This window comes from Oenanthe melanoleuca, chromosome 4 (assembly GCF_029582105.1).
Source record: "Oenanthe melanoleuca isolate GR-GAL-2019-014 chromosome 4, OMel1.0, whole genome shotgun sequence".
In the NCBI taxonomy this organism is placed as follows: Eukaryota; Metazoa; Chordata; class Aves; order Passeriformes; family Muscicapidae; genus Oenanthe; species Oenanthe melanoleuca.
The window spans coordinates 28,575,026-28,626,745 of NC_079337.1; the positions used below are offsets into that span (position 1 = coordinate 28,575,026).

The window sequence follows — 51,720 nt, forward strand, 5'->3', positions numbered from 1 at the left end:
CCAACAGCAATGCATCCTGTCAAAATGATATTCTGTGGCTATAAACTCACTTCTCATTCCTCAGCTCACCATTTACCTGTTAGAAAAAAACCAAATTCAGTGTTATAAGATAATCCCTACATTCAATCAGCCATAAAAAAAAAAAAACAAAAAAAAAAAAACTATTTTTTTAAGATATTCACCATGCAAAATTTGGCTTCATTCTTACACTTTACTTTTAAGCCTTGTTTAGAACTGTGCTTGCAAGTGCTTCCTCAGTGAAAATCTCAGTGCTGCAAATCCCTCCAGACTTACCATTCTGCATGGTCCAAAATTCTTCACCAGCCACTGAATTTTCTGTAGTACACCAAGTTATAATTTGGAGCATGAGGGCACTGGAACATACATACAATACCCGCACTTCTCAGAAATGCATTTTTAGCTTGCTGTAAAAAGATTTATTTGCATCAAGGTGCCCACACTCTGATTTTCACCACTGGCTGCGCCCACATTAACACACTATTGTTCCTCCATTCCTCCATTTATACTCACCTAATCCAGAAATGCCTCCTCTACTCCAGCCTGCCAGGCAAATGTAGCAAGATTTCAAGTATTTCCTTTCAGACATCATAGCTCTAGTCCCTTTTAATTCTTCCACTATCCTTTTCACCACCCTGAGAGGTTTAAGAAAACTGTAATTATATGGTTTCTGGGAAGTCTTTATTTTTCTCTATGTGTAGCCTTTGGTACTGATAATTCATACTGGTGCTGCTTTGACTCTCCCTTGCTCTGAAGGACTTAACCCTTCATCCTTTCTCTTACTCATGCATCAGTGTCGGGGGTTGGGTTTTTTTCCTTTTCCTCCGCCTGTGGAATTTTTCCGATTGATATGCTAAGAAGCACTGATGGCTAGGTACTTAAGACGGGGGAGGGAGAACTCTTCTGGTTTTGGGGAGTTTTCTTTCCGAGAGACACCTCGAGGTTAGAAGCAGGTTAAAGGAGAGTGGGGGCAGTTGCTCTCGCTCGCTCTCGGCTTCGGATGAGGACAGTCGCCGCTACCATTGTCATAACCCAGCCAGGAACTGCCTCTTCTTCTGCTGCTGGACCCTGCACCCCTGCCCTGCCAGGACACCCTGCCATTTCAGCTTGCTGTTCCCGAGAGTCCTGCTGGAGCACCGGGACCGACACTGCTCCAGGGTTCGTGAAGCAAAGCTTCTCTTTTCCATCCCTTCCCGCCTTGGACACAGCCGCCATTCCCTCGTGCTCCCCGAGCTCGCGCCACAGCGCCCCCTGCAGCCACAGGGGAATCATCGCACCTGCCCTGCCCGCCGGGAGCCACCAGCGCTCCGGGCCGGCTGTGACGGGACCTGCACCAACGGGAACGTGCCTGCGGCTGAGAGGACTGGTACTGAGTTCCTGTTCTGCTTGTTATTAATTCCATAGCTGATGTTGTTTTGTTTGCCTTGTTATACATACTAGTAAAGAATTGTTATTCCTATCCCTATATCTTTGCCTGAGAGCCCCTTGATTTCAAAACTGTACTAATTCAGAAGGCGGTAATTCTCCATTTACATTCACCATTTCAAGGGAGGACCCTGATTTCCCTAGCAGACACCTGTCTTTGAAACCAAGACAATCAGCTGGGAAAAAAAAGACATTTGCAGCATCTAAAAACTCAAGAATTATTGGAGCAGTAAGAGTAAAGGTGACATGTCATGCAAAGACATGCTCTCCCTAAAAAATAAAGAAAAGATTGCAAAAATGTGTTGGCAGAAATGAGCATTTCATACATTTACCTGCACCTCGAACACAAGGGTAAGGTGTGCAGGTTTTTTGAGGAAAGAGAAATAACTCCAGTACAATAAAAATTTCCCAAGCATTTTCAACTACAGTTTTCTTGTCAGTGATTTCAATCCTCCTTGCAAGGAGACAGACACTTTGCTCAACTATTTTACTGCTGAACTCTAATTTGCAGGTGAGTGCCTCCAATTGATTCACACTTTAGATACAAGTTTGGGGCTTGTGTATTCATTACATTCAAACAAAAACCCTAAAGAAAGGTTAACAAAACCCTGGTGCTAACATGCACTGAAAGAGGTTAACATGTTACTGACTTAAGTACACAACTGAATGTTACAAAGCCCATCCCACATAGATTCAAGACAAGCAGCAATAGGCAGACAGTAAAACCTAAGGGATAATTCTGCAAATCCCTCAAGAAAAAATATTTTAAAGATTTTAAAGAGAACATTTGGGAAAAAAAACCAAACAAGTCCACATCTAGAAACTCCACAGTTCCCATCAGAGTTTTAAATCTTTACCTGAGCACTGCTTTATAGCAACTGTTAGATAAGAATACATAAAGACAGAATAAAGCCAAAGACAAAATTCTCTTGTTGGATGTGGTTGTTTTGCTTGCAACCCTCTAAAAGTAATTTTGCAACATCAATATTTATGAATATTGTTATGTTGATATTCTTCAAGTTTCCAATGCATCCTAGATGAGATCACAATACTGCATGACTGCTGATTAACTTTATTTTTCAAGATAAGCAAGCCTAGGAAAAATTCATGTGAAAGGAAGTGTTCATAGAAGCAGTTACATTCTATTACCCCTGCAATCAGAGCTTACTTACAAATCCTTTTTCAATAGCAAAACAAGAAATGCCGATTCCCCTCTGTGCTTGAAAATTCTTGAGTCATCTTCTGACAGGAATGGCCATTTATTTTTCATCCAACTTATTTTTGTCAGTTTTCAACTAATTTCTGTCCTAGTAAGCACAGAACTAAATTCACAAGATTCAAGATGTAAAAGCCAGATTCTTAGCTGCTACCATTAAAGAAATCTCAGATGGGAATCTCTCAAAGTGACAAGCTTTTCTTACATGGCCACCAGAGAAATCTGTAGTTACTTGTCCGCCAAGTTTCAACGGACCAAAGTAATTCACCAATTACACACTATGTTTATGGAACAGCAGAAGTCCTGTTAAGCCAATGTTCAGTTTATGGATCAAGAGTGCAGGCTGACCCTTCTTTAGCTGGTCAGGCTTACTGACACAGGTTAATTTCCAAATATGCAATATTTTCTTAGGTGTGCTAGCAAAAGTTTAGAACCCTCATCTAAAAATGATGCCTCTTGAATTAAAAAAAAAAAAAAAAAAATGCACCCTGTGCAGATATTTACATACATGGCATGCCAGACTGACAAGTTTTCCATTTCATTGGAGGGAAAACCCCCACCAACTACACCCCCCCCACCTCTAAAAAACAAAACCAACCAACCAACCAACCAACCAACCAACCAACCAGAAAAAGTCGCATCCCACCTAGTGGAATCACCACTTCAAAATTCAGTGGTAAAACCCCTATCAACGTCATCTTGGCCAAATTTTCAGTTGCATGACATGTAGAGAAACATCCACTTAATTTGCTCCCATTAAGACATAGCAAAATTAGTAAGCTTTCTTTTACCCACGAAACTGTCATACAGGACTTGTCCTAGAACTCATATTTAACTCCAGAGGTTCCCGTGTTTTATAAAAACACACAAGAGAAAATGCGTGAACAATTCTGTATCTGTTTTGCTAATCCCTTCATGCAGACAGGAAGCTCGCCATAAAACAGCAATCAATAGTTTCTTGCTTCCCATTACAGTTGATGCGCAAAAATATTTGTTACTGTGCTATGGGAAACAGTCCGTGTCAATATTAAATTACTTTCACTTCAATACAGTTTTTTTTGTTCTTTTTACTATAAAAACCATAATGGAAAAAAGACATGAATTCATATTGTATGGAAGATTTTATTGATTGCTACTTTGCTGTCGCTTACATCAGGTATAGCACGTTAATTCCAATCCAACAAAACTAAAAAGAAACTGCTATTAGAGACTTGTTTCTGTAAGCCTTTCAGTTGCCAAATACGTGTTGTTCTGCACAACTCTCAGCTACACAAGTGTTGTAGCTGTACAGCTTACACTGTGTTCTTCAGTACAAGCAAAGAATGATCTGAAAATTCATCACTTTTACCAGTTACTCTTCTTTAAGTTACAAAAAAACCCACATTTTCTTCTCTGCAATTTTATAAATAGTATAAAACAAATCTCAGGGTTTGTGGTAGAAATTATTTGATCCTATACAAAAGACAAGATCAAATTTTATGAAATTAAGGACGATAATTATTTTGTGTGATTAGACTCCCATTCAAGATTACTTAAACTGACATTGCATTGTGACCCTTTCCAGAAGCATGGAAAATCCATCTAGTAGACCAGATCCTCCTTTTGCTTCACCTTATGACTGACATGGACAAATCTTACATCACTGTGTATCCTACACAATCAGGCCTATGTGTGTCACAACTGACTATGCAGGCTTACTTGGCACTGGAAGAGTACATTGATGAAATCTGATAATCTTGATGCACCATAAATAATACTTACAGAAGAATATGTGATGATATTCACATTACTGTCAAGGGGAAGAAAAAACTGCTGGGAAGGAAACGAACAAGTAAATAAAATGCTCAAGAATACACTTTAAAAAAAAAATCACACTTAGAACTTGGGCAGCCTATCCTAGGGCCAAAAAGGAAACATATTATCCCAAATAATAGTGCACGCCTTTAATGTATTAGCAAAATCTTTACTGAGGGCACAAAAAAGAAATGCTCTGGTAACCACTGCCCCAAGATAGCAGATGCCTGCAAAAGTCCAGAGAAGAAACTCAGGTTCTTAAAGAGACTTCTGACCTCTCTTCAAAATGATAAAGTCAAATAAATGCAGTTTCTAAAGCAAAGCGCCAGTACAGAAAAGATGTGCTAGAACTGTGGCCCATAGCTAGAGCTGTAATTTCTCCTTTCTCGTTCAAAACTATTAAAAAAAATATAGACACTTCTTAAAAAAATAATCCAAACCAAAATGAAACAAAAAATCCACAACAATCCCACCTCTTTCCAAGTAAGTTGTTTCTTTCCACTCTGATTTCCTAAAGAGGATTTCACTCTGAGCAACAAAATTCTGTATAACACAAATAATTCATCTCATTTCTGGAATGAAGCATTAGTAACAGTATACAACATGCATAAGCAAAAAAATCTGGATTTTTAACTGTTATATTAGTTAACACAGAATGAACTGTAAACAAGATCCAGAAAAATTCAAATTACCACTCAAATAAAACATGCTTAACCCAACTCGTAAATATCAAATATTCCCCTTCGTATTTTTTAAAGTTGCTTCCAACAGTAGGTATCAACTAAATTTCAGTTATTTATGCAGCATGGACTCCCTTAAAATGACATTGTCAAACATTCAGATTATAAATACAAGACCTCCTTTGTATCATAAAAAGGAAAAAAAATTGTCATAATATAAACAACAGATAACTTTTACTAGCTTTTTTGTAAATTACATTGCAAATAAATCATTCCTCTATTATAAATCCTAGATTTGAAAAGAAGTCAAACTGGTAGAGAACAGAAATAATTATTGTGAACTGCTTGACATCAATGCTTGATATCAATGAGGCCACAGATTAATTCTCAGCATCTACCCACCATGAAACTTGCCAGAGCAGCTATTAACACTGCTACCAAAGTTGCCAATAACAGAATGGTCAGATTACAATGACTTTCTCCACTGCCCTGTGGAGAGAAAGTACTTTAGAGCAGCACAGACATCACAGATAAGCAGCAGCAAGGAGGTTTACATGTTTACTGCTTGTTATGTGACTATTTGTAGAGCCAATGAAAGATTTGTCCCTTCAGAAGTACAAACTATCTTTCAGTGACAGTTTAAATTCCTTCCTAAGATCACGGGAAGATAGCAACCTGTAAAATAAGGCTTAAATTAACTTAAGAGCTTTTCCTTGAGCTGAGTTTTAGAAGTTCACTGCACTCTACTGTCATATATGCTTAGATAACTGGAAAAAAAACAAACAGTTCATCTACAAAGAAAGTCAACTGGTCCTGAAAACAAAATGATTCAACAGCAGTCCTTGCTATGGAAGACTCTGAAATAACATAAATGAAGATGAGTGCTTCCATTTGAAAGCTTTCCTGGGGAAAGATACACTTTGAAGATCCATTTCATTCAATAACACAGCACCAGCAATGTTCAGTGGCCGTGTTAATTAAGCGAACTACCTTATTATTGTGTTGTCCTGCTTGTTTCTAAATTACTCTGTAACTCTTAATTTAGTACAGACTTAGCCTATGTACAATAAACAAAACTGATCTAAAATCTGAAAGTGTCCCTAAGGAACTTCCAGATGATGACTTCTATGATTAAATTTACAATTAACTTTTGAGGTCAAGCAAGGGTGTTTCAGACAACCTAGCTCATCAAAATATATTTATAAGAATCTATTCAGAGTAAGTCTAAAAAAATAACCACCTGCACACCTATCTTTTTCATGAACCATGCATGCTCCACAAAGTTAAGACTCAACTGGTTTGCTGGAATCGCAACAAAAAAAGACAAAAGGAAAGAGAAATAAAATTTATTATAAAACATGTTGAAACAGCAATGACTTAGCTGACTTCTTGTTCTGCTGTTCTGGCAGAACAAAATGTGACTGAATGCTCTCAGGAAAGCCAAAACAAAATTACAGAAGTATATGTTGCTGCACTAAAATCGTTTTCTCTTGATAATTTCTGGTTTCCAGCTGACAGGATGGGTTTCTTCAGTCTAAAGGGGAAAAAAAAATCTCATAAGGATTATTTTAAACTTGAAACTCACCTATAATTAAGGTCAGTTTAAAATGCTACTTACAAAGTATATGTACATATTTCATATATAGCTTTATTAATAGCTAATCTACAATGTAATTAATTTACCCAAATTAAATTTTTTATCATCTCTGTCTGAAGTACATAGCAGTACTTGTTCTGTTCTTGTCTTTTTTTTCCAATAAGGAAAATGATCAGGCTGCCAGTGGCATTTCCAAAACAACACTGTGGTTATCAAAGCACATGAACAGGAGTTTCCAGTCACATGCCTTCCAGACATATCTACGTCAGTATTGGTAGATGTCATGCAGTGTATTTTGCCCAACTTCAAAATGGATAAAAAATTCCTGATTCTTTATATCTAAGAGTTACTCCCAGTCTAATTCAGTGCAATATTCCAATATGTAATAAAAATTCTTATATTCTTTATATTGAAGACATATACTGATAAACTATACAATCATCAGTTGTCTTCTCCACTGGTAAATTAATTCAGATTTTAGAATAACAGTTTGAAAAATAAACTCTTTACTCTAAATTCTAAAAATTGTCAAGGCCAATAACTAATCCAGATCATATAAATAAGTGCAATAAACCTTTAAAGTGCAATCCCTTTGCTGATTCCCATGTTTTTATCAATACAACCTCACACAGTTCCCCACTAGGTTCAAATGCAATGTACATTATTGTATTCAGATTTCTCCAAACTTTACAACAAAGTCCTTTTACATACCTGACACTTATTTGTACTACAGCATACAACAATAATTAGGAATGCAGAAATGAGCTACTGTCCTGTTAATGCTAATACAGAGGTCTTTCAACCTTCAACAAAATGGATTACGTAAGTCTGAACATGTCTCCTACTGATGTGCTATATTTGACTGAATTTTTTTGATTTTATGGAAATACTTTAAAAATGACACCGACATACCGCAGTATCATCTTCTTTGTATACTTTTATGGTTTTATCAGCTTCAGCCGTCAGCAGTCTGCTTTCTGACTGGTCAAAAACACAAGCAAATATTCCTGATTCACTGTCCAAAGAACCAGGCTGTACAGCTGCATGTACTCTCTGGAAATTGTATCCAGTTCTCCAGTCCCAAAGGTGCATAGTACCATTATCAGCTATAGCAAACAAATAAACAAACAAACTTAGTATTTTTACCAATTAATTTCTGTTTTCTAAAAATGGCATCAGAACAACATGAATACATCAGACATACATTAGACAACATTCATGTAGAATAGCTCAATACTTCCTATACATTTTCCTATTTTCTGCTGTTCGCCTTCCTTAGAATCTCATCCAAATTTTCATCAGATAACCCAGAGAGATGTTACACTACATCACAGGGCAATTGCAGCAAGCTGCTTTGCAGGCACAGTAAGGACTGGCATTCTGAATAGCAAGCTCCCTGCTCAGTAGCTCCACTGAAACTGAATGAAGAGGCATCATGCTCTCAAACAGATTAAGCACATTAAGGACTCTTACTTAATGCAAAGCAGGTTTAATGTTTGCAGACAATTTATTCCAAATCCAGTTTAAACCACTGCCAGTATTGCTGCTACTGGCATCAGCTACATGGCATTCACAGCAATCCGAACTCTGTTCAGAAGGATGCTCTCAAGAAAATTTTTAAGTAACAAAACTCAATACCCTTCCAAAGCATTATTGAGTCAAAACAGATCTATTAAATTTCTCCACAGCTGCCAGCTAGACAAAAAATCGAGATGTTTCAAGAAGGGTGTTTCTACAGTAGAAAACTTCAAGGTAAAATCAACTTCTTTTAATTCAGCATCACTTTCTCTGAAGCTGCTGTAGACAGCATGAGGATGTAAAGGGGAGAACTGATACTCAAATTTTAACTTTTAAAAAGTTGCAACTAATATTATTAAAATGATAATAGGTTTTTTATGTGGAGAAGGTGTTTGCTAAGACTCAGCTACTACTAATATAAAAAAGTCTTACAAGGATGTTCTTAAAGTGTCTTCAAATAATAATAATGATATAGAAGTCCATTCCAGTATTTTGTGAAGTTCTTATTCTTACTGGGGATGAGCCAGTTGTCAAATACAGCTTTATCCAAATTTTAAAATCAAGAGCCCCCTTTTACACATAGTTGGAAACATAACCATAGTAAGGTGACGATGTAATTGGCTGTTTCCCAACACCTGCTTATCTTATCTCTAGTCTACAGGACCAAGGGCACCTGGGACCAAGTACCTTATTTCCAATCAGCTTTAGCAAGATGCTTCTATATCCTCTATCCAGTCTCACTGCATCAACATGCAGCTAACTCTAGAGGAGGCACTAATGATCAGAAGATCATAAAGGATGGCCTTATAGCAGCAGCCAGCTGAGAAGAGGAAACCTCTTCCATGCAGTACATGAGAAGTCCTTCAAATTTATTTCATTTGCATGCAGATCAGAAACATCCAATGACATGAAAGTGGCCCTATTCACTAATGAAATGAAATGGTCAGCAGGCTGACAGGTCTAGCTAAAGCAGAGCTCCATGAGCACTTCTGCTTAAGGACCTCCAGCTACATGTACGTGGGGGACAGGAGAGTATTTCTCGTTTTTACCTCCTGATACCAGAACACCATCAGAATTTACAGCCAGTGTGTTTATAATAGCATTGTGACCAGAGAGGTTCTGAATGAAGTTTCCATCTGGGAATTTCCATTGTTTAATATTATCTGGAGAACCAGATGCAAATGTGTAACTGAAAGAAAATAAAAACAGTATATTAAAATTCAAAATAGCTGAAGTGAAAGCAAATGTCCTTCATTAAAACTACTGCTAAATGCTAGTTGCAAAATTACTTAATATTAAAACTACTCTTCTGACATGCTTATTCACATGAAACTAAGCAATTTTATGAAGTCATGAATTACGTATTCCTATTGTTTTCTTTCCACTTTATAATATCCTATAGGCTGTAGGATTTAATATGCAAACAAATACTTAAAATGCACATTAAGCTCTCTTCAGTTGTTATTCTGGCAAATTTGCAGGTATAAGGACAACATCAGCAAAGGTAATAGGACAAAAAAGGCAACAAACTCCAAACAAAGGCTAATGGCTAGTCTTCCGAAATTACATAAGCAAGGAAAAAGCCCTGCAAAAATGTAACTGAAAAGGATAATTTCTACCCCGAGTTACCCCAAAATAAAAACTTCCTTCATTTTAAGATGAGCAAGCAGCTACATGCTTATTTGGGTAGCACATACAAAAGCCTGTAGGAATACTTTAATTTGCCACAATGTCCAGGGAATTTGCTGTCTATTTAAAAGATACCACAAATAGAAAAGTGACTATTATGAGAAAATACCAGAATATTAAAAAAAAGAGAAATACTGAACTATAGGCTGACAGTTGCTACTGTTTGACAAGAACACTTCAAGTTTACTTTCAAAAAGGTGTAACTGATGAAGCTGAAACCTGAATTACTTTTTTTTTTCAGAATGCAAGTAAAACTAGATGTTTTTTCTATAGCTATAACTAACAGGCTGTACAATTTTTCAGGCACACGTTGGAACAAGAGTTTGTCCCTATCAAAGATTCAGAATTTCTGATAGAAATGGTAGAATATAATTTTAAAATATTAAAGGCGCAGAAGTAGTCAATCAAAATACAGCATCTAAATTCAGAGCACTTCCAAGAACATCTGCTTCAAAGCTTCAATTCTCACAGTAAGTTTTACTTTAAGGCCGGTTAGACTGAAATGTCTTGAGCAGCGAACCACATATTCAAAAAAAAGGCCATTCTATTAATCACTGTCTCCTTTAGCATTAATCACATGTGTGCAAAGGCACATTACATAACTACTGCAATTCCTGCTCACAACCATTCACTCACATATTTATTATTAGCCTTAGGAGCACTGCATCACCGAGTTTTAAGGACTGATGAACAGCGCACACATAAGTAACTGTAAGATATAAGACATTCTCTGGATTGCTAATGTACACCAATGCCAATACTAAGGAAGCACAATCAGTGCAGTAGAATGTATTTGATAATTGATACGTACATTTTTGCATCATCCTAAGTGCATTAGTTTCTCACATTATTATGCTCTATCATTCTATTACATCATTCACACTGGCTATCTTCAATTCTCAAAGAACTGTGAAAGTGTAACACAATAAAGAAAACTTACTGTCTTGGATGTAGCACTACTGCTCTTACAGATTTCTTGTGATTTGTTAAAGTAACACGAGTTTTTCCTGCCACCAAGTCCCAGAGCCGTATGGTAGTATCATGACTGCCTACAATGAGAAGAAAATTTTTAAAAAATAGCAGAAACCATCACCTTGATTTTATCACAATCAGTACTTTGCTAAGGCAGCAAAATTATGTGAAAGAGACAAAAATATTTTGCTAATGCCACCTCAGATGAAAAAGATGCCAGATTGCAAAAGTATTTTTAGTCAGTTTTAAATCCAAGAACTAAGAAGTTACACTGCAAAACTGGATTTTAACATAATGGTAAAGAAGAGGAACACTTAACCACAGTACTGGACACCCATGAAGTGAAATAGGGAGAATGGAAATATCACAGAAAATGCAAGTCTCGGTACATATTCTAACACAAATGAATAAACCAGAAATAAAGGAAGTGCAGAAAAACATGCAAACAATGCACAGCCAGCCATATTTGCCTAAACATAGTACGTAATGGACCATTGCATGGCCCATTTTTAAGAGAAACTTGTACAAGATCTGAGCTAATTCACCAAGATAACATTATGACCATAAGGCAATTACTGAACAAAAACATTAATCATTAGGTTTTTCAATCATGTTACTCATGAAACCATGCCTACTATACCTGTAATAATTTGTGGTTCTGCAGCTTGACACTTTACAGTTGCTACTGCATTTGTGTGTCCTGACAGTGTGTGCACGCTGGCTTTTGTCCTTACATCCCAAATCTGTGAATTCATAGCAAATATGTCAGAGGTCAGTAACGGTGCCTATTCAATATATTTTAGATACTGTCATTGATTACATCATTTCCACAGTCCTAGAGATAAAAAAATGGTATTTTCAGCTGACAAATTTCAAGGGGAGCAGAAACCTGCCAGTGAACTTTCAGGCATGTGGATAATTTAAGTCACCACAGTCCCATACCACCTTCTAAATATTAAGCAATCCCACATATACTATGGGATCTACCTACTAAATTAAGAAACAAATATTACCCTGACATGGCATGTTCTTGCATTTGGGCTTCAATTTTACTGACAATGTAAGACAAAGCTAACACAAATCATCTTAATATTTCATCTAAATTGATGTCAACTTTTGCTTAAGTGCTCATTTTTACAAATTAAGACATTGAAATACACATATCAAGATGTTAAAACACAACAATGCTATACTTACTCGTGCTGTTGAATCTCTGCTACATGTCACCAGCACATCTATTGTTGGATGCAAGTCTAAGCCATAGACAGCACTTAGATGACCATGGTAATGTCTGATAACCTAGATAATAAAAACCATGCAAAGTGGTAATTGAAAGAATATTCTAAATGCTTTGAGTTCCATATTTGCTACTACTGATTACTTCAAAGGATTCCTTAAAGAAACTGCAGCTTACCTTATTGTATTCAAGATCCCAGCATTTCACTTGTTTGTCTTCTCCACAAGAAAAGAGGTATGGACTTCTTGCACTTACTATCACCCCTCGTACAGTACTGATGTGTCCCGTCAAAGACAATTTCAATTTGCCACTAGCAAGGTCCCATATCTGCAGGAAAATAGGTATTTTAAGGTAGACAGGAAAAATTTACACAGTGAGTCTGGGTAAACAACCTAGATGTAATTGATCCTGCTGCAATATAAGCTAAAAATAGTCACATAAACACTTACTCTCCATGTAATAAATGAAATATCAAGAAAAGAACTAGTGCTACTGTACAAATCCCTTATAACAAAGTAATAAAAGAAAAAATGTTCCGCAAATCATTATTCCACAATCAGTAAACAAGAAATTGTTTACAAGGGCTGAAAACATTTTTAAATAAAAAGGGAACAAAAAAACCCCACCCCCTGCAAACTTTGTCAGTCATTTCTCCAAAACTATTACCTTTATGGTTCTGTCAGCCGAGCCAGTAACAAACCACTGATTTCCTGGTTCTACTGCAATACATCTCACCCAGCCCAGGTGACCACTGATAACCTTCAGAAAGAACAAAAAAAAAATTTCTACATCAGAAATAGTACAATACCTTTTGATGTAATTTTCCTTCTCCAACACTGAAATTTGCTAGCACTTACCAAGAAAAGTCAAGTGTGAAATCAGATCTGAAGACAGCTCTATTTCTACTTCAGCTCAGCTATAGCTATAGAAAAATTTCTAGAGAAAACTAGAAATTTACATACACCAGACTTAGAGAAGCTGCAATATGTAAAGATCCTGTTCCTATAAGCAACTTTTTCACATCCTTTCAGAGTCTGTAACACCATGGCTCAACATTTGATGCTTTGTAGAGAAAGACTGTATTTGAGCACAGATTCCTTATGCTGCTGTACAGTCCAAGAACAATTACAAAAATATTGGCTATTAAATCACATTTCTATATAATAACCTCTTAAAGCACATCATCACCTTATTTTCACCAAAACAAAGATAATATGAGAGTTGGACACTTTCCAATAATGAAAATAATGGAGACTGATCTCACAAGAAATACTCTGCCAATACATGCTTTGCTTTCAGCAGCCTGTTTCTCTAAATCCTCCAAAGTCAGGCAGCTAAAAGCAAAGTCAATAGCTGGCTTCACTGGATGCCATGTTTCATGTACTGTCATACAGCTCATTTCAGAAGATTTAAAATACAACAAAGCTTCTTAGGCAGAAATACTTTGGAAAGCTAAAGTGGACTTTTCTGACCACATGAGACCATAGACACAAGATTTTAAGATAAATGTCTAGATTTCTTCCTAATATAGGAATAGAAATGGGCTTTTCTGGGGAGAAATCTAAGAAATAATTAATTGGACCTATTTGGAGTTCACATCTTTCACAAACAACTTCTAACCAAGCTCAGGAAAAGCTGAGATCTAAAGCAATAATTAGATGAAATCCACACTTGGTGTTCCACCTATGCTTCCATTTCCAAGCTGTCTGAACAACCTTTTGCCTTGTTGAGAAAGGATTTTGACCTCCAATAAAAAAAAAAATCACTAAAACTGTTTACATGTAGAATGAATAGTGACTTGAATTGTATCGACAATATTTTTCTGAAAAGAAAGTGGTCCTAACAGGGAAGCATTTTTCAATTTTTCATCTGTTTACCATAAATCTCTCACAGGTTTATTTTGATGTCATTTCTTTCAAATGGCATTTATCTTAATTTTTACAGCAAACAGACTCAAATAGTGTTGAATTTAGAAAACCAATATAATCCTTGGAGCCCAAGAGTTTTCCAAAAAATTGCCTTAGGGGTTAGCCTTTAGATTTCTGACTAATATTAAAAACCTTCCACCAAATTTATCATAACACAGCTATGAGAGTAAAAAAGAGATTCAAAGAGAGAGTGTGTGTATATAGCTTAGTTGTGATCATTTTCTGTTTACATTTTAAAATCATATTTGATTATACTTCTGGGAATGAGAACAAAAATTATAATTTGGGGTCTTACATAAAATATGCATGCTTGTGTCATGCAATTTCTAACTTACTCTGTACAGTTTCCAAGGTGGATGCCACTGAGGTTTGGGCATGGTTGGAGCCTTCTTTGGCATTAATGCAGAATTTTTGTTTCCACCAGCTTCCACCATAGCCTGTAAGTTAAAAGAAGGATTACTCTTCTAGCTTCTCTTCAACCAAAGCCCAGAACTTTCTCATTCTGCATTCTCAATACTGACTATATTTAGTCAGTCAGGAGAGCTCCACACAACGCAGATCCAGATACAATCTGGTCAACACCCTGTACTTTTCACATTACATGTTCAACAGACTCACCACAGACATCCCAGGAGGTTGTGAACGCTCAGATATTCCAGCATGCCTGTAAATGTCACCCACACCAGCAGCTGTCCGGTTTGCATCCAGCCTAGGGTGAGTGAAAATGGTTCGTGAATTGCAACCTACTATCTCCTGCTAAGGCAGCCCAGGACTGCACCCAGCTGAGTGTTGTACACCTGTCAGGACAGAGAGTCCACAGCCTCTCTCGGCACCCTGTCCACGACTTGACTACCCCAAGGTACAGATACCCACAAAGCCTCACATTTTTCTTTTCTAACTAAACAAAATTTCCCCTGTCCCAACTTCCACCTACTGCCACTCATGACAATACAAAAAAAAAAGTGTACAGAAAAACAATGTCTGTCCACACTAAAAGCAGTTTCTTCCAGAATATCTGAATTACTCCAAGTTAGCTCTTATACCAGATTCTGTGATTTGCCTTGCAATTCCTATAGCTAACAATGGTGTCAATGAGGTAACACAACAGTACCTAGACTGGGAAGCAGGAAGTGCTACAGCTAAGGACTGTGCTGCAGATTCACTTGGCATCCTCTGGACCTTAGTATCTGCTGTCAAAGCCACACCTTGAAAAAAAACAAGCACATCAGAAACAAACAAGACAACAGATTTTCCATTGTACTCATAATAAACTTAAGCACAATGAAAGATCAACAGCTAAAACTAAGCTCTTACACAAACAGAGCAAGATCGATCAGTAACAGTGGCATTTAGCAATAACCAATGTAACAACATAGAAACATAACTCTTACAAGCACAGGCAAAAACAAATGACACTAAAATTATTACACCTCAAGTCTCTTCCCCAGAACAAGGTGGTGAAACTTGCACCTTTTTGCTCTGGTGATGAAAAGCAGGCAACATTCCCCAGCTATTAAGTATGGATTCATATCAAGAGAAAGCCTGCTCCTGCTAGGAAGAAGGATACCTTGTTCATATAGGAAACTAAAAAATCAATGCAAACACTTGCAAAATTTCACTTACCAGGCCCAGATGGATATGGGTGTGTACCAGTTACCATATACTCAACTTCTTGTCCTAAAGAGCAAGGGATGGTTATATTAATAATTACATTTTATACTCCACTGCAAACAATGCACTCAAGCAAATAGAGAAAAAGAGAGCAGATCAAACAAGCAGAAGAAACGAATAACCACCTCCAATGTACTTATACATTTCTCATTTTCATTAATTCAATTTTTACTGGTTATCTCTTGGAAAACTCAGTTGTAAAAAATAACTAATTTGAATGGTCAAACTATCTGTTATCAAGAGGACTCCAGAGAAAAATCTTTATACTGCCTTTGAAGCAGATATCATGGAAGAGAATTCAAGTATACAAAGAGCACAGGTGTCTGAAATGCTGAAACGTAAGCTAGTCGGCTGTCTGTGTTGTCAGAATTTAAAAAGGTTCTTTTGTTCTTAAAAGATTTTTCGTTCTCTCTCAGCATGTTTCATTTTCACAATACTTCCAAACAAAGCAGGTTAGGCAGAATCTCAATATCAACTTATTATCAACTACCTCAGCTAAAGTGAGGCAGCATTTTTTAGAAGATAAATTTCCATACAGGATCTACCTAATACATACACATTTTATACATCACAAAATATATATTGAAAAAACTATTTTGAAATTTGAAATAAAGTGTTTTCTGGGTTAAAAACTGCACAGCTAAAAAGACTGTAAATATGCTATGAAACAAAATTAAAAGAACAAAAAAATCCCAAACAAACAAAAACCAACACACAAAAATGCCCAAACAAACAGAAGTCAACAAGAGTATGTCCTTGATCGTCATGCACTTGCAGAAAGGAGAAATACATAACTCGTCCCTAGCACGTACATGCAGCACACACCACAGTCACAAAAAATTAATCTTTTTACCAACTAATCACTATAAGAAATCCAGAGCACCCAATAACTCCTTTCTTAAATCTAGCTTTCCCCTTTTTCTGAATCACTTACCTCCTGTGGATCCTAGGAAGGAAAAAACCAATCAAAAAAAGGTGTTTTTTTTTTATTTCCATATTTAGCTCCAATAGATTAACACTGGACAACATTCTACAGATTCTACATCAGCGAGACTGCTACAAAAGAAAGGGCAAATACACCACTAAGGGCAAACTAACCTTGATTTCCAGAATACTGTTTGTGTCCATAGGGATCCCCAGTGGTGGGGCCTCCTTTCTCCCTCAGGTTCTCTTTGAGTGTGGGCATGTGCAGCACTGAGCCGTACTCTGTGCGAAGCTTGACTGCCATTTTCACCTTGTGACTGTGGAAAGAGTAAAGCAAAATCCTTGTAAAACCCCAGTTTTCTGAACTGTTACCAAGTTTTGAAATATTTTACAGAGAATGTCATAAAACTTCCTTTACAACTAATATTTCTCTCCCCTCAAGATTACACTGTTAACAGTACAGAAACCTCTGAATTTCTGACTTGGGTGGAGCAATCACTGACAGAGTTTAAAACTCCACTGACTGCAGCAGTGCTTACCTTTCTTCATCCAATGGGATAGGCTTGGCATTATCAGCTACAAACATGTCATGGGTTCTCTTCAAAGACCTGAACACAAGTGTGTGCACAGAATGCTTCTGGACTTCCTAAAATAAAGAAAAGAGCATTTAAATATGCTTGAACAGACTTAAATGAAAAACTGAACACTGAAACATAAATTGAACTGAGTAGCAATATCAAATCTTAGTTCTGCCATATGACATGCAGCCTTTTGGTCCAGAGAAGGCTAATCTTCTTGGAAACTAAAAAATTAAGTTATTATGTTAGTGGTTTTACTTCAGTGTTGATTCAAAACTATATTTCATTTCTATTTTTATATGTAGGCAATAAAGAAGTCAATTCTAAAAATACTGTAAATTTTCCTTCACTACCACCATAAAAAGAACATGGATAGTCATGAATTTCTGTGCATAGTACCACTTCATCTTAACTTGGCTAATTACCACTCAACAACAGCAGCTGTTGACACCACAAACAGAACAGTAGGCAACACCACATCTCCATATCTCCCCTATAGGGAAGAAGCACCCACAAGTAATTTTTGACAGATACTTTTCTGTAAAAAAAAAAAAAAAGCTCATGTTGCATTGGGCAGTCGTGGCACCTTCTTTCATAATCCTGACAGCCCCACATACTTTCAGAAGTGCATGATATTCACCCCACAGTAGAGATTCTACAACCTGTAGAACCAGTGGACTTCTCACAGCCGTACTCCCAAGCCCTCACAAAAAAAAGCTGAGGTTTCCCTTATGGGCTAACAGAGCCAATAGCTCTCCAGTGGCCAAACACCACAGCATCACTTCTCCACCAACCACAGAGCATGCCGAGTGGGAAGTGCTTCACAAGGATCATCAAGTCCAAGTCCTGGCCCTGCACAAGACAGCCCAAAGAGTCACACCATGTGTCCAAGAGCATTGTCCAAACGCTCACTGAACTCTGTCAGCCTTGCTGCTGTGACCAGTCCCCTGGGGAGCCTCTTCTTGTTTGGGGGCACCCAAACACCCTCTGAGCGAAAAACCTTTTTCTAATATCCAACATAAACACCCCCTCACACAACTTCAGGCCATTCTCTCGGATCCTGTCATTGGTCACCACACAGATCAGATCAGACCAAAGCCTGCTCCTCTGCTTCCCACCCATGAGGAAGCTGTAAACTGAAATGAGGTTTGCCTTCACTTTCTTTTTCAGGCTGAACATGACAAGTGACCTCATCCATTCCTCCTACGGTTTTCCCTCTAGACCATTCATCTCCATATCCTTTATATCTTTTTCCGATATTCTGGTACCCAAAACAATACTCAGCACTCGAGGTGAGGCCGCCAAAGAGCAGAGCAGAGCGAGACAATCCCCTCTCTCTTGACGGGCTGGTGATGCTTTGCCTGATGCCCTCCAGCACCAATTCCGCATTCGGCACAAGTCTGGCAAAGCAAACCTGCTGCTCGCTGCTCACTCCCGCCCTAGACACGCACACTCCGATGATCCGCACCCGCTGCGTCCTGCGGGCACCTCACAGTCCCTACTCGGAACTGCGCGGGGACTGCGCAGATGGAGGGGCCGCCACGATCCATCCCCACAGCGGCCTTTCCCACCGGGGGACAGCGAGGATGGCGGGTGCAGGGCGACGCTTCTCCTGCCCCGCCCCGCTACGCTCCGCTCCACGGACCCGGCCCCGCTCCCTGGTCTCGCCCGGGGTGCCCCAAGGGCACGACAGAATGAACATGCGGGGCCGCTCCCCCGACCTCACCTCCGCCATGGCGCCGCCGAACCCCTACCGCCGCGGCCGCTATGGAGTAACTTCCGGCGTCTTCCCGCCTGCACCGGAAGTGGCTCATGGAAGGGCATGGGGGAGGCGCTAAAACGGAGGGGCGGAGCTTATGGCAACCTCTCCACTCCGTGTGCGGGGGGTCTTCGAGCCCCGCAAGTGCTGTCGGAGCGGGCATTGCGAGTCACTTCATCAATATGTACAAAAATATAAACGGGTGGTGTTAAGAGGATGGAGCCAGGCTCTGCTCGGTGGTGCCAAGCAACACAAGAGAAGAGGCAGTGGGCAGAAATTGATGTACAGGAATTTGCACCTGAACATGAGGGAAGTGCTTACTATGCAGATGATCGTGCACCGGCACAGGGTGCCCAGAGAGGTTGCGGAGTCTCCCTCACTGGAGATACTCAAGAACCCTCTGGACACAACCCTGTGCCGCGTGCTCTGGGATGGCCCTGCTTGATCCGGCAAGTGGGACCCGATGACCCCACGGCGGTCCCTCCAGCTGGAGCGGTCCCGCGGCCCTGTGGGCGGGGTGTCCCCGGCGGCGGTGGGCGCGGTGCGGGGCGGGCAGCGGCCGGCAGAGGGCGGTGTGCCGCTGCGGGAGCGGCGCCGGCACTGCCCCGCTCCAGGCCCGCCGCGGGCCCGTGCGCTGCCGCCTCAGGCTGAGGGATAGAGCATGAGCTGGGCAGTTCCATTATGGTTCTGGAACTGTCGGCCTTTGTAACTGTTCAGGGCCGTGTAGCTACAGGTTTCAAGTATTGCTTTCCTCGTGAGCTCTCAAGGGTAAACCCACACAGTTTTGAACCGCGGAGGTACTGGATGTTAGCCATAATAGCTGATCTTTTGGAAAAAGTGTCTTTAGTTTGGCTCCACAGGATCTCATTTCAATGCAGAGTGAAACGTGTGAACGAGCTGGCAAAGTGTTGGGTGTGAAAGAGCAGAGGCTGTAATTCTCTTCCAAATGTACCTTGGTACTCCGCCTGATATTTCACTTCCTTTCATGAGCGGAATAACCAAATGCATCTGTGCAAATTCCAAATAGACACCTACTTTCTTCATATATACTCATCTGCTCTAAATTCCAGGAAGTCTTGTCCTCCTGAGCAGTAGCTGGGATTTAGTAAGCTCATCTTTTGCAGCCACTCCATCATGATGCTCTTCTTTACTACTAAACCAGCCACTCACTCTGCTTGCCTGCATGCCTGAGCCGTGAACAGTTTACAATACTATCCATGCTAGAAGTAATTCAGTGCAACATGTTGGTTCAAACCTGATGTCTTTATTTGCTACAGGACAGCGATAGCCTGGAATTATTTCTGGAATACCACTTGCCTGCTTGACATAATTATCGTGTGTTTTCTGCAGTTGATGGGTCACTTCTGGTGGCTGCACTGGTTGTTTGTATTTAGTAATTTAGGATACAGTGATGGAAACCTGCTTGAAGTGGCTTTGAGCCCCAGCTCCCGTTCTAGGTAGAGGTGGGGAAGAGATGCTCGTCACATTGTGTCAGTAACGGTGGAGAACTATTGCCAGCGCGATTTCAAGCCAAGGCAGCCAGGGTTCATGTTTAACATGTCAGTTATTTTGGTAGTCCCTCTGATGAGGCTGGCAATCCTTGTTGGATTTCAGAGCTTCCCGTAAGGACCAGCACATCGCCTCGAGGAGGGGAAGCATTGTCTGTCCTTGCTTAAAGTACAACCTAGAGTGCAAACTCCACAGGGCAGTGTGTCAAAATGGGGCAAGACTCTTACATCCTCTTGGGCTGATGAGATTAGACTGAAGATACACAACATTTGAAAGGAAACTTGGGGAGGGCTAGGGATTTCAAACAGGTTTATCTTTCTTTTTTAAGGTTGCACACAGAGTAGCATGTGCCTGCTTGATCACTCAGATGATTGGCGGATATGATGTGTGGAAATGGTTTAAAGGCTAGTCTCTGGCTGTCTGTAGAGTTGTTTGCTTCCTATATTCTGTTGAAAGAAATCAAACCTTTGCACTGCCTTTTCAAGGGAAATCAAATTTAAAATATGCACTCTGGTAGCAAAATTTTTGAAAAATTACATTTAGCAAGAAAACTTGTCTGAGCTGGTTATTACTATTATTAGTAGTATTCACATGGCCTTGGAGTTTCTATAATTTTCTATATTTTGTTACACATAAACATCCCCCTCAGAAATTTATAATCTGAACTTGTTTTCTGTTATCCTTGTAGTGTTTTGGAAACTCAGAGGACAAATTAATCTTTTTGGAGATTTCAGAATTCAGTTAGAGGACAAATTTAATCTTTTTTCTTTTTTTTTTTTTTTCTTTTTTTTTTTTTTTTTTTTCTTTTTTCTTTTTTTCTTTCTTTCTTTTTTCTCTAGAAGGCGTAGTCTAAGTTGAAATTTAGTCCTGGAACATCAATAAATCACATTGGTAATATCATTAAGAATATGCACCTCATTTATTTTCTTTGTTACATATGGCTTCTTGATGTGTTCTTGCATGTCAGCTATTGCTGCAATTCTGGAAATAGTTAACTATGTATTTTTTTATAAGCACTATTTCATAGAAAGTGACTAGCAAATTGGATGAACTTTTAGTGTTATATTAAAGCCAAAGTGAATAGCCCACTCATTAATGTTGCTCCCAGAACATGGAGGTAGCATTAATCATCATTCACAAGAAACCTTTGAAATAATATTTGCTACCAGTAAAAGCAAATAAGAAAAAAGGATGTTCATCTCTGCAAAGGTGAATATTTTAGTTTACAATACTCTTTTCATAGGATGACACTATTAGAACACTAGGGGTTTAAAAGGAATTTCTAAATCAACAGCTATTTTTAAATTGAAACAGAATACCTCAATGTAAGCCAAGAAGGTTCTGTTCCCCAAGACTTCTTTGGGGCATACATCCAGCTCTGAACAGTCAGGATCTGGTGACCACGACTTGCTTGGGGATAGGGGGTTTGTGTAAAGAGGGGAAGAGGGTTGCGTCACTGGCTAGCACAACAAACACCAGGGCAGCGAGCAAACAGTTGTTCCTCAAAACACACATTTACCTCTGCCAGTAAGTGCTTTTTAATTACAAAAAATACTGTGTCCTGCACAGTGTCCTGAAACACCAACAGGTTCATGGAGTATTACTGCAGTTTCTATCAGGCATACTGTGATATCACCACCACATTAGTTCTCGGAACACCTTCTCATTAACTACGAGTTGGAGGAGGGAGTATGAAAGAAGAGAGATAGGCTGTTCTGTTTTGAAGAGAGAGATTCTTTGACACCATTTTTAGAAGAAATATAGGCTATAGTTTTGGTTCTTCATAAGGCTTTATTCAATCCTTAGAAAGTCTCAGCCTGACTTGTGGTTGCAAGCATGAGAGTAAAATCACATCTCATTATCAAGATGCTAATGGAAATTAACTTCTGCTGCCAAAATGTTTTTCTGTATGTGTGTATGTTTGCCAGGATAGACTTCTCTGTATGCCATTCCAAATTTGGACCATTTTTGTTGATAAAAGTCTCCAGGCACAACCTCTGCAGTACAGACAAGGCCCTTGCTTACCAGATGGGCAGTCACACAGTCCCTGCCCTGAGGCATCTGGTCATTTGGCGTGTATCCTGCGGAGGTCTGAGCAATGCCTGTTGCTCGTGGAGAATCCTCAGGGAGACACAACCACCCAATTCTCCTGGGGAAGCCTGAAAAGTGCTGGACCTGGGAGGGTCAAAGGCTGAGCTTCAAAGGAGAAATCCCATCTGAAGTCAGAATAAGCCTGGGGGTTCCCATGCTGGTACTCTGCAGTTGGCCTGGTGGCTCCTGGGCCAACCCTCATCATCCAGTCTCCTACAGCCTCTGCACACACATAACCAGGGCTTTTTATCAGGAGCTAAAGAGAGATTAATATCTGAAGGAGGACACCATAAATTACTGCAGAACATGCTGATGGTTTCAAAACAGATTAAGCACAAATTATTTAAATATTATTAATATTTAATTAAGATTTGTGTGAACTGACCTGGGATAATTTGTGTTTCCAGCTCAGGAATAGTGAGACCTAGTTTTAGTTCCATTGTACCACAAGCTACTCTTAAGCTCTGGGCAAAGGTTGAAGACATCCCTTCCATATGTAAGATGAGGGTGGCTGAACTTCCCTCAGAGGGAAAACTGTATTAAAAGTTAGGATATTCCCAAAATCAATGGTAACATCTTGGCTAGTATCCATAAGTGGAAATAACTTGTTAATGATGTCAGTTTTGGCCTTAGACAGATTTCCTTAATGTCTGCAGGGAGAAGTTTGTGTTCTTCCAAATCTAATAGTGTTGTCATATCCTCATGCAGGAGATGCAAGTCAGTGGAGTTTTAGCTCCTTGAGCCATGGCTGATTTGGGGACAAACTGTTTAATAATTAAACCAGTCATGTTAAACATTTTTTATATTTTGTGAATCTTCAAAGTTAACTAGAATTCTGACAAGATCACGAATACAGGAAAAAGGCCTAAACCAAGCAATTTTAACTGTTCTTATATTTGCTTCCCATAAAGTCCTCCCCTCCATCAAGTTAGTCTTTGGAACAGAAGCTTAGACTACAGTTTGCATCCCTTCATTGGTTCAGATATTGATAAGAATGACTTCAGAAAAGTGTGCTGGCTCTCTCTTGGCATATTTAATTTAATTCAGTACATTATCGTCGTTTATAACGCCCGAGAAAATAACAGGATATAAACACACTGAAATGTTAAAACTCTGCTAATATGAAAGCAGTGATATGCAACTTCCTATAAAACATTAGAAAGTATGTTTGAGTATTTCACTATGATTTCAAGTAACTTCAAGCTGTGTTCTCTTAAAAGATTATTAAAAATATTTAAATAATATTTGAAAAATGTAATTTTTGTATTAAAAAAGGAAACCCGCAAATTAATATGTAAAACTGAATTTAGTTCATTTACAGTATCACAAGGCTATATTAATGCAATGATATTGGCTTATTCTTACAGTATTCATCTGATCTTAAATAAATCAAAACATTGCTTTTATTCAAAATTATTAATGTCATGAATATACCTTTTTTCTACTTTTATGTTAGAAGACTCAAAGATTTGCATACCTATCAAGCACCATCAAACCAGAAAAATGCAGCAATCTGTATGATGTGTCTTCACATTTAAGATCATATTTCTGAAACATTCACATTTGCAGCAGAGAAAGAAAAAGGACCCATCACAACATGACATCTATAACTTGTAATAATCTGTAATTTTTTTCCTTTGGCCATTCACCTTTTCAGCTGTTTTAAAACACTTGTGATTTTTGAGAAAATGGTAACCTTGTGTAATCCGAGCAGGAGGTACTTTTAAGGATCTGAATATGTATTTGATGCCAGCATCAACAGAGGACTCTGGGACATATAGATAAGAGTTGTCCAGAGGAATTGCTCAACAACTGATGTATTCAGGCACAGAGTGAAGAGTTGAATATTAACAGAGAAATTCTGATTGCTCAGAAGGGTTGACCCTATCACTGTGAAGCTGGAAATTAGTGCTCCTGTGTATATATAAAAAAACAGAGTAGACCTCTCCCTGTCAGAGCTGAAGAAAAGAGAAGATCACTGAGCTGCTCAAGCAAGCCAGCACCATGAAACTACTCCTGCTGTTCCTGCTCTTTGTTTCCTCTGTTCAATCCCAGGGCTCTCTTGAGTATGACGATGAGGTTGTAATACTTATATATTGATTAATAATTAGTCATAATTAATTGATTTAATTTAATTGCATGCATGACTTACTCAGCTTATGTGAGTTAGCTAAATTAGAAGTTGTGGGAAAAGATACTCCAGTGCATGGGTTTTTTTCTGCTTGAAATATTCAAAAAATTAACTTTTTATATGTAACTCCGTAATAGTTCTTTTCTGAGTTTGGAGATATTCTCTTCCTATTTCTTTTTCTGTAGGTAATGAAGAATGTTTGATGGTAAGATTAGTTATTAAGCTGAATTTATTTAAGGATGCTAATTTAGCAATGTTGACATAAGATGTTACAGACAATCAGTATTAGGTATAAAGGAGGAGAAATATGTAATTAATCATGTCCTGTATCAAAGAGAGTAAAAACTTTTCTGCAGAGTCAGTAGACATTAAAAAAAACAAAACCAAACAAATTACCAGTTCATACAATTTGGAAATTAACATTGGAAATTAAGAGGTAATAATTGTTAAACAGAAGGCAAAGCAATGAGAATCAATATAAAATAATAGTTTAATATGTATTTATTTTTGTTTAAGTAAAATATTTTAGTGGGAAGCACAATTTAGAATTTTGGTACACTTTTCTATAGTTTTAAAATCCCTTTAAAAATTAAATTGGTCCGGACAGTCAGACTTTCTGGCAATCTAAGCACTTGTGTCTGCACATTGACTACTGATAACACTAATGTGTTAAATAATTTTTAACAATTCTGTGTTTTGTATGCTGCTTAGTTTTGAAACTACTTGAAGCCTGTGATGCTGGATACTTTCAAATGTTTATTGTTTGGAGTTGAGTCTGAGTGGGATTGGGAAACAGCTGTAGGTTTTGATTCAGTAGCTCAAGTAACTATTAATTGGAATGGTTTTGTTTGAAGAAATGCTTAGGGGTCAGGCCTGTTTTCCTTGCTCAGCCTCTTAGACTTAACCCTTTCTGGCAGATATGGGGAATGTATGCATCAGAGAGAGATAACTCTGAGAGAGTTATTAAATGGTTTTTCCAAATTTCATGAGTTAACAGCTGGTGTGTGGCTGAGACCCGATGGTGTATTTGACTGTGGCCTGATTTTCTGACCTTATGAATGTTGCTATAGCCCAGTAAAAAACTGGAACACTGAAAATGTGCCGCTGAATACACTTCTTAGCCCCAAATGTTTAATTACTTTCTTTGCAGCCTACTACTTCAAGTTTTGTGGCGCTTAGTAGCTCTGAACTATGTAAGATTTATTCCTTGGTCAAAATTGATTATTGAAATATTTTTTTACTTTGGTTTGAAGACTTTTTAGTTCATCTATATCTAGGTATGGAGAATGTGACTAGTCTTATAAAGGAAGGGGTAGCAATGACTTATACAAAATGTCAGTATAATATTTCCATTATGGCTTTTTATTCCATTCCCTGGTTTTCCTTGCTGTTTAGAATACTAAAGAGTGCTGAATGGATGCCTGCACCCTGTGCACCTCATTTTGCAATAGCAATCCCAGATTAAGAGAGTTTTGTCTCCCCGTGGTTATGCAGGATGAGAGCCCTGTGATTGACATTCGGGGTCACCGGCCCGTGGACAAAAGGCGTGAGATGGCACCCACGCTCCGACCTGTGGCACCTCCCATCAGTGGGGCTGGATACAGGCCCCGGCCACCGAAGCGGGGGAAGACGGAGGACAAGAAGGAACGGATAGTCTATCCTGATGCTGGAGGCTGCAAGCATGGCCAGGAGGAGCTGGTAGGAGTCTGGCTGTTGATACAGCTGGCGGCATACTGTCCTTTCCTTCTAGTACACCCAACACGAGAGTTTTCCTTGCCAAAGAAAGGATGCTCATTAATTTAAAGCAGTCCAGCTTTTCCTCACTTTGCTTGGGCTTTCTAGGACTGCATTCAGAAGGATAATGTGTCAGAGTCCATGGGATTAGTGGCAGAGTCAGCCAACAGCAAAGATGGGGAGATGAGGGATCAACTGTAAACCAGGAAAAGAAGTATCTGTGGGTTAGCCTGTGCCTTCCATCTGGCTTTGCACAGGTAACTATTAGGATAGGAAAAGAAGAGCTGTGCAGAAGAGGTGGAGTCAGTTTCAGACAATCTTAAGGAGCCCTAGGGACCAAAAAACCCCCACCCTGCCATATCTTTCTTAAAATTGGTTAAAAAATGTAGTTCTTGTCTACTCTCAGTCCCTGCTTATGGGACAGCATTACCAGCATGCTGACATCCAGCTCACTCTTTGCTGCCTTGCAGAAGTCAATCACACTGTCTCTGTCATGATCCCTGCTGGAAAATGCAAGGTGTAACAACGCTGAGAGGCATCTTAGTGACTGAGTACAAGTTTGAGTGTTGAAGTTGCCAACAAATGAAGTTTGGTAAAGCTTATCTGGATGCTTAAATACCTGTTCTCACATGACAAATTTTCACTGTGTTCAAAGGTACTGTTGTTTGCTGATGGGACTAGAACTTTACTCTTACAGCCCTTTTTCCTTCTTTTAAGGGAGTGCTGTGTCCAACTGGATGTGAACTGCGAACTACACTGTTAAAACAGGAAAAAACTGTAAAAACAGTTATTAATGATTTAAAAGCTAAAGTGGCCTCACTTTCAGAGAGCTCGTCAACTTTCTACGAATATGTGACCGTTCTAGAAGATAAATTGGTAAAAAGGCAAAAACAAAAAAAAGGTATGTTATTTCTATGAACTAATAGTTTAAATGGTATTGAAGTTTTATTGGCATTCCTACAGTTACTTTTTAGTGGGACTTCTTAAAAAAATTAAAAATACCATGGAATATCTAGCAAAGCAGGGTTCTGTGTCCATGAACTCTTAAAAAACATTCTTTGAGAGAGGCAAAGGAATGGATCTCATACTAAGGCAAAATTCATGTGAGGCCTCTAAGTGTACATCATTCACATGTTCCCCTTACCTGTTTTCCTATGTCCATCCAATCCACTTATGACCAGCCTCTGGATTGGCACCATGGCCCCCCAGAAAGAAGGGAATTACTGCTCTTTGGCAGAGTAAAGCACCACGGATAAATCTATTAGCTAGCAAAGAACCATTAGTACACATGTACTACTTCCCTGAGACTATCTGCATAGTTTTTGTACACTGTAGAAAAGGAAGCAAAAGAAGTGCCATTCCTGCTTTCCTTCCTGCCTTTCTTCCTAGTGGCATCTCAAATTGTACTTACAAATTGCTCTTCATAGTTTCCCAACTGGGAAATATGTTGAAAACTAATCTGCTTTTCATCTTTGCTTTTCTAGACAATGATAACTTACTTTCTCAGTTCAACACAGAAGTGGAATTGCAGTACAGTTATATAAAGGATAATCTGGACAATAACATCCCATCCAGCCTCAGGGTCCTTCGTGCAGTTGTGGATTCTTTACATAAAAAGATACAAAAACTGGAAAATGCCATTGCAACCCAGGTGGACTACTGCCGTTCTCCATGTGCTGTTTCCTGTAATATTCCTGTGGTTTCAGGCAAAGGTATTCATTCAACTATAATGACATCTTTTCTCCCATTTATGTCACTGTGCAAATTGATGGATATATCTGAAGCCTGTACAATTGATTAGGGTATTAGGAAAGATGAAAAGTGATCCTAAATGAAAAAAAAAATCTTTTTTGGATCACTATACTGGTCAGACCAAAGATCCTCTTATCCAATATCAGTCATCATAAGTGACAAGCAGCACTTTAAAGAAATATGTGCTTCAGGAACTTTGTAAGGTGGAGGTGATACATTTGTGAGTATCATAGTTGTGCTCTTGATTTTTTTCAGTCAAGAAAGGTTCTTCTTTCACAAGCTTGTCTAGTTCAAGAAGTCATTGTAAGGTATACAGTGTTGCATCATTTAGTTTGAAGTTTCAGAAATTCCTCTTTGAAAAAGCTTTCTTCCACAATTCTTTCACTTGATAAAATGAAAGTAAAATACTATCTATAAATATTTAAAACTGTTCCCATGTAACAGCAAACCAAAGGATAAGACTGTTGAAGTTCACAGACCTTTCAGTAACAGTCTCTGTTTTATTCTTGCAGAATGTGAGGATATCATCAGAAAGGGAGGCGAGACATCTGAAATGTACCTCATCCAGCCAGATCCTTTTGCCAAGCCATACAGAGTATACTGTGACATGGAAACAGATAATGGAGGTAAGTGTGAAATAATGTGTTGTTAAAATATTAATAAATCAATGCTACAAAAATAATATTATAGATTTGTATTTTATACAAAGAAATATTAAATTATACCTTTTGTAATTACTTGATAATTAAATCTGATTGACTTGTTCAAGAAAGTCTTGTTGAGGTCATCTGCTGATGCAGAATAGGATACTTCTATAGTGAAACTGGAAATAAATTGTGTATGTATCTTACTATGACCATCATGGTTGGTGTATAGGTGGGCAGACAAGGACAGCCTGGCTCATTTCTTACCCTGCTCCAATGCACTTGACAAAAGACCAGGGCCATCCTTCAAGTTCTGCTTTTTCCACCTTTCATTATGAAGCAAGGTTCTACTTAAGTGTGAGCAAAAGGGGCAAAGCTGAGCTCAAAAGCAGTGAAGGACCTGCTGCAAGAAAACCATATACCCCTCTGGTCCTGAGGTGAAATGAAAAGGGCTGTATCTTAATGTTTGATGCTCCTTTTGTTGTGGTAATTTAATCTGAATACTCTTGCTCCTGCAGGCTGGACTTTGATTCAGAACCGCCAGGATGGCAGTGTTAATTTCGGAAGAGTATGGGATCAATATAAAAAAGGATTTGGAAATGTTGCCAAGAGTGGAGGGAAGAACTACTGCGATACACCAGGTAAAAAAACGAGCATAAAATGTAAAGAAACCGTTTTTGCCTATTTTTTCAAGCTCTTAAATTTTTTTAAAGTAAGCAAATCCACTACTATAGGCAAATAATAAAGTTGCCTTTAAGTATATTGCGAAGTCTGTTTTACAGAGCTCTCGCTTGTTGCTTCTCAGGTGAATATTGGCTTGGAAATGACAAGATCAGCCAGCTTACCAAAATAGGGCCCACTGAAGTTTTAATTGAAATGGAGGACTGGAATGGTGATAAAGTATCTGCTCATTATGGAGGTTTCACCATACAGAATGAAGGAAACAAGTATCAGCTTTCAGTTAGTAATTACAAAGGCACTGCAGGCAACGCACTGATGGAAGGAGCATCCCAATTGCATGGAGAAAACAGGACAATGACAATTCACAATGGCATGTACTTCAGTACTTATGACAGAGACAATGATGGATGGTATGTACTTTCACTAGACATTTAAAATAAAAATAGAGCTGAATATAGAATACTTCTGTAATTTGCCATTAATTTTCACAGCATTTTGTACTATGTCAAAATATGTTATATCCCTGCAAGTTACCAGCTAAAGGTGTATGCAGTTCTCTTGGTATAGCCAAGGACAGGTAAAACTATATATTAGGTTGGTGACAGTCCACAATCAAGTAAGAAGCGAGCATGCTGAATTTTATTGATTCCATGACTGACTTACCACAGACAAAGCAGCAAATCTGGATGCAATAGTCAGAGACTGACAGCAGCAGTGCTGAGGGCACCAAGTAGAAATATGGATATTCACTCCAGTAAAATCTAATGGGTCCTGAAGAAAGAGGCAGCTAGCATATCCATTTAAAAAGCAATGTTCTGCCTACTCAGAAGACAGGAGCTCAGTTGTAAGGTACATAATAAAGCACTGTATCTCTAATCTGTGCTTAATACCTGATTACATATTCATGAATAAAGAAGTTGTTTAGGTTAGGGAAGACATACATTTCTCATTGCTTTCTTTAAATTTAATTGATAACTAGTTGTTATTATGAACTGCAAGTAACTGTAGTTATCAATCAGTAAACTAAAATGACATTCCCAAAGAGGTGCACCTAAAATTTTATTTGTTTTTCTTAGCTGCTTTACCTTCTGAGTGTACGATGTAGCACACACTTGTGATGGTCAATCCTTTATAGAAAGTTCAGAGAGAACTTAAATTGTTTATTATGGTTTGAAAATTTCAGTACATGGGCAGGTATATGTATATTACAGATATCACTCTCAACACCTTTTCTTTTTCCCCTCATCAGGTTAACTTTGGATGCAAGAAAACAGTGCTCCAAACAAGATGGTGGTGGATGGTGGTACAACCGCTGCCACTCAGCCAACCCCAATGGCAGATACTACTGGGGAGGGACCTACAGCTGGGACATGGCAAAACATGGGACAGATGATGGTGTTGTATGGATGAACTGGAAAGGGTCGTGGTATTCAATGAAGAAGATGAGCATGAAAATCCGACCATACTTCCCACAGTAGCCATTATTAAAATGTACAAAATCAGAGATTTTAACATGGTTATCTTTTTAGCATGGTACTCATTCTTACCTTTACATATTAGAACCAAATCTGTATGTACAACCATATTGTGACCTAAAGTGAAAAGCTGTGTCAAATGTAAATCTAAATCTGTGCAATGAAAATAACTCATGAGTGTATTTTTTCAATTTTTCATTTGTGCACAAGGTAGAATTAACTATTATAGAATAACACTGGTAAAATAAAACCAACTTGTTTCACTCTTTTATAAAGGTCTTTTGTATCTCTTTTAAGGGGAGAGGATTATTTCTAAATGTTTTCTAAAAACTAATAAAATCTCGAAACTATAGTGTTCTTCATATTATTCCTAAGTATTTATGCATAATCTGTGGAGAAGGAAATGCATTCCACTAAATAAGAGACAGGTTTTTTTATATATTATAAAAAATAACAGTAACTACCTGTGTATCAAGTTGAGAAGGAATAAAAGTTAAAAGAGTATTGAACAGGTGAGTAGGTCACTGGTCCCTTAGCTCAAATCCTGTTGCTTAATAAAATATGTCCTTTTCTGGGACCCGGTGCACATACTTGCTTTCACACATACGTGTTTGTCACACAGTCCCTATCATGGTACTAGAGTAATTAATGTCTGCAGTCATAGAGTAGTGGAGGTTGAGTATTTCATCAAACCTAGTAGTTTATGCTCCCTTGAGCAGACAAAGACAAGACTTCCCAACCCTGGTAGACAAGATGAACATCTCTCAAAGGGGATGCCTTCCTCCACAAAGGAAGGGACCCAGATCACTAAGTGTGGATGGATCCCACCTGAAACCTTTGGTGTTTATTTAATCTGTGAAGCCCAGGAGGACAAGAAAGAGACATAATGGCCCCTTCTTACTAAAGACACCCAAATGTTCAGCATCCACACTGGCAGGCTTCCACTGAGGCTAAGGAAGAAAAATAGAACGTGCAAGTGGAAACCTGTTTTCCAAAAGCACAGACACCTCCTCACACGACTGTAAAGATGTCTTTGCTCTTCAGCAATCTTTCCAAATAGGTTGGACAGTGGCTGTATTTGAGAATCACTGGAAAAAAAAGCTAAAATGAGCTGCTTTGCCAGTATTTGATGATCTTGTTAAATGGTATGTAATACGTCCGTGAGATTAGAAGTAAGGATGTTTGCTCGTTCTTCTTTCTAGAAGCACAGAAATGTTAAACAGTATAAATACTGTGTAATTTTATACCATATACCATAAGATATAAAGGTAAATACAATGTGGTCTTCTGTAATTGTGTGACCAGTATAACTGATATTCCATACAGCCAGCTTTTTTCTAAAAGATCCTTACCACACACTGTCAGCAAGCTGATTTAAACCCCTTATCCTTAGAAGAATCCTTGCTTGGCACATGTGCTGAGAAACATTCAAGTGGTTCCTCATCTTGCTTGTTCTGGTTAGAGTCATAACCTTTTAGTGATTTCTAGGAAGTAATAGCCTGTTTTGGGAGTTGTATTTTGATGAGTTATCATGGAATTGTCTTATTTTGGAGCTACAAGTATGCATGGTAAGCTATCTGTGATTCATCAGTGGGATGGAAGGTCTATGTCCATATTTATACAATCAAAGCCTAGGAGGTTCTTAAAAGTGAGTCCTAAAATGCATGCATTCTTTATCAAAGCATATTCCATATTAGGTATATGGCAAAAAAGAGAACCCACACCACCCTTGGCTCTGTCTGAGAGCTGACTCCCACTGCTGTTTTGCTCCCCTTGAAATAGAAATGAGAGTGTGAATGTTGAACTTGGTTAGACTTTCACAGTCCATGTCAATGGAGGCAGGATTTCATTGTGAACATACTTCTAAATATTTTTTCTTCTTTAACACTCCTAAAACAAAGTAAATAATTCAAATTAAAAGTTTTTATCTCAAGTCAAGGTGTGAGCTTGACTTGACATAGACATAGACAAATTTCATATCAAAAGGTTTTTAAAATCAATATTTCCTTGTCAGTTAAAAATAAGATCAAAAAAGTCTTGTTGATAATTAATCATTGTTTATTTTTTAATCTCCAAATGTGCTCAGTTGCCTTCAAATTCACAGGGTAAAGGTACATCATGCATACATATATAAAAATTTTTTTCAACTTGTAGTCTAACATGCATTAAAGGCCTGTCTTTCTACAGGGTTTCTATGGGCCTGATTTTCATTCTAGCAGTTTTTAGGGAATAGTCAGAGGCCTTAAATGGCAGCCAGACTACGCCATTTTCGATCTCATAGGGGACATTGTACCTGGGGTCATAGTGGCCCCCCAGGTAGTAAATGCCATTGAGGTTGGCAGCCTGGCAGCTGTTGTACCACCAGCCCCCCCCATATATCTCGGCACAGTTCTCCTCCCAATGGTCCTGGTCGCGGTCAAAAGTGCTGAACTTCATCTGGGCATGGGATGTGTACTCGGTGCCCTCTTCCAGCCAGCCAGAGATCAGGGCATCCCCAGCAGTGCCCTCGTAGGAAGACACAGCAAGGGTGTACCCTTCAGCTTCAGACCCTACCTGTACGAGATACTCTGCAAACACAGCATTTCCATCCCAGTCCTCTAACTCTACCCGAAGGAGAGTATCATTCTGAGTCAGCAAGTGTAGGTTTTCATTGCCCAGCCAAAACTCTCCTTGCCCCCTGCCATCCACGCTGCCGAAACCTTTCTTGTAGTCTTGCCAGGTCCGGTTAAAATTCACTGATCCATCCATTCTCTGTTGGATCAATAGCCATCCTCCCAAAGTGGTCTCTTGGTCGCAATAAACTGACAAAACTTTATTGGATCCCGCTGGCTTGATTTTGAAAATGCCACTTTTGGCACCAGAAGTGTGTTTCTGGCGGATATCATCACAGTCTAAAAAAAAAAGTTGATCTGGTTTGACAGAAGTTATCAGCAAAATTTAATAAAAGGTTCAGAGGAATCCAAATACCAATAGCTCAGAGGAAAATTGTTAAACACGTCTTGGATTATGCTAGGTATAGTGACAGGCAAAATTAAAAAGAATTCAGGAAAGGAAACTTTACATATTCTTTAAATTGTGAATTTTTTATGTAATGCCTAAGTATTAATGAAATATTTTCCCTTTTGTTTCTGAGGTTGTAACAAACAAGACACATTTAATCATCACACTGTTGTACTAGAGTATCTAGAATCAATCTGTCAGTTGATGGAGTTTGGCTCCATTACCTCAATAACTACCTTTCCCAGTGCTGGGTGTCCTTCGCTTCCCTCCTGACGGTCTGAAGCTGCGTGCCTGAAAGTCTGGGGTATCCTCTGCACTTTGATCATGTTCCAACCCACCTAGCTGCTCATTTATTTCACGGATCTTTACTGATTTGGTTTCAAAAGTAGAGCCTCCCTTGTTCTTGAAACTAGAAGTCTTGGAGTGACTTGCACTGCCAGATGGAAATCCAGATGGCTGAAGTCTTCCAAAGTCATCTTCCTCCTCCTCTCCTAAGTCTCCAAATTTGTCTTTTCCCCCATAAGTCCCTGAATGACTGGATACTCCTGGACCTATGTGGCTACTGCCTGTGCCAGTTGTACGTCTGCTGGTGGTGAAGCTGCTAGATCCGCTAACGTGCTTACTAGCAGTGGGTGGAGAGTCAGGGGTAAAAAATGACTCTAGCTCAGGGAATAGAGTCTCTAGCTTGTGTAAGCCATCTGCACCACTAAAATGATAGGTGCTCCCTTCCCTCCCAACATTTCCAGGTAAATAGGAGCAGTCTGAGCCATCAGAAGAAGCTGTTTTCTCAACTACTTCTCTAGTGCCATCAGGCCCAGAGACAATTTTTGTGGTGGTAGTTTTGGTGCATCTACGAACACTGGAGGAGGTTTTGTCTCCCAGACTAAGGGTTTCTCTCCCATGAGTAGGAATAACTAATTTGGTGTATGAAGATTCATCCCCCCTTAATTCTGCCGCGTGATGTGAGCTGTCGCCTCGGGAGGGTTTTGCATCTGTTTCTGATCTTTCTAATACCACTTCCATCTGCTTGATGTCATTAATTATGTTCAGAGCTTGCATTTCTGGCAGAGGCTTATGCTTAAAACGATCAGGAATATTAGAGTCTTTAAGTGGCCTCATTTTCAGTGTGCTCAAGGTGGTTGTTTGAAGCTCTGGGTGCAAGTTGATGGAGTTGGCTTGGGCAAGCTGCTTCTGGATGTTGTCGTAGCTTTCTTTGTCCACCTTGTAATCAAAACTTCTAGCACAGGTTCCTTTGCAAGCTCGTATCTTAATATCAATGTCCACCTACATAACCAGAGAGAAGTAATTTGATTAGGGAGCTTTCCCAACTTTCTCAAGCAAGGGTATCTTCTACTGAACAGGGAAAAGATGAGAGCTGCTCCAGTACCTTCCACTTACAGCTGAGCTTTTTCAAAGTTCGGTTTTGATGTCATCATAGGTTTATTTCCATTGTAAATACAAAATGTGCAATAGCACCATGCACATGAGTTCCACGGGGAAGAACATTGTAGAAGGTTCCCAATCTCTGCTACCTTTATTTTTGGGGTTTAGAGGTGTCTTCCTGGTTTTGGAAGGAGTGCTGCGGAGTTGGACATGGTCCATAGGGGCAGAAATGAGCCCTCCAAAGAGAGGGGAAGACTGTGTCATGGCCCTGCTGATGTATTAGGGTTACCATTACTTTCTCGAATGATCCAAATGATGGATTTCTGTTCTAGGAATTAAAATGAGCCTTTGAGCAAAACCACTGTTTGTGCCAGGACTTTTACTTGCGTTACCATCAGAAGAATTGGCTGCAACCTGGGAACACAGGTTTTAATGCCAACCCTAGCTGTGGGCAGCAGTGGCAGCACTGGATATGGACAGAGCACATCCCCTTTCTAACTACTCAGCAACTCCTTACAGGAGGATAAACATCTCATACTGAAGCAGTTAGCAGATGGAGCATCCTTGTGGCCTGAGAGAGAAGCAGCAGATGGGACTAGGACCTCATGGAACTCACTCTGGTTCCTACAGAGGAGATGTAGAAAACCAGGATGGATAGAAACCAACTCATTTGGGCATTTGTCTCAGCAAGTCAGGTCCTGTGAGAGTTGTACCATGTTTTCTCCCAGCTGGAGCAGTGCTCACCATAATGTACAGGTCCCCTTTCTGTAGCTAAGCTCTGGAAGGAATGCGAAGTGCATAGCAGGCACCTACCTCTAAGCGCTTCATCTCCACCACTTGTTCCTGGATGCTGTTCTGCAGAGCTTTAATTCTGTTCACTTGAGTGACAATTCTCTGCTTTAATGTCACAATTCTCCGTCTCAGTTCTCCTGACAGGCGACCATAAGTCTCATCAAGCTCTGAAACAAAAATGCCTCACAGTCAGAAATGCCCATGTGCTTCTCTTTCCTAAATATGCATCATATTTTAAATTGGGAAATACTTCTCATAGTACTGAGCAGATTAAAATTAAATTAATTTTTGCTAACTAGTTAAGAGTCTATTATTATGGTTGTTCTGTTTCTTGTTAATAATATCCAGTGCAGTCTGTACTTTCACTACATATGGCTTATTCACAAAAAAGTAGTAATAAAGTAATGGATCATAAAACTGGGCACAAGGTACTTACCCTGAGCACTGTCCAGGTTTGGTTTTAGTGCATTTACAGTTTCCACAATTATCTGATTGGACTTCTTATAGTTGTTTTGATTATCTGAGAGCAGCTTCTTGATTTTTTCTATTCTCTGACTAAACTCCTGGTCTTTTTCATCAATCAGTCCTTGCATTCTGCATCCTGATGGACATTTGGTACCCTAGAATTGAAAGAGGGAAATAATTGTGCTAAAATCCTCAGGAGTAAACATTTTGTATGATGAAATCAATGAAGCACATCCTCAGAAACTTGCTGTAACTGTGGGGTGAGTAACAAGTAAACTTTTAGTTTCCCTTCTCCTCTGTTCCTCATAGGTGAGATGTTTTGTATATATATATATGTGTTTCTTAAAGGTCTGCTGTAAGAAGCCTGTCATCCAGTTTGAGGGAGGATGTTAGAGGCCAGCATTTTTAAGCAGTTTTCCTCAGAAAAGCTTAATGTTCTGACAGATTTAAGCCCTTTGACAAGAAGTCATCAAATAAATATAGCATAGAAAAGGACTGAGATGCAAGAAGCAAGAAAGAGAGAAATTAATAGTTTATATACAAAGATATCTAGTCAATTGTTATGAAACTTTTATCAAGCATCTTGTAACCTGACTTCCTAAACATTAACTAATGAGTGTAGGTGATTTCTAGCTACTTCTTTTCTTTTTCTCACAACTTTTCCTGGTGCCTTTCTTTTATGAACTCCAAAAGTGGCAATACCAAAATTCTGAAAAGAAATAGTTCTTAGGTTTTTCTAGGGCTAGCCTTTGTTTATTTAATCCTTCTTCTCCAGACTTACTTTCTCTTCTCAGTCTGCACCACTGCAAACTTCTCTTTGTTTCTTTTGTCTTCAGTTTTTCATTTCTTCATTTCCTAAAGGAGATCTGTGCAGGGTGTCCCGACCTGACGTGTTACCTTGGCCCTAATGCTGAACCTTGTGCTGGCCTGTGGCATCTGATGTAGTGATCCAGCTGCTGATACAGCTGAGGCCCACAGGTGCCCTACAGAGGGTTCCCACTTTCACCCCAGTGTTAATCGCTCACCCAGTCATCATCAGCACAGATGGGCCAGCTCTTCTCAGACTGGCAGCTGGACTGGGACTTGTGCTCCACAATCCTGGGACCACGCACTCCTGCACCCACCTGTTCAAAGGTACTCTCTCCATCTTGTGCCTGTCAGGAGGAAAAGGGGGAAAAGTAAAACCAAGGTTAAGGGAACAAAGGAACAGAAACACAATGCTGATGTCCTCAGCTGGTGGGCAATCACAGCTGGCAAGCATCACACCCAACAGTGCAAGGATTTTATTCCAACATTTCTTGTATGATATGTTTTTGTTTGCTTTGTCAGAATAAAGCTTTACATCTCTTAAAATTAATGTATTTTGTAGAGAGCTAGTGATGCTCAGGATATATAATGATAATATCATTCCAGAGAAATATTTTGTCCTGTGTGTAAATATAAAACTAAATTGAAATTAGACTGAAACTGGAAAAGTAAAAGTAAATACTTTAAAAATACTATTCCCATTAGCTGCAATACTCTAAAATTCTTAGTGTCACTTTACCACCTGCTACTAATACAATTAAAAAAATAATTTCAGTGATGGATGGATTTCACTGTGCTAATGGAAAGAAGAGAAATAAATATGCCAAGGTTTTCTTCAAACCTGAGAGGAGAAAGTGATATATGCAAGCTAATTCCAGGCTAAAACACGATAAAGATTCCTACAGTGTTATCTCTTAGTAAAAGACCTCTTTTTTTCATTAAAGAATAAAAAAGCCTTTAGGCCTTAAGATGTAATTAGATCTGACTGGAATCCTCTGTGCACTTTTTGTGCTTTTCAAGCATTATAATTAATGCTTGAAAATATTAATGACTACTTCTTATTATGATTGGTGTTGAATTCTGAAGCTGAGAAAGTGATTCTAATTCTAGCTTGAAGGGTCAGAACCACTCTGAGGAACTGGAATGTCTTTATTAAAATCTGCAGATTCAAATTCAGTAGTTTGATTAATTAATGATTTGATCAGGCCCAAGTGCCTCCTAAAAGTAGCCCATATATCCAAAAATGCCCTTTAGGCATTTATTCCTCCAATATGACTGCTTCTGTTTTGTCCCAACTGCTTCCTATAATTTCTGACATTTGTTAAAACAGGCACTTACTTAAAAAAAAACAACTGTCACAAAGAAAAATGTAAAGATTATAACATAAGATTATGGACTGAGCCCTCAATGGGGGGGGGAAAAAAATATAGGTTATATTAGCACAGCTGAAAATCAAGTTTATGTCCTTCCTTATTAAAAATTTGATTCTACTTAGCTCTAGTTTAAGCTGATGCTGCTGCTACAACAGTCCTTGTTTTTAAATGTGTCTCTCATAATAAAGGTATTGTGTGTCATCTGTAGGTAGAAAATCCTGCTGAAATACTGTCCAAAGTAAAACACAATTCATCACAAAAAGCATAAATATCCCTGAAAGGCTGGAGCCACTAGCATCCAGCCAGCTATGTTTAAGACTTAGAGCACCACCTATGTATGTTTGAATTCATGCTAATCGATTTGCTTTGCTGATCCTGAAGGCAGGCATTTTCAGCAACACCAAGTTAAGCAAAACTATAGACAGCTGCATACTTCAAAAGTACGGATGAAACTTCATCAGTGATTACACTAAGCTGCTGCATATATGTGTGCACTGAATTTTACAAGCTACGTGATAGACAAAATTTATCTATCTCATAAATGAACATTAAATATATGCTTACTATTCAAAACAGAAAGATACAAAAATAATAAAGTAAGCAAATTCATACCCAGGCTATGCTGAGGCACAGGAACAAACAAAGGATCCTCACAGGTATCATCCTCAGGAGAAAAGCAAGAACTGTGACTGAAAAGGATGCTCTTTGCCTGTCTTTTGGTGCAATTTAAACCAGAATACGAAGTTGAGATTAATCATTATGCTCCCTTCTGTTTGTAGAAAAAACGACACCAAGTGCTCCCCTCCCCTTTCAGTGATTACTTAAGGACTATTGCACAAATTTCTGGTGTTATTTGCTCCAGATAAGTTTGTTCAACATGAACATGCTGGCAACTCCAAGAATTCCAGGAAAATATTCTGTCTAAAACTGTTTCTTGTAACTGGACAGTCAATGAAGATGTGTATCAGCACTAATGAGATCAATAGGGCTTCCCTGCTGGAAAACAGACAATCAGTGTGATGGGCATTAAGCTGCATAAACAAAGAGCTGATATTTGAAAAAGGAAGTAATTGCTTTGCCTGCATGTTGGTGTTGAACAAAACATACTGAGGTCCATGGAGAATCTCCCACTCAAACTCAAAAAAGCTCAATTTTTGACTCTGTAATAGATACAAAAGTCTAGTGAAAAATCACGTTATCTTCATGCTTAGGAACATAAGAATTGCAGGTGCAACTTTCATGGGTTCTCCTTGGACATACAGTCGTGGACTGTGCTTTATCACAGGATCACATGAGATATTTCTTCCACTGAACCCCTTCTGCTTTACACTGAGCATAGAGATGGTGCTCCATAGGCAAGCATCTGCCCAGAGGTGTATACTCTTTTTGTTGTCAGATGAAGCAGATTGCTTAAAGCTTCAAGGATTTTCCTATGGTACATTACATTCATTCCCTGACTATGACTTTCCCCTTTTCACAGTTTAGAATCTAGGTGAGAAGGTTAAGTCAAAAAGTAGCTATTAATTTTGGGGATCCATTTTGATAGTCTGAAGTCTTCAGAGCACGTGCTATGTGCAGCTGGCAGCTGCCAGCACTCTTTGTGCACTGCAGCTCAGGGGGAACAGCTGGCAGCCAGCTCTGACACATGTGATTGTCTTGCCTCTGGTCCCACATGAATTGGGTGATCAGGGCAGGAACAGCACTAATTCTGCAGGGTATCAGCTGTAAGTAAGGGGCCACTGTGCCCCACCCTGTCTTGCTAACTCTGTGTTACAATCTATGCAACAACTAAAGCATCCTTCATAATGCAGATTGGATACGTCCCTTTGGTTCTAACTTTTCCCAGTTTGTCAATGCTTGATTTTGTGATCATCAATAATAACATTATATTTGTAATTTAGTACCCCTTAAAAATCAACAGTAGTAAGAACACATAAATCAGAAGAATGTCTGCCTTTTCAGCCATGCTGACAGACGATGTGACAATGTGCTAGGTAGTGTTCCAGGCACAGGTCACCAGGGTAACAGGGGACATGGCAGACAGCATGTTCCAGACCTCTTCTGACCCTGAAGGATGGCACAGGTCTTTGGTGACACTCAAACACAGTAAACTTAACTCTGGTCCAAGTAAAACTCAGCCACCAAGGCTAGAGGGACTGGAAAAAAAATTTATATCTGATCACCAACATTAGGTAAGCTATGAGGAGTTTCCTGGTTGCTGCTAAGGCAACTGCTGGGGGAAGATGGAGGAAGGAAGGAGGAGCTTCTCAGGCTTTACAGTTAGGGGCTGAATCTGTGCCTGACCTTCAGCCTGTATCTCTGCTTTCATGTTGCAATCATTCAGTCACTTCTGCTGGTGTTTGTTTGAAAGACTGGAGGCCAAGAGCTAGATAAACTTTGGATTTAACTTTAATTCAGGATCAAAGGACAGAAGTGCAGCTCACTACTTCATCTGTCCTGCTCTTGGCTGAATGCCACAGTAACAGTTGGGGAATTTGGGATTTAGAGGTGCTTTTTATGCCCTAGAGATGTGAGCCTCACCTTGCTTGCCCAGCACTGTCTGTCTCCTGCCCTACCATAAATTTCCAAGTGGTGCCTTCTGCTTCTACCTGCTCATTCATGACCCATCTATGGATGCTTTTTCTTAGACTTCATTCTTTCAGACTCAGCTCTCAACTTCACTCTCTTCATATGCTCCTGAGACTGCCAAACCCTTTTGAAGTCATTACTAGTCAGTCCCAGCACTTTGTCCCACATTTTTCCCATGCAATATGCCAGAACTGAGAGACCCAGAAGTCCTGTAGTCCATCCAATTTATTTGATTCTTCCTTCCTCTATCTCTTCCTCATTCACTTTTTTTCCCTTGCCTTTGGAGTGAGATTCCTATTTTGTGCTACAGCATTCTTTGGAAGAATCACTGCAAGGTCAAGGTGTGAAAGAAAGGCCACAAAATCCTTTAATAAATTTTTATAAAGTGAGAAGTACAGACTTTTCTAAATACAGGTAACTTTTACTATGGGCTATGGTCTAAGGGTCAAAAAATAATACTAAGAGTATTATTCTATTTTTAAGAGGTAAAAGAAACAGGAAGTCTTTTCTGACCTCTTTCTGATAGATAGGGGATTTGATACCATAGGAAGGAGGTTCAGAGGCATGAGTCTTGCCAGATTTCTTTCAGGGCCCAGAGAACACAACAGTGGGCTGGAATCCTGAAGTCTCACTGATTAACTCTGGCATAGGACCTCACTGAAAGATTAGGCTTCTTGGGTTTGCTGACTCTGACCCTTCTGACCCAGGGAGCAAATGCTCCTCTTCAGAGGTTAAAATGATTTGTGAAAACTTAAAGACACCCATCAACAAACCAACTGGAAGAGTAAGCCGATCTTAGTTATGGTGAGAAACCTGTAAAATGCCAGCTCATATCCATGAAATGTGTGTAATTACAGATTGTCATCAAATTGCAGCCAAAATCTAAACCAGGAGAGGAAATAACAATTCTGACCTAACAGAGATGTAAATACAGATATCAAAGTGACAGATGTGAAAGGAATACTTTTTTAACCCATGTTGAAAATATATAAATAATATCAACTTATCATGTCATAGGTAGCATAAATTGAAAACAGAAAGTGGAAGCAACTCAATCAATGCTACTCAAGTGGCTGTTTGCAGAATCAGAAGACTAGGCTTGCCAACCCTTCCCTTGCATCTTTCTCTCCAGCTTCTCTACACATACTGCTTCAGCTCCATGGAGCCATGGGAGAGGCCTTACAGCACAAAATGTTCAGGAAAACTGCTTTGCTTGGTGAGGAATTGAGTATCTAGTCTGGCAGTGAGCTGTGCATCATTGCTGGTTGCTTGGGTGCAACAGAGGTGTGCAAATATACCAGTTCAGTGGTGTGGAGGGGTCATCCCTCTTTTTAAGTTGCTGTTAACCTCATCTGACCCTAGGTAATAATACCTTCTTCTCTTCTCTCATTCTCTCTTAGATTTTGGCCCAAGAGTAAAGATTTGACAATGCCAAAATTTTAGTGAAAATGAGAGGGAATAGGCAGTTTATCATGCTGTAGAGACTCAGATCCAGGGAAGATACTCAGCACCAGCCTCAAGACACATTTGGGCCTCAAAACTGGAAAATGTTCAGGCAGCATGAACTGACTGTAAGGTCTCTTACATCACTGCAATGTCCTCCTGTCTCTAAAATAAAGGACTTGAATGTGCTATACCAGGCAAAGTTCTGGTCTTTCAAAAGTAGCTAAAAATAAAGACCAGGATACACTTCCCATTTCACTTCTTAATGCATCAGCTTGAGATAGTGATAATTTCTATCTCTGAGTGTATCTTTCATTGAGCAATTTATCCACAAATGTTGCACACCTGAGGGGTTTGATTACACACCCCTCAAATGTGCTCATCAGATTTTGAGGACATACATTCAGACAGCATTGCAAACTCTTTGCTGGTCATGATCTGTGTTGTGGATTTGCTTATATGGGTCACATGGCAAATTATTTTCAGATCTAGAGAAAGAAAATTCAAGTTTAATGCAATTAATTTCTGCTGAAAATTTTAACATTTTTTGGTTCCATTCCACTGAATACATTGAAGTAATTTTTAAATATTGGTGAAAAAAAAAGAGGGGTATATGGGAATAACAGCTGTACAGTGTACTACTCTGTGTCATATAGCAAATGAAACTTATTCTGAGTAAAATTTGAGAAACCTGTTAATATGTATGGTCTGGAGTAAAATATCTGTTCTTGGTCATTGATACTACCTAGAACATCCCACCTGAAAATGTATTAATAATTTTGTGGTAAGCTAAGTCTTCAGCAGTAAAATAGACTACTTTCAAGCTGCTATGTACTTTGATCTATGTCACCAAACAACTTTATTAGAAAACTTGAAAATTTATGGATACTATTCACATTTATGGAGAAATAGGTCAAACACACGCCTCTTAACAAAGAGCAGAAACTGCTGGTGTGAAATTCAGGAATGACTGAATCAAATAGGTTTGATCCAACTATCAAAAGTTTTCTTTGTCTTGTTTGGCCTGCTGTGGACCACAGATAACAAACTCAGACTTTTTTTGTAACAATCAAAAATGTATTGAGAATGTGTACAGAAAAAACAACCATCTACAGAGGTAAGCACTGCTCACAGAAAGGTTTGAGTATCTTACAGTCAATGAGTATCTTATAGTCAAAACTGAACTGTGTAATGTTTAATAAGTTCAGTGTCAAAGACAGAAAAGATTTGCTTTTCCTGTTCAGACTTGTCTTTGCCACATTGTCCTTTATGCATCTCCAACCTAAAACAGAAAAAAAAAAGAGAATATTAATATTCTTCTAATGAAAGAAGTACGTAAGACTATGATGACATGTTGATAGTGTTCATACATAGTTATACTGGTTCGGAACTAAAAATGTAGCATTTAAAATACACAAAGGCAAGGGACTATTAAAGACTATGCGTCTATCTATCTATCTATCTATCTATCTATCTGTCCATCTATCCATCCATCCATCCATCCATTAAAAGAAACTGTAATGTATAAGGTGCACTAAAATCAATGTACTAATACTTCTGTGACAAAATGGTAAACAAAGCCAACTTCTCCAAGATGCAGTGGGCTTAGCTTCAGCTGTCCATGCTCAGTGTTTGAAATTATTACAATGTTCTGTGTTCATTTTAAGTATCTCTTCAGCCCTTTGGTCGAACCTGTTTGACATTGCCTAAGTTGTGCTGCTGTCCATCTACTGACAGTCTGTTGAATGGGATGATTTTCATTGCAGATTTCTTCATGGAGTACCACCGGTCACGCCAGGTTGCCCAAATAATGCCATTGTCAAATCCAGATGGACCAGCATCTTCTGATGTGTACACGCCACCTAAGAAACACCAATTGGAGCAAAACAGTTGGTTGCTTTCTAACGTAGTTACTGTGCCCATACATTTTTCTGGTCCTGACACCTCCATGGCATCCCTGGGTGTCCAAACAGACCCTGTTCACCACCTTTCTCCTCCAATTTTGATTCTCCCACTTCGGAATGGAGAGCAGTCATAAATTCCTACTACTGGTGTTAACAGTCATCGCAAAAAATGAGCTATGCCAGCTTTGGAAAATCCAGAAGGCAAAGTGTACTCTATAAATGTGACTCATTTTCCTTTGTCATTGAAATGTGGTGCCCTGGATTATAAGCACTTAGAAGACACCTTACCTACATAATATTTGCCATTGAGGTGGCCAGCATGGCATCTATTCATCCACCACCCAGATCCATCTTGCTCAGCACAGTTGCCTTCATAGTTATCATTGTCATTGTCATGAGTACTGAACCGCATGCCATTGTGGTAGGTATAGGATTTATCACTTGGGTCATCTCCAAAATCATATCCGTCAAAGGCATCCCCAGCTTCACCCCCAATGAAGTAGGCGTAAGTCAGTCGATACTTGTCTTCTTCACTTCCCACTCTGAATACAGCATAGTCAGCAGTGCTGTGAACGGAGAGCAATGCTGAATAAGCACATGCTGCATTCCCAGCACATGCACAAATAAAAATACATGTGTTAAAACTGCAGAAAAAGGCATTATTTCATCCTAGCATTTTAAAAGGAATTGTTTTTATGTGACTGTGGGCCTCAGTTCAGTGACACACATCCAATCAACTTTTGTCCTCCAGTATCAGACATATTTTCTGACTGCTAGTCTTCAGTGATATATGAAGTATCTACACTATCAACGAAGACACACACATGTATATATATATATATAATCTCCCAGGTTCATGATAGAAATAAAAAAATAAAATAATAGGACAGAACAGAACAGAATAGAAGGGACCTATAATGATAATTTAGTCCATAAGATATGTAAGACAAAGAAACTTGAAGAGAAGAAACAGATTCCTTCTGCCTAATAAATGACTGCTGACAGCATGTGGCCTTCTGACAGGCATGTGTGCCTGGCAACAAGTCACACCCAGTGACTGCTGTCACAGCTGTAAGTTCAGGAGCCAAAGCAGTTCCATGCACATGTTAGCTGGTCCACGGGTTCATAATTTTTTAGGAGCGAACTTTTATTAGTACAAACTGATGAAACAGTGGGAGCAGTAGGTTTGAAGCTGTTATTTTCAGAAGCATCACAAGCATATACCTTTTTTTGCCACTCCAGTCCTCCAGCTCTATACGTAAGGTGTATGGAAGAGTGGACTGTGTAGTTATTAAATGCATCTTTTCATTGCCCAGCCAGAACTCAGTGGTGTCATCTGGAGACAGATGTCCAAATCCTTCCTTGTACTGAACCCAATTTTTACTGAAGTCTTCACTCCCATCCAGTCTCTGGGGAAAGAAGCCAAGAACACCAAAACCAAACAAATAAGAAAACCTCAGTCAAAAAGATGTGTATCATATGTAGGTAAATAAAAACAGTGCTGATGCAGTAAGTTTGTTTATAGCAATAATACATAAGTGGCATACCCTTTGTAGTACTGTCCAGCCGTTGCCATATGAGTCAATCTCGCAGTAGACTAGGAATGACTGCTTGGCTCTTTGAGGCTTGATAAAGTACAAACCACTTTTCCTTGCACCTTTATTTGCAATGTCTTGACAATCTGAAGTAAAGATAATGTTCAATGTAGCTACAATCTTATCCTCACATTTATTTTATATTGTAACTTTCTTAGTACAAGCTTTTTAAAATACCATTGTTGCAAAGTATTGCAAAGCTATTTAGTCTACATACTTCCATGTCATTGCCATAAAAAAATCCTACCAAAGGTCACAGCACTTGTGTAAGGTGAATATGAATTTAGTCTCATGTAGAGTTTAAGCAGCTTAAAAAAATCATTGCATTAATTTCTACAGCAACAAAGACAGACACTTCTGGACCTAACAGAATAGCAATTTTTTTCCACGTGGCTTAGTAGAAATGTGATAATGAGTTATCTTCTCTTTGTCCCAAATCATGGAAACTCACACCCCTCATGTTTAGCCCACATTTCAGGATAATCGTATTTTGGGCAAAAAGGCCAAGCAAGAACTATGTTCCACCAGAATCCTGGCCTGCAGAGCATCTAACTTGTACTGACTGGTTTTATAATTAGCCATTTTATGTATCTTTGCAGAAGTCTATGACCCATAAGATAACGAGTAAATCACTGCTGTCATGCCAAGCGGCAGCACTTGTAGCTGAATTAATCCTCCACCATAGAGGAAGCATTTTGCACACCTCTTCCAGTTGTCTCCTGAATTTCAGCCCTGTCCTTGCACGGCTCCTGACAGAGTAACTCAAGCTGGGCAATCTTCTCTTTCAGCTCTGTGATCCTGTTGCCATTCATTATATGTGTATCTGTCAACTGTCTGGACAGAGAGACATAAAAATGGGTTGTTGTATCCACTGTTGGAGAATGTATAATATATATTTATTTCTCTGGACACATGCCTCATGTATCTAACGTGCTGCTACATGCACCCCTGTAAAACAGGGTGCCTCTGTTAGCACTGGTATTTGGAGTTAAGGACAGGCAACATAGAAAAGTACATGCTTAACCTCATGTGAAACATAACAATATGCAAAACTTGACTCTAATCAGCAAAACTCTAACCAGTAATTAATGTATGAATATAACTCCATGGAAAGTTTTACTTTGCTCTCTTGAAGTAAATGATAAACTCCTCTTTAATTATGGATGTATTTCTAAAACATAAGTGCTCTAAATAAACTGCTGTAAGTGTAATAATGCCTAATCTGACACTTTGACATAATGTCATAGAAGTGGAGATCTGTCAAAAGACATATCTTTAAGATTTAGAAACATTAATGATGTTTTCAATTTTATTTCCAGTGTCAACTTATAAAATACTATCACTGAATTTATAGTTACTTATGATTTAGAACCAGGCAACTGAGGTATTTTTCATGGATATATGCAGCAAAATTGGCCAGAGTGAATGATTGCACAAACATTCCACATATCTGCTTTACATCAAGAACTCATGACCTCCAAAAGTCATGAAAAAAAATCTAGGGATAGCTGGCACAGCAGGAGAAACATAAATAAAGATATTGCCAGGCTTCATGACTTTCTTATCTTGCACTTCTTGCACAATTAATGGTTAATCCAGGTAAGCAGATGATTCAGTATCAGATCCTTGTGATTTTTCTGTGTCTTGTTAGGTAGCTACTAATGCCAGTGTGGGAAGAACTGTTCACAAGAGCACAAAAAACCTTTCTGAGAGAGGCTTTTTGGCACTTGACAAAACAATTTATATTGTCACTGATAAAAGAAATGGAAGATACCTACTGTATAGTAGTTTCATGAGACAATATAGTGTTTTCATATCTGATAATTTCTTCAATTATTTTCCTGGACCTTTGAGTGAAATCATCAATTGAATCTGTAAAACGGAAAAGGTACAAAATAATTGTAGTTAGGCAAATTTACAAAAGAAAACCACATACATAATATGTTTCAGTTGTGTACTCATTTTTATATGCTCACTCGGTAATGTCTGCTTGTCTGAAGGATAGAGGCCTTGGATGTGTTGAATCAGATGGTCTGCTGTTACTGTGGCATTAGAAATCCGCTGCAAAATTCTCTCCATTTCCTGCAGGTCATTATCCACAGTGGGATGGTATTTATTAAGGAAATCTGCAATACCACAAGTTGTTGGGCAGAAGCTACCCTAAGGAGTAAAGATAAATAGTTGGCAATGTTTCAGGGGCAAAGAAAGCAGAACAGAATATTTTTTGGGCAGAGGAACCTTCTGACACTGCTGACATAAATGATAAAGGAAAAGAAAGGGCAGGCATTGTCTGCTTTATTTGAATTTTCAGAGACAGTTTACTTTCACATTATATGCACAAAATAGCAAGAAAACAGTGCATGCCATTATTGTAGCATCTGCTGGATATATGCTTTCATCCACAATGCAGCCTCCTGTACACTTTCACCAAGCATATACTGCTATCAATAAATAATAGTTTAAGCAAGGCACACTTAATAAGTACTCAAAACAATGAGGTTCAAATGATAATGCTAGTTAATAATCATAGGAAAGCTTTAGTTACATTCTTAAGATAAAAGAAAATTGTTCAGGTACTTACAAATCTGTCATCCAGTATGCAGCAGTTTTCTCTGGTAGCAATGTGCTGAAGAGAAGAAAGAGACCCATTTTTAGTGGATTTTCTCCAACACCACTTTCTGCGCTAACACATTTCCTAAACGCTGTCTCTTCACTTACGGCCATGGTGGTAGAAAAAAGCAGGGAGAGGAGAGACCCCAGGGGAGTCCAGCTGCCCAGCCTCAGGCCCATCATGTCTGTCCCACCACAGGCTGCCCGGCGCAACTGTGCACTCAGCAGCTGAGACTGCTTAACCTAGCACGGGGAGGCAGCAGTTTAAGGCAGCAGGCCGAAGCTGGGGGCGGGAAGTGGGAGATGGTGGGAAGAGGTGGGGTAGGGATTTGAGGTGGATTCCCTGAATTTACACTCCTCCCATTTTCAGAACTCTCTTTGCACTCTAGTCACTTTATCTCTACTCCCGCCAGGTCTCAGGGGAGGCAGGATAGTGAGACAAGGTGTGGAGATGCTACACCTTATCAAAAACATAATCAAACTCACACATTGCTTCCTGATGGGGGCTGGCAGAAGATTCACTTGAACAGCACAGGGAAAAACCACAGTAGCAATCTGAATTATCTGTATCAACTACCAATTGCCTAATGATAAATGATATTTTGGGATTATGTAAGCCTTTCCCACAACAGATCTCTATGTGTTTTGCAAAGATAGTCAACATAATTTTCGCTATTCTGTGGATGACAAAACTGAGGCAGTCTTCTGAGTATGAAGTCATTGGGCAGTGACATAGCTGGAAAAGAAGTCTGTGGTATTTCTCACAGGCAATGAAAGTATGAATGTTCTGTATCCTTCAACACAGCGAGTCCATTCCAATGACTTTAGTCAATGCTTCCTTGCTGGGGAAATAATGTTGCCTTATTCAATACTGCTACAAGAGTGCTGACAAGCCCTGTCTTCTGCTATGGGCTTTGTTCCAGCAAATTACTTCAGTATGTCCTTTTGAATGCTATCTGTAGCATTAGCACCTTTACACTCATGACCTAGACCTGATCTCTAAACTAAAGCTTTGCAGAGAAACCTGATTTTGTGCTTGTACAGCATGATGTGTGATAAGACATGGTTAAATGAGGTTTTTGACTCTATTACATGTTTGACCACATGATGAAAAGAATGGTAAGACTGGGGCTCACGGCTAGATCTGTTGTTACTGGGGTAAGCTTTGTGATTTCAGGCAAATGACTTCATCTCTGTACAACAGGATCAATATTTCAACTTGGCTTAATAGGTACTTACATCATGGAACAAAGCATTCTATAGGAACCAGATAATTAGAAAAGTAGATACAATTATGCCTTGAAACATGGAGAGTTCCTGACCTGTATATCTGCTTTTAATCTGGTCAAATTGGGTCAAACAGAAGGCTCCCATCGTGTTCAGAGATCCAACCACATATTGCCAAAAGGAAGTGTGAGCATTTAAGATGCTAAAAATCAATCTGATGTGACACTTACTTGAGGCTGAAGCATTGCTCCTGGGAAAATCAGCTTTCCAGTAACTGTACTGATCACCAGAGAGTTAGTTGCCAGGCTTCCAAGTCTTTTCCAAAGGATGACTCGTGCTAAAGGTTTGTCTTATCAAATCTGGTACTAATCACCTTCAAGAGTCATGTGCAGAATGTGCTTTTGTTGACCTTACTGATACAAATAGGACATGGTTCCACCTTTTACAGAGCTACTTCTGTTTCCTAAAGTGTGAAAATAAATAGAACTGGGTAGAAGTCTATCTGCTGTTGTGTTTTCTGCTGTTGCTTCACTGGTGCTGCTAACATGACTGAGAAAACTACCACTGAACCTCCTTGTCACTGAGCTAGCTTTGCTTCTTCTTTGCAGTTCATGACACAAGTGTCAATAGAGTCCTAGAGATACCCTTCTAGAGGCCATGCACCAGCAGGATTCCTTAGACGTGACAAGATAGCATGAGTAGGTTGCTGGTTTGAACTTTATTAAGTAACAGCTTTAACACCGATGTACACTGCAGAGTACTGTTCATGATACAATAAGTGAACCACATAGCACAATTCAGGTATCCCTCATCCTCTGACAGAATAAAGAACACATCTTTCCCTTTTGTCACTAAAAGTAGTACATACAGGCCTGAAACTCTGTCAGAAGACTATTTGGTACCAGAAAACTAAAACAAAAAATGTCTTGTATTCCTAGGCAAGAATTTTAGGAGTCAGAGAAGATGATAACAGTGAACTCTAGCAGTAAAGCCTAGCATGAGAATGGCTGCAATGACATAATAATGTATAAATAGAGTTTTGATGTTCAAGATAAATGTCTAATTGGTGGGAAAAACAAAAGGATCATTATCACTACAAATGGGTTAGGAACAGGAAACCTGAATTTTCAGTCAGTTGCTTATGTTACACAAAATTATCACTGTATATATTTACATTCATGAAGGAGTCAATTTCCAAAGTTGCCCCAATGATTGCCAAATATTTGCACACTGCAATTATAAGTGTTGCTTAGCTGTATTTGTGGTTACAACTAAGGTACTTCTTAGCAGATATAAGCATTTACACCTCAGGAAATTTTTGTTTGATTTACTGATTACATGGTCATAAATAATTAATCATTTCATATATTTGCTTCTTTCTTATTTTCTTCTATTATTTCACCTTTTATTACTTAGATCTTATTCCTACTTTTAGTTAAGTTGAAAGCAATATGTATTCTTAGTGGAATAACTACATGGTATTTTTCCTTCCTTACATACCACTGTGTC

General features: G+C 38.9%; 4 protein-coding genes across 4 annotated transcripts; 1 reads left to right on the forward strand and 3 right to left on the reverse strand.

Moving 5' to 3' along the window:
• Positions 1–6,463: 6,463 nt before the first annotated feature.
• PLRG1 (pleiotropic regulator 1) lies at positions 6,464–19,059 on the reverse strand. Its single transcript, XM_056489132.1, has 15 exons — positions 18,974–19,059; positions 17,209–17,315; positions 16,844–16,986; positions 15,698–15,751; positions 15,186–15,279; positions 14,693–14,783; positions 14,410–14,511; positions 12,813–12,905; positions 12,324–12,473; positions 12,107–12,208; positions 11,550–11,652; positions 10,878–10,986; positions 9,298–9,437; positions 7,643–7,836; positions 6,464–6,667 (listed from the first exon to the last, which is right to left on the reverse strand). The coding sequence occupies exons 1-15, from the start codon at positions 18,980–18,982 to the stop codon at positions 6,608–6,610; spliced, it is 1,551 nt and encodes a 516-aa protein (XP_056345107.1). The 5' UTR covers positions 18,983–19,059; the 3' UTR covers positions 6,464–6,607.
• Positions 19,060–24,303: 5,244 nt separating this feature from the next.
• Positions 24,304–31,375, forward strand: FGB (fibrinogen beta chain). The gene is made up of 8 exons (XM_056489133.1): positions 24,304–24,685; positions 26,232–26,435; positions 27,189–27,372; positions 27,956–28,183; positions 28,736–28,849; positions 29,386–29,508; positions 29,673–29,958; positions 30,798–31,375. The coding sequence occupies exons 1-8, from the start codon at positions 24,611–24,613 to the stop codon at positions 31,024–31,026; spliced, it is 1,443 nt and encodes a 480-aa protein (XP_056345108.1). The 5' UTR covers positions 24,304–24,610; the 3' UTR covers positions 31,027–31,375.
• A 1,683-nt stretch (positions 31,376–33,058) lies between these two features.
• FGA (fibrinogen alpha chain) lies at positions 33,059–39,578 on the reverse strand. The gene is made up of 6 exons (XM_056490834.1): positions 39,456–39,578; positions 37,689–37,817; positions 36,635–36,818; positions 36,220–36,365; positions 34,260–35,307; positions 33,059–33,914 (listed from the first exon to the last, which is right to left on the reverse strand). The coding sequence occupies exons 1-6, from the start codon at positions 39,504–39,506 to the stop codon at positions 33,205–33,207; spliced, it is 2,268 nt and encodes a 755-aa protein (XP_056346809.1). The 5' UTR covers positions 39,507–39,578; the 3' UTR covers positions 33,059–33,204.
• Positions 39,579–43,707: 4,129 nt separating this feature from the next.
• FGG (fibrinogen gamma chain) lies at positions 43,708–49,347 on the reverse strand. The gene is made up of 10 exons (XM_056489138.1): positions 49,093–49,347; positions 48,956–49,000; positions 48,351–48,534; positions 48,153–48,246; positions 47,078–47,208; positions 46,327–46,460; positions 46,004–46,188; positions 45,068–45,345; positions 44,568–44,737; positions 43,708–44,157 (listed from the first exon to the last, which is right to left on the reverse strand). The coding sequence occupies exons 1-10, from the start codon at positions 49,165–49,167 to the stop codon at positions 44,143–44,145; spliced, it is 1,311 nt and encodes a 436-aa protein (XP_056345113.1). The 5' UTR covers positions 49,168–49,347; the 3' UTR covers positions 43,708–44,142.
• Between the last annotated feature and the right edge of the window lie 2,373 nt (positions 49,348–51,720).

Bases quoted from the DNA above. Each gene is read 5' to 3' on its own strand.
- PLRG1 (XM_056489132.1), bottom strand. The intron at 16,987-17,208 runs GTAAGCACTGCT...CTCTTTCCACAG, and splicing joins ATCCCATTGGATGAAGAAAG to TCACAAGGTGAAAATGGCAG. The intron at 7,837-9,297 runs GTAAAAACGAGA...TGTTTGCTATAG, and splicing joins TGGTGTTCTGGTATCAGGAG to CTGATAATGGTACTATGCAC.
- FGG (XM_056489138.1), bottom strand. From the start codon at position 49,167: ATGATGGGCCTGAGGCTGGGCAGCTGGACTCCCCTGGGGTCTCTCCTC. The intron at 49,001-49,092 runs GTAAGTGAAGAG...TCTTCTCTTCAG, and splicing joins TTTTTTCTACCACCATGGCC to CACATTGCTACCAGAGAAAA. The intron at 46,461-47,077 runs GTGTGCAAAATG...TCTTTACTTCAG, and splicing joins TCAGGAGACAACTGGAAGAG to ATTGTCAAGACATTGCAAAT.
- FGA (XM_056490834.1), bottom strand. From the start codon at position 39,506: ATGATACCTGTGAGGATCCTTTGTTTGTTCCTGTGCCTCAGCATAGCC. The intron at 36,819-37,688 runs GTGAGCGATTAA...TTTCAATTCTAG, and splicing joins TCTGTGCTGATGATGACTGG to GGTACCAAATGTCCATCAGG. The intron at 35,308-36,219 runs GTAGGTGCCTGC...CTGGTTATGTAG, and splicing joins TGGAGATGAAGCGCTTAGAG to GTGGACATTGATATTAAGAT.
- FGB (XM_056489133.1), top strand. From the start codon at position 24,611: ATGAAACTACTCCTGCTGTTCCTGCTCTTTGTTTCCTCTGTTCAATCC. The intron at 26,436-27,188 runs GTAGGAGTCTGG...CCTTCTTTTAAG, and splicing joins AGCATGGCCAGGAGGAGCTG to GGAGTGCTGTGTCCAACTGG. The intron at 29,509-29,672 runs GTAAAAAAACGA...GTTGCTTCTCAG, and splicing joins GAACTACTGCGATACACCAG to GTGAATATTGGCTTGGAAAT.